This window comes from Python bivittatus, unplaced genomic scaffold (assembly GCF_059951505.1).
Source record: "Python bivittatus isolate LINGU-HERP-01145 unplaced genomic scaffold, Pbiv_v1 ctg000530_np1212, whole genome shotgun sequence".
NCBI lineage: Eukaryota > Metazoa > Chordata > Lepidosauria > Squamata > Pythonidae > Python > Python bivittatus.
This window is the reverse complement of record NW_028277085.1, coordinates 10,834,819-10,901,323: the sequence shown is the minus strand read 5'-3', so window position 1 is coordinate 10,901,323 and position 66,505 is coordinate 10,834,819. Positions and strand designations below refer to the sequence as shown.

General features: G+C 41.4%; 1 protein-coding gene across 7 annotated transcripts; it reads left to right on the top strand.

The window, feature by feature from the left end:
* The first annotated feature begins 13,235 nt into the window (after window positions 1–13,235).
* Window positions 13,236–65,174, top strand: ZFAND6 (zinc finger AN1-type containing 6). Of its 7 annotated transcripts, XM_088148647.1 has the most exons (8): window positions 13,255–13,394; window positions 17,962–18,158; window positions 47,285–47,454; window positions 49,983–50,085; window positions 51,161–51,267; window positions 54,028–54,249; window positions 60,883–60,996; window positions 62,988–65,174. In XM_088148647.1, coding segments are annotated over exons 2-8 (867 nt in total). In that variant the 5' UTR covers window positions 13,255–13,394; window positions 17,962–18,156; the 3' UTR covers window positions 63,137–65,174. The 7 variants fall into 7 exon arrangements, with proteins under 7 accessions (XP_088004774.1, XP_088004773.1, XP_088004772.1 ...); XM_088148648.1 differs by lacking the exon at window positions 17,962–18,158 and having other exon boundaries at window positions 13,236–13,394; XM_088148646.1 differs by lacking the exons at window positions 13,255–13,394; window positions 17,962–18,158 and adding an exon at window positions 13,463–13,884.
* Window positions 65,175–66,505: the final 1,331 nt, after the last annotated feature.

The window sequence follows — 66,505 nt, the reverse complement described above, 5'->3', positions numbered from 1 at the left end:
AACAGCTGATGAAGCCGGAAAATGAAGTTATTCTGCCTTTCTCAGCTAAGCCTTTTCTCTTGAGCTCTGGTTTTCTGATTAGGGCTACCATATTAGGGCTGGAAAAAAAAATCCAGACACCCACAGATGGCAGCAAAGAGTTGCGGTTTCCATATCCCTTTGCTGATATCTGGTGTCCATCTAGATATAGGCAGCCCTATGTCCATCCCCTTTTCTTCTCCCCAACAGCAATTGCAAGGAAGGGATACAGAGTTCCTACCCAAGGCTGCGATAACTCTGTTGAAGGCCTTTTAAAATTTGGGGAAAGGCTGCTGATCGCCCTGCTTTGCTCTGCTTTTGAGCTCCTTGGAACAAAGCTGGGCTAAGGCTAAAAAAAGAATGCATCTCCCTCTTTGTGAAAAATGAATAACTGTCCATGTATGTAAAGGATTGCCCCCTTTAAATCTTATCCAGCAACTTTAACTTTTGCCCAAGAGGCAATAGAACTCCTTCTTCTTTCTCATTCTGACACTACTAAACCAAAACACCCTTTCTAGTACATATAATATGATGATTTATTGCAACTGGGGAAGTGCCAGCGTGTCAGGGTGGTAATAGAATAAATTTATGACAATGGTTCTGCATTCATTAGATAAGTGAGTTGTACCCTGAGCAGGAAAAGAGCTGAAATAACAAGGTGGAATTTCCCAATCTTCCCATTGCATATCGGTTATTCCCTAAGCAGCCCATATTGCTGAGTAAAATTTGGCTCCTCGTCTTCTGTTTGCTGAAATGATCTACACTGGGCCTTTGTGTTGATTGATTAAATAAGCTTCTGTTCCTAAGCCCCCCAACTCTCAAAAATCTCAGATACCAGAAAACCATCACTGAGAAACAAGGCTAATGTACCATGTTTAGAGATGTTTATGATGTTGCCCAGATAGCGATGCCAGTAATGTAGGAATTGGCATCTTAAGTCTGGGGGGGTCGCTCAGTTGAGTGCACCAACCCCCCCCCCAGGCAAACTAATATTTCTAACTAAAGAGGGGGCCCTAAATGATCATTAAGTTCAATGCTTAGAGTTATTAACTGCCTCTCCTGTTGTGCTGTAGCTTTTCAACTCCCTTCAACTCTAGTGAACAACCCTTAAGGTTTACGTAGAAGCACAGCCAGACATTGTACAGAGCTCTAATATTGTGGTGCTGCTTTTTCGTTGGGATATATTATTCTATTATAGAATATTGTGCATTCCCAGCCATTGTGGGGTGTATGGCATGGTTTATAGCTTAATGTGAACCCCGTTGTGCTTTAGTCTACAAACCATGATTAAGTAAAACCAAGTCATTGAATACCGGATTTATGATTGAGATTTATAAGTGTTGGTGCAAGCATACCCTTACAATTATAGGGGGGGGGGGGAACATCTGTAATAAACCACATCTGGATGCCATTCATCTGCCTGGTTTGCAAGACCTGGGCTGCCCTTGGATTCATAGAAAAGACAGTATATCCGATATGTACTTCAAGCAAATATGCATTTTGCCAGCTCGGTCCCTGATTATGCTGAATAGACTGCCACCTAGTAGCAAATGATAGCTTTGCAGGCCAACAAGAGAGATGTCCTAAGAGCAAGGAATGCCATTTTTTAAAATACGGTACGATGGGGTGGTTAACCAAAATTTAAGGAGAAGGGGAACACAGTTTTGCACACCATAAAGGTCTTGCCATATATTTATGAATTACTGGCTTTCTGGTTAGCACCAGTGCTTTGAAGCTTATTGCTCCCGAAGCAGTGACTAAAGTAACCAGTGTTTTATTACCTGTTAGCAGCGATGCCACTGCAGTTTCTGAATCACCAGCAAAGGCAGCTTTATGGAGGGTGAATTTCAGCATGATGTCTGCAAGGGGGCAAGTGACATCATCATGCGACTGATATCCGTGTTACGGTTTGCGCCAGGTGACCTCACTGCGGCTTTTACCAGGTGCCTGGCCATTGCAATAGTCAAAAAACTGTGAATCACTGTGAATCATTTGTAGCCTGGGTTTTCTGAGTTAGCCTCCTAGAGAAACCTCTTATTGGGACTGATTCGACCATTGCAATAGTCAAAAAACTGTGAATCACTGTGAATCATTTGTAGCCTAGGTTTTCTGAGTTAGCCTCCTAGAGAAACCTCTTATTGGGACTGATTCGATAAACCGTAGCTAACCACGCAGGGCATGAACCGCATTGAAAGCTGGGAAGGTGGCTTAGCTATTGGGCCCCTGGGGATATGGGTTGAAGGATGCAGCCCCTTTGGGCCAAAGAGTTAATCTAGGACTAATTGCAGTGAAATCCGTGATAGCGCTCAGCTTTATCAGTGCCAGATGAAGACTGAGAATCACCAGCTACAGAGAGAGCAGAAATGGCCTAAGTCCAGTGGCCATAAAGTTTAGGAAGTGGTAGATTCATTTTAATTGCATTGCTTCAGTATAGATTAAAGCTGCCATTAAGGGGAATAAGGAACAAAGCATTCTATTAAGTTAACACCAGTGTGTTGGGATTTAGCTACATATATTCTGGCAACGTTAATGGACACCCCATTGCTAACTCCCTTGGGCCTCGTGCATGAGACATTTTGCCTAATGATCCTATTTGGATTCCATTTTTTAAAAAGAAGAAACAATTACAACTTAAAATGGACTCTGTGCTCGAATCCTCATTTAATGGTCAAGCAAAATGGTATCAGTTGGGGATGCTGAGAACACCGTCTCCTCTTCCATCCAAATAAACATTTCACAAAAAGCTTATTGTTTCTGGAGAGAGGAGAGCAGGAAGCGGAGAGCAGAACGGGCTGGGTTCACACAACTGGTCCAACCATAGTTTGTTGAACCACTGTTTATTGAGTAAAGTTATTGTCTTTAAACCTCTGCAGAGCACAGGGTCAGGCTGCTTGTGGGACCACCTATCTCTGAGGGTCTCTGCCTGTCCCATCAGATCCAATGGGGAGGTGTACTCTGGGTCCCCTCTATTAAACAATATCATTTTATGGGACCCAGGAGCTGTGCCTTCGTGTTGCAGCACCTGCCCCATGGAATTGCTTCCCCTCTGAGATTCAGAGGACCGTTCCCCTCTTGGGCTTCTGAAAGGCTCCGAGGACCTGGCTCTTTGTCTAGGTGTTGGGTCAGGATGGTAGATGAGCCCAATATAAGTATGGTTGGGTTGGGTGACTTTTTATACAATGCCTTGGTTATGTTATGTTATGCTATGCTATGCTATGCTATGCTATGCTATGCTATGCTATGCTATGCTATGCCTTTGAGTCAATGTTGACTCCTGGCAACTGTCTAGACAAGTCCCTGTGGTTTTCTTGGCAAGATTTCAAAAGTGGTTCGCCATTGCCTCCTTCCTAGGGCTGAGAGAGACGGACTGGCCCAAGGACTCCCAGCTGGCTTTGTGCCTAAGGCAGGACTAGAACTCATGGTTTCCCAATTTCTAGCCTGATGCCTTAACCACCACACCAAACTGGCTCTCTTGGTTTATTATACTATAACTATTTTAATTTTGTTTCTGTTTGTCTTATAGAGGTTTTACTATATAGATTTGCAGAGTGTTGTCCGCTGCCCAGGGTTTGTATGTTAGATGGGCAGGCATACAAATTTTGTAAACAAATAAATTAAATAAATCCCTCATTTATTATTAGATTTATACCCTACCCTTCCTCCAGGTACTCAAGATAGCATACATAATGCCCCATCTCTGCTATTTTTCCCCACAGCAACTCTGAGAGGTGGGCTGGGCTGACACAGACAGTGCTGGACCCAAAGTCCTCCAGGAAGCTTCCATGGCTGAAGGTAGATTAGAACCTGGGTCTCCCCCATTCCTACTCCAGCACCTTCACCATTACGCTACATTGGCTCAGATGGTACCACTTGCTAAGCCAAAAATCACCATTTACAAATCACAGGGGCTGGTACAGTCTGCGCTACAGCGAAAGCAAAGCAAATCAACTCTTTAGGGCTGAGAGCAACATGTGAAGTGTGCCAGTCATCTTCATTCTATTAAAATCAAATGGACTCCTCAGAGGATTTTAATAGAATCCTCTGATGGATGATTACCAAAGTTGATAACTGTAATGGTCTGTGGGAATGACCTTGGGAGACAGGAGGAAGAGCCGCAGCCTAGGCAATGGTCAGATAAGAGGCAGCTGAGCCCGCAGAAGGAATGGGGATGTGGCAAACATCTCAGAAGGGACCCTCCCTAGTTTTTTGGACTGTAAAGGCGATGGGGGCGGGACAGAGATGTACTTTCAGACTTGTAAGATGCTGTTAATGTAACCGTACAATAAAGATAGAGCTAGTACTTCTGGATGTGCTTCTTGTCTGAACTGCCTTGCAAGGCTGACAATAACTGAGTGCAATGGAGTTGATGCTCCATAAAATGCAGGGAGACTGCCGCTTTCAAGAGACATTCTAAAGCAGGGTTCCTCAACCTCAGCAACGTTAAGATGGGTGGACTTCAACTCCCAGAATTCCCCAGCCAGCATGGCTGGCTGGGGAATTCTGGGAGTTGAAGTCCACCCATCTTAACGTTGCTGAGGTTGAGGAACCCTGTTCTAAAGCATTTAAAATGCATTAATGGTGTGCCATGCTTGGTCTTCCCACTTCCTGAAAGGAGTCTTTTCCCATTTAGGGAATCCTTTTTCTTAGGGTCTCTGAAAGCGTTTTAGAAATTCTGCATTTGTTGCAAAGTGTCAGAGATCTTGGCCAGAGACACCTTTCTTGATCTCTGGCCTGATGGAGAAGCAAGTGGGGAGACAGGCCCACAGAGGAAGTCCCCTCTGAGGTTTAAAGATCTTAACTGATGCTTTTCCTCTGTCTTTTAATTTGATTTGATTTGATTTGAATTTTTAATTTAAAATTTAATTTTAATTTGGTTTGGGCTCAGAATGTTTTGCATGAACTCAGCCATCATGGTATATAAATGGTGGTCGGTGGCTTTAGCTTCTGAGGGAAACTGCCATTGGTTCACTCAGGACCCATGTTTAAGACAAGCTGGTCCCAATGCTCAGTCTTCTCACCAGCTGCTGCTGCTGCTGACAGGAACATCCATGGGGATGGGTGGGTCAAAAGAGTCAAGATGGCAGCTGTCCCTGCCCAATCTGTCCTTCACCCCTTTTTACATGCATTGCCCATATTCCATAGCCATGGGACAGGGCTTCAATTATATAGTCCTTTCTACAATATTGACTTCTTTCACCTCCCATATGGTTGACCCTGGCTGCTGGGCAAATTTCAGAGTCTTGTTCTTGCTTCTGAAGTGGTTTTTTGTTCTTAATGGGGACTCAAACTGCAGGTAGAATATGAGTAGACTAGTGCCTCTAAGATGCTTTAGACTACAACTCCCATAATCCCTTGCCACTAATATACTGGCTGGATCTCAAAGGGATTTGTACTTACCTATCCCTGAGGTAGATGATGTCTTCAGGTAGAGAACTGCCTTCTGTTAGTTACAGGGCTATTTTGATAAGGATGTTCCACCCCAACAATAACATCTTATCTTGTATTTCATTTTTAAAATTTGCAAGCCAAAGTCAAGGGACTGTATATTTTTCATATTGCAGCTTAATAACTTTTTTTTTTAAAAAAAAACAAATTAGTGATGAAAATAAATACATTAAAATGTAGCAAAAACATCTCCTTTACAACATACAGATTTAAAGTATTAATATAGTCATATAGTAATACGCCTGGAAGAATTAAAAATATCTTTTTCTGGTGCTCGGAAGATAATAGAGTATTAGGGTTCCTTCTCTATGCCAAGGTTAATCCAAATGGAATGCCAAGATCAGATACCTGAGGCATCATGATGATCTTCTCAACAAAGTGAATTAAAGGCCAAGGATCCTTTTCTGATGACACTTCTATTTAAATAGCCAAGTTTCCTTCTTTCTAGAACATCTTAATGAGAAATGTCAGATCCTTGCAAAACACAGTTTCTCAGTTTTTGAGTTTAACAACCTATGTCTATGCAATTTAAAATCAGTATTAACAGTGGTCCATTGAGGAGAATTATAAACACAGGTTCATTTACCCAAGTTCAATTAATTAGGTTTGTTCTTTTTAAAGCAAGCTTGAATTACCCTTTTAATCATGTGCATTAGCAGGTATATTTGCAGTGATTCATTTTCTATTTTTTTGTTATTATCTGAAGTTGGAGAAAGCCCAGATTTATTTGGAATCGAAGAGATCTGGTTTCTCTTTCAAAACCCTCACCCACTGTGCTAAGCCATATTTTGCTTAATTGTAGTTTATTGAGTAAACTTCCATTGGCTGGATTTACCCAGCATGCTAAACCCTAAGTCATAGTTTCCAGTGGCTAGACCTACATAAGATACTAAACCCCCTGTCCCAAAAACCCCTGCATGGCTTAATTTGGATCCTTGCATTGAGCAAGAAGTTGTAGTCAGTAGCCTAAATGTCCCCTTTCAACTCCATGGTTCTACAGTGGGGCAAAAAAGTATTTAGTCAGCCACCAATTGTGCAAGTTCTCCCACTTAAAAAGATGAGAGAGGCCTGTAATTTTCATCATAGATATACCTCAACTATGGGAGACAAAATGAGAAAAAAAAATCCAGAAAATCACATTGTCTGATTTTTAAAGAATTTATTTGCAAATCATGGTGGAAAATAAGTATTTGGTCACTTACAAACAAGCAAGATGTCTGGCTCTCACAGACCTGTAACTACTTCTTTAAGAGGCTCCTCTGTCCTCCACTCGTTACCTGTAGTAATGGCACTTGTTTGACCTTGTTATCAGTATAAAAGACACCTGTCCACAACCTCAAACAGTCACACTCCAAACTCCATTATGGCCAAGACCAAAGAGCTGCTGAAGGACACCAGAAACAAAATTGTAGACCTGCACCAGGCTGGGAAGACTGAATCTGCAATAGGCAAGCAGCTTGGTGTGAAGAAATCAACTGTGGGAGCAATAATTAGAAAATGGAAGACATACAAGACCACTGATAATCTCCCTCAATCTGGGGCTCCATGCAAGATCTCACCCCGTGGGGTCAAAATGATCACAAGAATGGTGAGCAAAAATCCCAGAACCACATGGGGGGACCTAGTGAATGACCTGCAGAGAGCTGGGACCAAAGTAACAAAGGCTACTACCATCAGTAACACACTACGCCGCCAGGGACTCAAATCCTGCAGTGCCAGATGTGTCCCCCTGCTTAAGCCAGTACATGTCTGGGCCCGTCTGAAGTTTGCTAGAGAGCATTTGGATGATCCAGAAGAGGATTGGGAGAATGTCATATGGTCAGATGAAACCAAAGTAGAATGTTTTGGTCTAAACTCAACTTGTCGTGTTTGGAGGAGAGAGAATGCTGAGTTGCATCCAAAGAACACCATACCTACTGTGAAGCATGGGGGTGGAAACATCATGCTCTGGGGCTGTTTTTCTGCAAAGGGACCAGGACGACTGATCCGTGTAAAGGAAAGAATGAATGGGGCCATGTATCGTGAGATTTTGAGTGAACACCTCCTTCCATCGGCAAGGGCATTGAAGATGAAACATGGCTGGGTCTTTCAGCATGACAATGATCCCAAACACACCGCCCGGGCAACGAAGGAGTGGCTTCATAAGAAGCATTTCAAGGTCCTGGAGTGGCCTAGCCAGTCTCCAGATCTCAACCCCATGGAAAACCTTTGGAGGGAGTTGAAAGTCCGTGTTGCCCAGCGACAGCCCCAAAACATCACTGCTCTAGAGGAGATCTGCATGGAGGAATGGGCCAAAATACCAGCAACAGTGTGTGAAAACCTTGTGAAGACTTACAGAAAACGTTTGACCTCTGTCATTGCCAACAAAGGATATATAACAAAGTATTGAGATGAACTTTTGATATTGACCAAATACTTATTTTCCACCATGATTTGGAAATAAATTCTTTAAAAATCAGACAATGTGATTTTATGGATTTTTTCCCCCATTTTGTCTCTCATAGTTGAGGTATACCTATGATGAAAATTACAGGCCTCTCTCATCTTTTTAAGTGGGAGAACTTGCACAATTGGTGGCTGACTAAATACTTTTTTGCCCCACTGTATATTATAGCTCAGTGTTGTCCTTTTTCTGGAGCAATGCTTCCTTCTCTGTTTCCCAACAGTGTTATGACATGACTAGGGATCAACATCACCCTACAGATGACAGTGTGACTCACCCTCCCGCAGACTTAAGCAAGATCAGCTTACAACTTGTAGAACATCTCCCACATTTCGCAGGTCTTGAAGTGACTAGCCAGGATGGCTCTCTGCTTTCCTAGAAGAGCAGGTGTATCAACTGTTTCTCAATTCAGCCACGCGACCGCCTAGTGGACATCAGTTGAGGAAGTAGAAGAAATTCCTCCTTCCTGTTTATTGGGGGTTTTTTTGAAGGAAGAAGGATGAAATCCTATCTTTTTGGACCTTTACAATTTCCTTCTTTAGAGAAAAGTCTTTTTCAGACTTCATAGCAAACCACAGCAGTCCTCAAAAATGCTCAGCAGAGACACCTAGACTTCATTCTATGAGCATGTTTGTGTGTGTGCTCATTCAGAGGGGAAAAGAAGTTTAGGCATGGTAAGGGAGGTGGTAATGGTGGTAGGTGGGAGGATCCGTCAGATATGGTCCAATGAACTCTACAGTGATTCAGTGAGAGTTCTCTATGCTCAGCTGTTTATTAGGAGGAACAGACCACTGATCCGCTGTAGTTTCTCTGTGGGCTTGGGAGATCTGCAAGCAGTCAAAACAGTTCCAATCAATCCAGCCACGCTTTCAAGCAGAATTGGAAGACAGAATCGGACAACAGAAAGGCTCGCTGTCCAAAAGTGCCCATGGAAACTCCTCCTTACAGAACCCATTTTATGAAACCGTGCCAGAGCGCTAGAGCTTCCAAAGAACTTGATGTCCTTGTACATTTCAGACCTTTGTTGGACAAGCTTCATTGTGCAACCATCTCCTTGAATATACATACTCTAACTTCGCATCCAATAACAAACAGTTGGGTCTCTTAGGAAGGCTGGCATGCTGCCAGCTATGAAATCAGCAGGCTGTATGGGTGTGTGTGTGCACGAAGTCACTATTGTGTGGCTATTCTGAATGCAAATGTCTAGCCACAGGGGTATACACTTAGGTTCTATCTGGCATACCAGAGTACCCACCCAGAATATAAAACTCTTCCAATTGCTAGCCAGACTGCTGTTGCAGGTGTAAAGTAATAATAATAAACAACTGGATTTGAACCCTAGGGCTCAGAGAAGAAACTTGTGCAACCTGAATTAATCTCTGTACATCATACTAACAAGTTAATGTTACGTTTCTCTCTCCCTTTAGTAATTAGGCTATTTCATTTCTGATTCTACTCTTATTTTTAATTGTTTTTGTTGTGTTTCTGTATACTACTTTTGACTGGTCAATGTCCATAAATAAACTTGACTACTAAATCCCAGTGTCAACCTTTTTAAATTGGTGACTGGGAAGAGCCTTGGCGAGCTTTGGTTCTGAAGGACAATGAATTTCAGGAAGATGCTGTAAAATTCTGAACGTAGAGTTAGAACGTGCTTGCAATTACCAGGAGCATGCTTTTGTGTCCAAGGGCTGTAAGTTATCTGTGTTATGCATATGTGGACATGTGAGTGGGACACATGTCTTCAGTGCTTATTTGCAGAGTATCATACTTGACACAGCCAAAATATTTATGAAGGTGGTAACTGGGATCTGTATTGGGTTCTTGGTGTTTTCTGAGCTGGGCTGTTTTCTTGCAGACGTTTCATAAGCAAGCTAGGTGCATGGGGGAGTGGACTTTGCTGGCTGTTTATAGCCAGTGCATGCACTGATGTTAGGCAACCTGGTGATGAAATATCTGCAGAACAGCCCCAGATCAAGAAACACCAAGAAGCCCATTCTCAACCCTGATCAACATACATTCTCTACTATAGGATCCAAATACATATTGCAAACATCTGAAAAGGATTTCTAGAGAAAAGCATACCCATCATCTTTTGTCAAGAGAAGAGGAGGGGGAGGAGGAGGGGGAGGAAGACCACCACCTCATGTTGAGGTCATAAAGCTCTTGCTGACATCACTGCCCTGCTGCTTAAAAGGACATTTGTTCACAAGGCAGCAGCAGGAAAGCAAAGAACGTAAAGCTGTCGTGAGGGTAGAAAGATGAAGAGGGAGAAGAGGCGAGGGCGAGGTTATAAGAGGGGGCGCTCCAAATATTTGATGTCCTCAGATGCCTGACCAACACTTTCTGCCGTCAGCTGCACCGTTTGCTTGTAGTTCTTTAACGTTTCGGCAAGTGTGATGTTAAGGACCAACAGTGCCATCTCCATCCATCCAATTCCTCTCCTCTATGTTCCCTGTACATTTACCTACAAAGTCCCGCCTGCCATGTCTTGTGAATGGTTGATGTGAGAACGGTGAGTGTTCCCATATAGAGATAGCGGTTCTCTTTGTAGATGGGTTGGGTTCACACACCGGCTAAGCTCTGGTGGGGTCTGCTAGCTTGGGGTCTTGCCTGTTGTGTGAACTCCTTTGTTATGGCTTGTGAAGCAGTTAATGGTTTAGGACGTTGTGTGAACTTAGTCAACGGTGGCTTACCCAATAAATCATGCTTATAGAGAAGTCCTACCTGAATGTGCTGTGAGATGCTCAAAGGTCACATAAGGTATTTTGAAACAGACCTCTAAATATCAGTGGAAATATGGAAGATGCTAAAGAGATTTAGAATGTCAGTTCTGAATTTTTAGTAACTAGGTATGTGGATCCTGGTCTGTATATCCTAATTTGAGAAAATGGCAAAGTTGTGGCTTTCCTCTATAAACAACTGGTTATGTACTGCAAGTACCAAAAAAGTATTAGACGTAGGTGCAGAATTTGCAGATGTTAATTTATAGATTTAGTTTCAGATTTAAACACGTTACAATAATTAAAACAAAAGTTTGTGATCAGGTGCTCTAGATGTTTACTAACTCTGATAGGTGACTTAAAGAGCTCGCTCTTTCTCTTTTCTTTTCAACTCCTAACTGCGCTTGACTTGGACAATTCTTCCAAGAGAAGAATTAGTAGTTACACTGTCTTCTGACAGCAGTCAACTAAGTCGATCCGCTGTTAAGCAGCCTACATTTTCTCGCTCTTGAACTTGCGTCACCTGATTTTAGTGTGGTGAAAATATAACACTAAAAAAAGTTACAGCATATCTAATTTAGGGGGGAAAAAAAAACAACCAGCCAATCAGGATGTAATGCACAGTATACCTCCTTTTAGAAGGCAAGCCTCTATTAGTTTCTTGTTCATGCAGACAGGTGAACTACCAATCTGATACCATGGTAAACCTTATGGAACTGCTATTATATTACTAATGAGTGCAGAGAGAGATCATGCTGATGAAAATGCATACACAGGGCAATTTTGAAAGTGATGCACTAGGAATCCTGTCCCTTCTGCATTGTTTGTGTTTGGTGACTTCTACAAAAGTCAGCAGTGATGAAAGACCTGAGCCTCAAACAACATAGGAAATAGTATTACATAAAGTCAATCAGCTTGGCCTGCCCTGCTTGAGAATTCCTCTTCAAAATCTCAAGCCTAGAAAACTTGAGCAATTGTTACTGTGTTTTATACAGGTAGTCATCGTTTAACAACTCCCTCGTTTAGCGACTGTTCAGAGTTACGAAAGTGATGAAAAAGTAACTTTGTGACCACTCCTTGCACTGACGACCTTCACGGGTCTGTAAAGCAAAGGAAAGCTGAAGTAAGATCATAAGCATAGTCATGGTTTCACTTAGTGACTGCTTTGCTTAATGACTGAGTTGCCGGTCCCAATTGTGGTTGCTAAGTGAGGACTACCCGTGGGGAGAAATGCTGTTGCACAGGGAAGTGGGTCCAAACAGAGAAATCCCAGATCCTCTCCCCCAAAGGATCCAGTGGTTGAGGCACTTACAACATGTATGCAGGAAAAAGAGTGCCTTGTTTACAATGGCCAACTGTTAAACCAGGGTAGCCATGTTGAGGCTCCCATCCTAAAACTGCAGTCCTAAACAGTGATTTGCATGGGATTACGCTGTGTAATCCTATACATCTCTGTTCAGAAGCAGGTCCCATCCAATTCGGGAAGTTAAAAGGCAGTGGAAACGTGCATCGTTAACTCAATCAAATCTGGATGCTTAATGACAAGCTTCTTGAAGATTTGCAGTTTTCTGGCAAGCGTATCACCGATGAAGGCCGCTTGTCGAAATGTTTGATCGCCGAGGTTACACAAACGGCGAAAACACCATAAATATTCTGCAGCGCTCGGCTGCCTCGACGGCACAGCCGCCAACCTGAGTTTAGGATGTTTAGTTTGTAAATAAACGAGGCACCCTAAAAACACTCGTCCAGTGAAGCCTAAACACGGGTGCCTTGCTCTGGTAATGCATTAAGCCGTTCCTTTGGGCGGGCTGTAGCGTGCGAACCGAGCCATTTGTGGTTGGCAAACCGCGATCGACAGCTCCGCGCGTTGTCGGAACGCTACCCCTGGTCCTTGACTCCATAAAGTTGCCCTTGACTCAACAGACATGGTTCGTTGCACGATGGCGCGAGGTGCACGAGACCCCCACTCAGAATGGCAAGGGGCCAAACGCGGGAAGCGGACCCTGCCCCCCGGAAGACTGGCTGACATGCTTTCTGGGGTCCCCAGAAGGTGCGAGGATTCACACGTGAACTCCGTCACCCTCTCTTCGGTTCCGCCCCGGGGACGCCAGCCAGGAGGGGCTTATTCAGTCCGACCCCAGCCTCCCTCCCCGCCACGCTCAGCCCTTCCCAGACTGGCTGGGACTACAATTCCCATCGTTTAAGGCCAGAGGGGATGCTGGCGGCAGTAGCCCAGCCCAGCCGGAGCGAGGAAAGCGAGGGACCTCAAGACCCCTGCCCCACCTATCCGGGCGGTTGTGCACAGTCGCTCCCCCCGCAACGCCCCTGCCACCCTTTCAATCGCTGGGGCGTCCTCTCCCCTCCCGCAAGTTGGCACGGGCATCGGATGCTTCCCGCCCTCCTCCCAGAAGCTCCCCGGCCCCGTTCCGCAATTCGGGGGGCGACGCCGGCGCCCCCGGGGGAAAAAAAGCAGAGGGAGGAGGGCAGGAGGCGACGGCGCCGCCCCCTCCCCGGCGGCACGTGTGCGCTTTCGCCCGCCCGCCCGGCTCCCGCCAATCAGCGCCCGCCCGCGTCGGTTCTTTCGGGAGGGGCGGGGCGGGGCTGAGCTGAAGAGGCAGGAAGGGAAAAGGAAGAGCGGGGCGGTGGGAGGGGGCAGTCGAGCGGGGACGCGGAAAAGAGCGGCGCGGCAGCAGCAGCGGCAGCTTCGGCGGCGCGAGACCACCAGCTCGCTCTCCCTCCCTCCGCGGCGGCGTCGTCGTCGTCAGGTGAGCGAAGTGCGCCTGCGCGGACCCAGGTCTTCCTGGCTAGCGCTCTGCCCCCGTTCGTTCCAAGAAGGGCCTGGGGAAGCTCTGTTTTCCAATCCCTTTCACTTTCTCCTGTCCACCCCCTACCCTTTCCAACAAGCCCCTCCTCCCGCACGCCCCTGTACACACCCCCTTGCGTGCACGAGCCTGCGCACCCCTACCCGCGCAGTTCCTCCGACACGTGCGTGCCCCGACATACCCCCAACTCTCTCCTTCCTCATTTGCGGAGGCAGGGAGGGTGGCTCTCTAAAAGATTGGGGCGGGGGTCTGCGTGGCCCTTCCCGGAGAGGAAAAAAAAAAAACTAAGGAGAGAACCCCGTGCCCTTCTTCCCTTTTGTACCCCATAAGCGCAGCTAAATCTGGAGGTGGCTAGCGTCGTTATTAGGGTCAGCCTAAATTGGTGCTGAGCTCCTTGGCTGGAGATGGCGTTTTCGGCGGTTTGCAAGCAAGAGTGAGTGACCGCTTTCCGAGAGGGCAGTAAACTCTTCCTAGCTCGCAGGTCCTCGGTGTGTTTCTGTTTTGTAAATCCAGCAACAAGCAGCATTTGCGAATGCAGCGGGTGGGGGTGATTCGTGGTGCGTGGTGCGAAGCCGGGCAGTTGGGCTCGCGTAAGGTATGAATGCAGCTTGTGAAATCCTAAAGCGAGGCTTCGGCTTGGAGGAAGTTTGGGAGGTCCTGACGTTCAGAAACTTGTGCAAGGAGAGACGTCAAGGGCCTACCCGAGGTCAGACTCAGGGCGAGGAAAGAGAAGGGGCGAGCGTCCCTGCGCAAATCACAAAACAGGGGAGATGCTTGTGCTGGGGGGCTTTGGGTTGAGCTGGCTGCGTTCTCGGGAGGAGGATCAGAGGGGAGAGAAAGGAGGGCTGGGGCCAAGGTCACTCTTTGAACATGAAGCCCTCGTGAGGGTTTGTGTTTTGTTTTTCCTGATCAAAACCCGAGTCTGGCGGAAGTGGGAAGGGGTGGGGTGGAGTTCCACTCGAAGATCACCCACTCCTTCGTGGGACGAGTGGCGGGTGCCTTGGTTTCTGTGGATGGAGAAGAACGGGGTGCAGCTGTTGGGAGGGTTCAGCCCTGATGAAATGCCTGCTTTAAGAAAGATGGGGAGGTGGGGGGTGAAACGGGAAGCAGCAAAGAGCCAAGCTGTTCCCGTCCTTTAGAGGGCTGGGAAGAGACTTCTCCGAACTTTTGGCCTGGGAAAATCCGAACGAGGGGCAAAGAGAACTAGTCTGGGTTTTTTTCCTCTTTTGCAACCCGACTGGAAGAAAAATGCAAAATACTGTGTTTTGGGAGAAGCATAAGAGGCATCGCACCCCGGTGAGGACGCCTCAGACTGGTGACAAGGGAGAGGAGACAGAGTTATTTTCACACAGAGCTCCAGTTAGATGGCATTAGCAAAGGGCTAACTGGACCTCATAGTAAGAGGCTGAGTAAGAGGACCATTTTTCCCCCCCCAGGTCCAGGGAAGGTAATGATGCAAATTGGATGGGGCTGTTTCTTCCCCCTTCTTCTTTTTTATAAGGGGATTCTTTAGCTCTTTATGCTCAGTCTTTTCAGATTTAAGTTCTTGTGTCGTTTCCTGTGAGAAATGGCCCCACTGTTTTCAGAGGGGCCTGCAAGCAGGTCAGGGCCGTAGGTTGCCCACCCCTATAGTAAGGGAGGGGCGCTTTAATAAGGTTGACAAGAGAAGCAGGAGATGGCAATCTGCTGGCCGTTGTGGGGAAGCAGGCTGCCCGTTGGGGAGAGAAGCATCCTTTAAAGGCAGTAATTCAGATCTGATCTTGGAAGGGGCCGACGATGCTCCTCTTGGTCCCCAACTAATAAACAAGGTGGCGGAAGTGAACTGAATCTCAAATAAGTTGTTGTTGTCCTCAGGTGCCCTGCCCTGGGAGAGGATGAGTCAGTCAGGTGAGTAACATCCAGGAAGCAAGTAGTGAAGCATTTAGCAATGGATTTGCTGGAGAATTTTGTTTGCAACGAGGTACCTCAATTCTCCGGGCAGGGCTAGAGCTTCCTACGAACGACTTCTAGGCTGGAATTTCTGTTCATCATCTTTCATAGAGTCCTAGAGCTGGAAGAGGCTATTTAAGGCTTGCTAAATCCAACCTCCCGTTCCTTGCAGGAATCCAAACGAAACTTGAACACGTCCAAGGGGAAGAAGGCCGCTACCTATCTGGGCCAAACTGCTCTTATTATTAACCTTGATTCTAACCTTGATTGCTGAGCTCCCTGTCTCTTCTCTTAATCCAGCATTTGGGACCTTTGAGCCCTGATTGTGATTGTGCTGATTTCAGTGGGATGGCTTTCTAGGCAAGTTTGGGATTGCAGATGTCATGGATGGAATTATGTCTGTGTTATATCTCGAATCGTATCTTGAGAAGTTTATTTTTGACTCTACACTGTGGCAAGCCTCTGGATCACATGGAAGTAGTTATGCTAGTCTTCTGCAGCAGAAAAAAAAAAGTTTTGAGGCACCTTAGAAACATGCCAATTTATATTTGTATAAGCACTGGTGGACCATCAGATGACATGCAAAACTCTGTGTGTGTTGTTGTATTGGGTTTGGGTGACTATAGCCCCAGTGTTAATAATAGACAATGTTTCAATTCACACATTGCACTAAGTCATAATGTGTTTGATTTGGGCTTAGCATATTGTATGAATCCAGCCATTGTGGGCTGCAAAGTATAATGTACAGCTTGGGCAAAGCAGCCAATTGTGTCTTGTCAACAAAACATAGTTACATTTGTACTTTGAGCGTTGCCATTTTAGTGTCAAAAATAGTTGTTGTTTGCTATTTTGTCTTCAGGCAGAAAGAGGCTGGGTTTGCACTGCTTTGGATTTAATTCTGGAAAGGTGTTTTGGAGCATATAGGAGAGGTCTTGCAGGATCCCAAGAGAACATGCAGCTTAAAAAGTTAGGTGCTGATCCTCTCCACAGGCTTAGAATCACCTGCCCAGAATCACTTCTGAAGTGATCCAGCGTAGTTAGGTCATAATTTTGTGTATTGCATTAAATGCAAAAGAGTGGAGGATTCTGCCTCTCACAAAGGACAAGTTACCCAGCTATTTTGCGTGGGAACTCAAAGCAACCTGAATTGCTCACTTTCTTCCATTTCTTTTTTTTTTTTTTAATAATTTTACTAAAGATTACAATTGCAATAGTAAAAACTACTACAAACTAAAAGAGGGAAAAGGAAAAGGAAAAAATAGAAAACAGAAAGAAAAGTAAGAATATAGTAAAAAGAAATATACGAAGAAGTGACTTCCAACCTAAATCACAAGTATAAACAATTTTCACCTCTTAGTTTACAACCAATGTTCTCTTCATCCCATGTCCCATCTCTTATTTATAAACAAATGCATAAAACATTGTCATTTCAATCCTGAGACTGAAATGATTTTTTTACATTTCTTTTGACCATCTCCCAGTATAGCTGCAAAAAGCCATTATCGGCTCTTCCATCATAAATGAATCATGGGGTTATTTCTGGTCAAATGTCAGTCCTGTCCTGGCAAGTGTTGAACTGCTAGTAATTAATTATTGCAAATGTATCTTAAGATTCCTGGAATAAATATATCCCAGAGCCTCTCTCTAGCAATGCCTGCTTGAGATTTATGGATGTTTTTTTTGTGGATGCAAATTGAAAATCCAAGACAAATTAAAAAAAAACACACACAGTCATGGGAACAGACTATTTCAGATGACACCCAAATTTAGCTGTTGTGTCAAGAATTGGCCTGACATACTTTGTTGTCCCCATCCGTTTGTGGTTTTTAAAATTTCCATCTGCTTTTTAGTAGAGCTAAAGAAAGACATCCCATTGGAAGATCTGAAGGACCAGGTTGGGGACAAAGTGTTCTGGAGAAAATCTGTGTGGTCACTAAGAATTGTCTCCAACCAGTTTAGGTTTCTTTCACCATTTTTTTTTTAAGATGTGATTGTAATTTTTGGATGTCATAAGTTAATAGGATTAGAAGCATCTGGATTGTGGGCTTTTAAGTCCACGTTTGGCATATTAAGAGGAGAGATCTCTTCGTTTTCCGCATAAGTGTGCCATTTGCTCTTGTCTATATATTTCTGCAGTGAAACATTCCATAATTGGAGCACCCGAAAGGAGATCACGTTCTTTGTCCCCAGTGACAGATCTAAATTTTGGGAGGGCTGGAAAACTTGCTTACCCCTCTCTTTGTGGTGGCCACAGTTCATTTGCCCTCTTCTTCTGCTTCCAAAGTGCTGAGTTGCCCAGTGGGAGGATGGAAGCAGAAGGTGATACGCAGTTACACTTCGCTTGTTAGGTAACAGATAACATGGAGGTGCCACAACAAGCTCAGGTTTGCTGAAGACCGTGGTGGTTGGGGCATTTAATTGTTTTATGCTGCTGAGCACAATACCTGCCATTTTTGCAGTCATGACAATGGCTCATTGAGGGTCATTGTTTTGGGTTGTTATTGTTTCTGGAACCCTAACTTGATTTGTTAAAAACTCTGATTGTTTTAGACTGTGCTTGTTCCCATGTCTTTGTTGACAGAAGCACCGGTGGTTGGCAACCATCTCCAAAGTTCTCAAGTATGCAGACCTTTTTCCTCTGATCCATGCCTGGACTTGTTTTTGACAATATCCTTACCCCGAGGTGTGGAAGACGATAAAGCACCCCAGGGCTGAGAGTTAGTTTGCTTCTTGCAAGGAATCGGGAGAGCATTCTGTCCTTGCTGATTTCCATTTCATGTGAGTTGATTAAATCTTACCAATAATACATCAGGACGTTATTGGGCATTGTAACTTTTACAGTTGTACTTAAAATGATGGAGCACAATTGATTGCTTACTTCTTGTAAAGCCTGTGCAAAAAACTTCTCTCTCTCAATAGCTTTGTCCCTTTCTTTTAGTGCTGATTCTTAATCGAATCTTAATATTGTTGGGGGCGGTGTATGTGTGTGTTTTAAAGTTGAGTGGTATTTTTAGATTTTGTAATTATTCCTCAGAATTTCTGCATTCAGTTTTGTTGAGAAATTTGATTGCTGTCTCAGCTTGTTGGTACTTTTCAGACTTTGACATACCCAGAAGTCTGAAACTGCTTTTGGAATGCAAAATAAATAAAATACAAATAAAATATTGGCAGGGGCAGTGGGGATAAATTAAAAAAAATATCCTGATATGGAGGATTGTGCGTGAGAGAGAATAGCTGAGGTGCAGTGCAATTCTAAGCTTGTTTATGCTGAAGCCAATTTTATTGAGCAAAACTGATCTTACTCCATAGTTATGTTATGTTTAGGATGATGGGCTTGAGCTCCTGCCACAAACAAGCCGACAAGTAAACTGACTGATGGTAGGTTGTGAAATAATACATTTATTGTAATAATAATTTATTGATTAGCCATTACACCATATCAGAATACAAACCATAGAACAACAATAAGATCACGTGTAGCAAAGTAGAGTAAAAGGCAGAACTAAAAGAAAATGCAAATTATATTTCTGTGTCACCCCTACAATTTATCCCAATCAGATCCACCTATGCAGTTCTCAGTTGTACTGTTTTTTTTAATAATATTTTATTGAGATTTTAAAGATACATTTTTAAAAGTTAGAAATGAAAAGGAAAATTTGAAATACAAAATATAAAGAAAAGGAAAAGAAAAAGTGAGGTAAAGTAAAAGAAAAAAAGAGATGAAAAATAGATAACTTCCAATCTGTCTCTGGTCTTTGAAATAATAAGGCTATCGTAAGTGCTAGTTTTTAATACATTAAATAGGAATAATTCTTTGTCTAAATATATCCCATTACATTTATAATCTAATCTTCAAATCCCCATGTAAGCTTCACCCCAGCTGCATTTTGCAAATAGTCCATCAATGGTTTCCATTCTTTAAGGTAATAATTATTTGAGTTTTCTTTTAATAGGAAAGTCAATTTGTCATTTTCTGCCATATCCATCAGTCTCAGTTGTACTGTTTTGTTCAGATAAAGGGCTGTGTTATATGTAATATTTGGTTCTGACCACATATGAAATATGTTGTTTTACTGCATGGATCCCAGTAGGCTGTTCGTCTAATGTGTGGTCCAAATGTGATCCACATTTATTGTACTGTATTTACAGGTGTGTGTGTGTGTGTGTGTGTTAGGACTACTTTCCAATACTGTTCCCAGGTCATCAATGTCAGTAGGCATCGTGAATGTGTTTCCTATTGCCCTAGCAATTTTTTTTTGAAAGAGACATTTTCTTGGCATTTTGCCATATCTTATCCCAGCCTGGCAAAAGAACGCATGTTTGTAAAAAAGAAATCCTTCATAGATCTCACGTTGAAATGCCACATCAGTAGTATATGAACCATCGCTTAATTAAAACAATCAGCTGGATTCAGACATCAGTTGCCCCTGTGTGTGACAAAATAACAATGTAATGGGATTTTTTATTATTATTCTGAAGTGGCAGAATAAGCTGTTTTGTTATTTGATAGCTGGGTTTGTGCATCTTGGGGAAACAATTTTATTTCTATTCTGTTTTATGGGTCACCGTGATCTTGCTTGTTCAATCTGCTGTCTCGGTGACTAAAACTAGCAAATTGGATGTCAAAGTGAGCAACAAAACATAGTTTCATTTCTGGATGTTTATTTAATGCAGTTATTTGTTGAGGAAGCAGGGTAACAAACTTGCCTTCCATTTATTTTTCCTCCTGGGTTCTGTTTGGGGAAGAGCAAATGGGAGGATGGAAATAGTTTGGAGCTTTTTCCCACCAAATTATGTTTACCCTTCTTTTTTGAAGTTAGAAAAACAAAAAATTCCAATTTGTTTTTGGTTGGTTGATCATATTGATTTTGTCCCATCATGGTATGATAATCTGAAGCAGTGAGTGTGATAACTATCTCCCGCTTGTATATAAAACATAAAGTGTTTTTCTCAGCTGAAGTTTCTAAAACTTCATTCGAATGGAGAGTTTGATTTTTTTTTTTTTTTAGCAAGGGTCAGGCTCTTAGGTTAGATTGACAGTGTCCAGCAGGATATTCTTTCTACCTACAGTGGGGCAAAAAAGTATTTAGTCAGCCACCAGTTGTGCAAGTTCTCCCACTTAAAAAGATGAGAGAGGCCTGTAATTTTCATCATAGGTATACCTCAACTATGAGAGACAAAATGGGGAAAAAAATCCAGAAAATCACATTGTCTGATTTTTAAAGAATTTATTTGCAAATCATGGTGGAAAATAAGTATTTGGTCACCTACAAACAAGCAAGATGTCTGGCTCTCACAGACCTGTAACTACTTCTTTAAGAGGCTCCTCTGTCCTCCACTCGTTACCTGTAGTAATGGCACTTGTTTGACCTTGTTATCAGTATAAAAGACACCTGTCCACAACCTCAAACAGTCACACTCCAAACTCCACTATGGCCAAGACCAAAGAGCTGTTGAAGGACACCAGAAACAAAATTATAGACCTGCACCAGGCTAGGAAGACTGAATCTGCAATAGGCAAGCAGCTTGGTGTGAAGAAATCAACTGTGGGAGCAATAATTAGAAAATGGAAGACATACAAGACCACTGATAATCTCCCTCAATCTGGGGCTCCATGCAAGATCTCACCCCGTGGGGTCAAAATGATCACAAGAATGGTGAGCAGAAATCCCAGAACCACACGGGGGGACCTAGTGAATGACCTGCAGAGAGCTGGGACCAAAGTAACACAGGCTACCATCAGTAACACACTATGCTGCCAGGGACTCAAATCCTGCAGTGCCAGATGTGTCCCCCTGCTTAAGCCAGTACATGTCTGGGCCCGTCTGAGGTTTGCTAGAGAGCATTTGGATGATCCAGAAGAGGATTGGGAGAATGTCATATGGTCAGATGAAACCAAAGTAGAATGTTTTGGTCTAAACTCAACTTGTCGTGTTTGGAGGAGAGAGAATGCTGAGTTGCATCCAAAGAACACCATACCTACTGTGAAGCATGGGGGTGGAAACATCATGCTTTGGGGCTGTTTTTCTGCAAAGGGACCAGGACGACTGATCCGTGTAAAGGAAAGAATGAATGGGGCCATGTATCGTGAGATTTTGAGTGAACACCTCCTTCCATCGGCAAGGGCATTGAAGATGAAACATGGCTGGGTCTTTCAGCATGACAATGATCCCAAACACACCGCCCGGGCAACGAAGGAGTGGCTTCGTAAGAAGCATTTCAAGGTCCTGGAGTGGCCTAGCCAGTCTCCGGATCTCAACCCCATGGAAAACCTGGAGGGAGTTGAAAGTCCGTGTTGCCCAGCGACAGCCCCAAAACATCACTGCTCTAGAGGAGATCTGCATGGAGGAATGGGCCAAAATACCAGCAACAGTGTGTGAAAACCTTGTGAAGACTTACAGAAAACGTTTGACCTCTGTCATTGCCAACAAAGGATATATAACAAAGTATTGAGATGAACTTTTGATATTGACCAAATACTTATTTTCCACCATGATTTGGAAATAAATTCTTTAAAAATCAGACAATGTGATTTTATGGATTTTTTCCCCCATTTTGTCTCTCATAGTTGAGGTATACCTATGATGAAAATTACAGGCCTCTCTCATCTTTTTAAGTGGGAGAACTTGCACAATTGGTGGCTGACTAAATACTTTTTTGCCCCACTGTATTAAGGACTCTAGGAATCAAGAGATACTTCGAAATAGTTTGAGTTTGTTAACTATTACATTTGAAAGGTATTGGCTGGCATATTTTACTTTCAGGCTGTCATCCCAGGTAAAATCTTTTGAGATTTCAGTATTCTTGCATGAGGTCCAAGGACTGAGATCACTGCACAACTTTCTTTTAAAAATTGGTCCTCACTTTATTGTGTGAGATTGCAAAAAATGGCTAACTCTTTTCATTCAGCAGTGGTTCCTGAAAGATTATCTTGGACTTGCAAGAGCTTTATGAATGATGTTTAAAGTGACTGTGTTTCTTGAAAGACCAAAAATAAGAATCTAATCTATACATTGTATGGCCATAATATATATTGTTCTTTGCATCACTATAATGATAAGAAGCAGCTGTAAACTGACTCTGAATCTAACTCAGGATGTTTTCTGTTCTCAGATTGCTCCACAGTTAATATTTGCAATAGCCCAGCATTTCAGTAGGATTGACCCTGGGGTGAGGAGACTACCTAATCTTCTTGACCCTCACATCAAATCAAACCTTTATTATGGCCATATGAGCAAGCACTCTGATACTATTAAGCTGGTAAAAATGAACACATATAAGGCTAAAAAGAAGTGCGTACAAATGTTCAGAGGCGGATGGTACATATAGAGGCACAGAATTAAGCAAGCCAGAAAGATCCGAACAGTGGTTGCACAGAAGAAGTGAGAGTTATCTGGCAAGCTTCACTCCTTAGGACTCTCGTTGAAGAGCCTTTGAAAACACCAGAAGTATTCTTAAACAGGACATTTCTTCAGGGTAGAGTTGATAGAAGCCCTCCAGGATTTCTTGTAGAATGAGAACAATGAAAAAGCATATGACTTAAGGCCTCTTCTGAGCTGGTGGATGTGGAGGACTGATTTTGTAGTGCTCCAGTAGAACGGGAGGAGGCAATGCCTCCACCCTGACTCGAGGCACAGCAAAATTTCAGAAGGACGGTGCCAACCACTTAAAAAGACCCCAAGTATTGTGAGGCTGGGAACTAGATTTAGATTTGAAAATCAGTATCCCAGATAGACTGTTTAAGAATACTTCTGGTGTTTTCAAAGGTTCTTCAACCAGAGTCCTAAGGACTGAAGCTTGCCAGATAACTCTTTTTTAGCCAGATTGACTTAAAGTGGTCTCCATCAACAATAGGACCACATCCAACTTTTCGTCTGGATGCTGTACTTTGGATCAGCTGGGCATGTGTGTGGTTGTTTATTTGTGGAGACAAAGGAGCTAACTTTCTGATGCTGTGTGCAGTTATAGCACTATTTTCCTCTTAAATTAGATAGACATAGAGAGCTGGTGGTTCAGTTTGCCCTCTGCCCAGCATGGCAGTTCATTCTTCCTTCCTTACCAGCCAGATTTGGGCATGGAATTCTTAAATCTCCTTCTCCTTGGTCTATACAGCCCTAAAGGTCATTTTTGGAAATCTCCCTTAATTTACCATTCAGCTGCCTAAGCCACTTGGGCATCTTCATTCTTGAGCCAAGAAAAAGAGCAGCTGACTTAAGCAAAAGAGAGATTCTCAACAGCAGCAGTCCGGGAAGGGAAGGGAAGGGAAGGGAATAAAGATATCTGTGTCACAATATGTGAGAAGACAGCTGCTGTCGCTGCTTATCATAGTTCTGGGAATTAACTAGCTAATGAACAAGTTAAAGAGCAAATGGAGCCATCTCTTTGCCTGCTTGATTTCTGTTAACTGTCAAGAATTTTAGCTAGTGTTTTGCAAACAGCATTGGGGCTCTGCTACCAAAATGTCTGGCATGTTGCCAGGCAGAGAAATTGACCTACCCTCTTCGTCTGTGTACTGGTCAAGCTAAAGTCAAAGCCTTCTCAAATATACGGCCTGATTTTATGCCTTACACTAACCAGGAGAACCGTCCTGGTTTTATGCCCAGCAAATATATTCGTGAGTGGGAGGAATATGAAGGAAATACCACTATTGGGTATCCTGAGCTCTTTGCTCTTGCCTCCCTTTTTAACCTCGTTATTGTACTGCTTACGGGGGTTGTAAAATTTTTAGATCTTTTTCGAAATCAGGTGTTTCAAAAGTTAAGTTTTAAAAGCTGAGAAAAAAGAAGTTTTTTTTTCCTGTGAACCAGCCCCTCTAAGACTCTACATAGAAGAATCTTCCTTTATTGAAATCTGGGACAGATGAGAAACTTGCAGCCCGGGAGCCTAGCCTGGCCCACCAGATGGCCTGTCTTCCATTCTTGCCCCGCGCCCCTTAAACCACTGCATGTTTGTCCTTGTTTCATGGGGAAGACATGGCCTGTTCCCAGGTAGTTCTTCATCAGACATACTTTCTCCCTTCGCTGCTGCTGATTGGGCACACCCTTCCCAAATGGGGGAAGCCAGAAGAACTGCCTTTCTCTGACCTGCCTGTAAAAAAATACATAATAACAGGGTGTGGCATCTAAGAGGGCATTGCCCTCTGATATCATTCAGCCCACCAGGGCACGTGTGGGGTTGAATCCAACCTGTGCCAGATCCAGTTCCCCATCCTTACTTTAGTCTGCACACTTACTCTTTGCGCAGTTGCAAAACAGGGAGTTCACTGGAAAAGTGGGATCAAGCTGCCAAAATCATTGTTCCCGGTACAGCAAGAGCAAGACTACCAAATGTATAAGTAAGAGAAGACATTTGAATAAATAAAGTGTCCTTAATTTACAGCGTCATAAACCTTTTGCTACTGGGATTGTGCAATGAATGCCAGATTTCTCGATATTTTTACAGTACAGTACTGCTGAATTTCCTGAAAGAGCAGTCATGTTTTCCTAGCAAAATATGGCCTTTTCTGAAAGAGATGACCCTGAATTTAAGACAACCCATGATAATGGAGGCAGATGAAAAAAAAAGTGCTTTCATTACCGGAGTTTCAATCAATTGAAGATGACCATTTTAAAGGTAAATTATTTGCAGGGAAAATTGGATCCCTTTCAGATAAATGCAGCTTCTCCATAGAAATATAAAGTATGTTAATATACCATTATGGAAGAAATGGAGGTAGGTTTTTACCTCCCCACCTCCAAAAATGGATCTTTCTAGCTCAGATTGTCTGATCTTTGGTCTTAACTCTCATTTGTTGCTGCGAAACTGCCAAGCATAATTTTCTTAGGCATTTTTTCCAAAACTTTGGATGTGATTCATGTCCCTTCATCGTGTTCTAAGCAATAAAAGTAGAAGCTGAGGTTCATTAAGGAAGCTGTTTTCTTGTGTTATCTGATGCTGGATAATCTGCTTTATAGTGTGTCAGTGATGCATTAACATTTAGAAGCACTCTACAGAAAGATGCCAAGAAGGTCCATGTTTCTGAAAGCTGCACAAATAAAGTATTGCTTTTGGGAAAATCAGATGCCTATGGGGCCAATTAGAGTATTGCTGTATATTTCTAGGGGAAAAAAAATCTTACTGAAATACGAAAATGAAAAATTATGCTGAGGTTAAAAGGCAATTCATTTTGTTTTCAGGTTTCCCATGAAGTAACTTAACTTTTAATAGCACTGTAAAGTAGTTCAAAGTGGAAAACATTTAGCATCTAACTGATCTGAAATGCTGCGAACTAATCTTTCATTTTTTCATTTGCTTTTCTTATGAATGATTATTCTTACTTTAAATAAGAACACATCTTTTCTCTATGGAGTTCAAAGCTTGTTGGTATAATTCCCTCCTGTTTCTTCCATACAACAATCCTGGGAGGTCAGTTACTCTGCAAAGCGGGACTGGCCCAAGATCACCCAGTGATCTCCATGATTAAGCTGAGATTTCCACTTGGATCTTGCTGACTCAGATTCGCAGCTGTTTCCCCTTGAAGTTGTAAAAATATGCAGCTTAGTTCTACGATAAAATGTTGTAGTGGAGTTCAAGGGCCCAGACGTGTTCCTTTCTGAGCTGTTTTGCCTCCTTAGATGAAGTCCTTCTAAAGTTTTGCAAACCTCAGCTTCCCCCAAGTCTGCCGAAACCTCTGTCTTGTGTAAGACAGATCATGAGAATGGATGCTAGAAATTTTGCGTACTTTGTGAGCTGTTAGTTGGCACAGTGGAAGCATTTCCCTGAAATAAACTCAGTTTGCTAGTATTTGTGGATGAACTTGAGAAGATCAGGTGGTCTGTTCAGTATAGTTCTCTAATCCTTTCTTGTCTGAAATAGGCAATGAAAGGGAGAGAAGTTGAATCTAGACCGTTACTCCAATTTTCCTTATGCAAAAATAGCATGAATAAAAATCTTGGAGCGGCTTCTCATCCCAGAATTAAACTTGTTCTCAGGACATGCTCTCCAAAATCTGAGTAATTTTAAAGACTACTTGCCTTACAACGTGATAGGTGGAAGATATGGATGAACTATATTGTTTTCTCAGCTGAATGGAAAATACAACTTGAAACTGTTTTTTGGAGGGGGGGGGAGCCATCATTGGCAAGGTCACACCATGTTTGGCGACCCTGGGGCAGCGACGTTGAAAACAGCTGGGGTGGTGGCGAGCATTTTGCAAATAGCGAAGATTGATCTTGTCTTTCAAAACAAACACGCGCCGAGGAGTTCCTGGCGTGTTTGTTTTTTGCAATTTGCCAAGTTTTGCTTAACAGCCAGCTTGATAATAACAGGCTGACCTCGATCTCACACACCTTCCTCAGCCCCTGTTGTACTCCTTTGAAAGCACATAATGACTACATGGAGGATCCCGAGTGTCATTAACTTGTTTTCCTTCGTTCGCCTTTCAGGCCGGCCCTCTCCGTGGGTGCCGCGTTGCGTTTGGGACACCCGTTTCCCTTTTGCCTGCCCGCCGCGCTGCGCCTTTAAGAACGCAGCTCGCTGCGCGTTGCCTTAACCTGCTGAACCTATCCTGCTAGCAAGGAAAAAGTTATTTAAATAATAGATATTAGCCTTTACCAATTAGGATTATAAGCTTTGCAAGCAGGGTGGAGTTTTCCCAGTCTGGCCAGTCATGTTGCAGAAGGTGGGGCTTGATGCAAAGGATAGGCTGCGCTGGAGTGCAGCTTCCAGTGAAGTTAATCTGGGGTGAAGCAAACAGGAAAAAAAAAATTGTGCAGAATTTGTGGGTAGGCTTGCTTTTGTTGTTCCGCGGCTTGTGCGGTTTCCACTTGGGCTCTAAGGCAGCGGGGACCGGGCGCTTGTAGCGAACACCGCTTTGTTCCTTTTCCGATGTTGGCAGGCTATTAAAATTGATGCGGGGAAGCAGAACAAAAGGGATCTTTGGGGCAGGAAATCAGGTGCCGAGAAACAAACTTGGCCGAGTTTGTTTTCACGGATCTCCCCGTCGAAACTTCCTTAAAAAGCAAAGGAAAGTGGGTCAGGTAGAGGAGGGCTAGTTTTGCGGCGCTGCAAACTCACGGGTCTGTTTCGGTATGACACGGCATCTCTCCAAGTCCTTCGCTGTGTTTTTAACCTTTTAACTTCTTCGGATCTGATTGGGGGGGGGGTGGGCGGGGAGGAACGATGACAGGAGGGGGGTTCGTTCTTTCATCGGGGCTTAAGTTGTAAAGTCGAACTGACCCCTGTGCGGGGCGGGGTCTTGCTGGCGTGGGGACCCCTTGTGCAAAGGACAGAATAGTTGAAATAACAAAATCCGTGGGGGCTTCGGGATCGCAAACACCCTCTCCCCACGAAGATGGGAACCTAGCCGAGCCAGTTCTCCTTTCCAGGCTGATTCCTCTGACTGAGATTTAGCAAGCCACCCTCCTTTCTTTGGGTAATTTTGGGTGTTGTGTTGACATCTGCGCAGGAGTGGGCTCATGCTAACAGCAGGAAACTCCAAGGAAAAAGAGTGGGCTCTTCTTTTGGGGGGGGTGTTAAACTTGGGCTTAGTTGGATGATAAATACCTTTTGGTAGGTGACTTGGAAATACCTGCCCCTTACTCTGAGGGCTGCGTAAAGCTCCCTGTGAGTACTTTGGAGGCAACCGGGATGCGTACCTGTGGATGTAAGAGGATCTCCGTTGCGTGGGAAGGGAATTCGCCTGTGGACGGCTTTTGCATTACTGAACAAAAGTGTGTCGCATTTTAACGGAGTGCCCCAGACTTGAGCTGGCATCAGCCTTGCCTTCGCTCTGGTGAAAGTTAGGGATTTGGGAAAGGAGGGGGGAGTCAGCTGTTTTAAGCAAATGTTTTATATCTGGGACAGTATCTGGAGGCCATGAAAAGGACCAGCTGTCCTTCTGTGGCCTACCCCGAGGTGAGGAAGGAAGTGGTGTTGGTGGCAATGGAAGATGTTGGCAGTCAGATTTGAAGTGGGTGGGGCCGTGGCCCAGTGCTTCCCACCCTCTCCTCAAAGAAGCCTTCCAGCAAAGCCAGTGGCAAACCCCAAAGATATTCCTTTATTTGATGTGACGTATTATTTGACACATTGGACTGGAAAAACCCCTTTGCTGTGTATGGTAGACTTCCAGCTCTGCCTGTAAAACCAAGGGCTGGAAAGATAGCAAGCAGCAGAGCTGGACAACTTCCCCCCAGGATAGGACAGGACAGACATTGTTGTCTTTATCCAACAAATTGGATAGAATAGAAATTGGCTGAGTCCTTCCATTCCAGCATACCTTTCTTTTAGAATCAACATGTTAAATCTCTGATGCCCTGCTGAAATGTTCTTTTGTGCTGATAAGGAATTTCTCTGTATGTTTTGGGGCACCTGTTTGGACAGTTCAGGTTTTATCCATGGTGATGCTAAGCAGTAGCAATAACAATCATACGCTTCATTGGTTGGTGAATGTGATTGGTTTCTCTTTTTTTTTCTCCCTTTGCAGGGATTGTAAGTAGGGGCAGAAATTGCATGTAGGGGCACTTTGCCTCCAGGACAGCCTTAGGGTGGATTCTCTGAGTAGGGTCTACACTAGCAAAGATCTAGTTCTTGCAAGCATTAGATGAAGCGATAAACCTTCAACCTGGCTATATGCCAGTTGTATGTGTTGTATGCAGGGAGAGCAGATGTCCTACAATTCAATGTTCAACAGCAACAAAAAAGTGGATTCCAACTTGCTGATATGCTAATTTTTTATGTGCAGGGTGATGGTGTATTCCATGTGCAGGAGCTGTCACATGATCCCACTTCCCATTCCATCTGACATGGTGACCCTTGGATTTGTTTATTCATCTCCATCTTGAGAGATGTAATAGACAGCAGGGTTCCTCAACCTTAGCATCTTTAAGATGGGTGGACTTCAACTCCCAGAATTCCCCAGCCAGCATGGCTGGCTGGGGAATTCTGGGAGTTGAAGTCCACCCATCTTAAAGTTGCTAAGGTTGAGGAACCCTTATATAGAGCATTAAAGGTGGAGGAGTCAGATTCAATCCTTTCACTTCTTCATTGAAGTTCTTTGGACCAATTGTTAATTCACTCACCCTAATCTGGTTGGTGGTGGCTGTGAAGCTGAGAGAGGAAGGAAGGTGGACCATAGATGATGTTTTGAGTTCCTTGGAAGAAAAGAAGTATAGAATTTAAGTATTGTGCAGTTTGCGTGACCTGTGCCCTCCCTCTACTCTCTTGGCAAACCACTTACAAAGCAGAGGAAGTGTTTTAGAAAGGTGGAGGCAAGACCTTTTAATCTGAGCAGGCATCCCCAAAATGGATAGATTGCCTGATTTATTAGCAGAAATCCTTAAGAAAAGTCATGCTTATTGCCCAGAAAATAGGAAGCCATGAACTATCCAGAAATTTGAAATCTCTACATCTTCTCTGTACCTTGTTCTCCATTATTAAGGACTTCTATATTGTATCTCCTCTCTGCGACTATAATCAATGTTTCCCAGCCTGGCCCACTTCCAGGTGTGTGGACTTCAACTCCCAGAATTCTCATCTGTGGCCATGCTGGCTGTAGAATTCTGGGATTTGGAGTCCACACACCTGGAAATGACTAAGGTTGGGAAACCCAGCACTACACGTTTAGGTAATATGAGAGACTTCTCAAAATGAAGATGTTTCTGGTATTCAGAAATGCATGTTTTAATGATTTGAGGTTAAAAAAAAAAACCCACCATAGATCTCATGCTACTCTTCATAAAAACTGTGACTTTTATTTTTCCTTTTGGACCACAGCATGAATCTTCAGTACACGAATGCCTAATTCCTAAGAGATGTTGGAAGATTTTTCACCAGTATTCTGATATTTAAACTTATCATTTTCTGAATATAACTTCTTATAAAAAGTAGTAGACCAAGTCCAGTTTTCAAAGCTTATATAAGTTGGCAAATTCACCAAATTTATAGATGAACAGGTGAGGAAGTAAAAAAATTGAATCAAAGTAGAATAAGCAAATTAGCTAATGGATTTGGCCTTGGATTTCATTTGCTGAAGAAGAGAGATTCAAATGATTTAATGCTCCAAGTTTTCAAAAGTGGTTTAGCCCTAGCCAAATGTTTAAGAATTAGAGGAGATAATGCAACTAGGCTTCACTATCTTATCCCAGAAATTCAGATGCATGCATGGAAAATGAAGGTTGCTTGTACTGGGCTCAAAAAAGCATTACAGGTAGTCCTCGACTTATGACCACAATAGGAACCGGAAAATTTGTCATTAAGTGGTGTGGTTGTTAAATGAGGTGTCACATCACTGCACCCAATTTTACGACATTTTTGTGGTGGTCATTAAGTGAATCATGTGGTCATTAAGTGAATCACACACTTCCCCATTGATTTTGCTTATTGGAAACCCCCTGGAAAGGTTGCAAATGATGATCACGTGACCCTGGGATGCTGCAACTGTTGTAAATACATGCCAGTTGCCATGCTCCTGGATTTTGATCACGTGACTGTGGAGATGCTGTGATGGTCATAAGTGCGAGGACTGGTTGTAAGTCACTTTTCCAGTGCCACTGTAACTTTGGTCGCTAAATGAATGGTCGTAAGTCGAGGACTACCTGTAGCATGTTTGAATTTAGCCATTGTGGTTTTCAAACCATAACTTATGGCTTAGCCTTTCATCAAACCCAATTATGGTTTGTTCAGGAACAAGTAAACCACAATTAAATGGTGGGTTAGTGCAGTGTGTGAAGCTTGTCATTTTTTGTATCCTAGTGTCTCCTTCTTGTACAAAATACCCATGGATGTATAATTTAAGACACACACACATAAAACTAGGTAAGCTAACATCAGCTCAGTTTGTGTTGTTTGTTCCAGTCTTCTGTCTGTGAAACTAATAAAATCCTGGTGCAATCCTGTGTTTCATGTTGGTCGGTCCTGGATCATGTTCCACCTCTCTGTTTTTTATGATAAAGAGTAGGTATGAAAGAGTAGGTATGAAAGTCGGTGCGACTTTCAGTTGTAGTGGCAGAGGAATAATCTCAGCAAGTCCATTCATTCTTCCTTAGCAGAGCCCTTTAAAGCGAGCTGCTCTTGCATGCCTCTGCTTAATTTTCCCAAACTTTAGCTATTTAAAATTGAGGGAAACAGCCAAGTTTCCAATTTGTAGCCCTAATAATTTCCCGTAACCGATACATATCACAAGCTTTGTCTTGTCCTCTTTTATTTTGGTATTGCATTAGAAGTAACAACAGCTTTTCTTTTTTTTCATATTCATCATGATACATTAATTATACTGAGGCCAGTTTCTAGAGGGGTCACCCTATCCATCTGTTGCAAATATACAACAAAGAGTCTTGTGGCTCCTTAAAAGCTAGCCAACTGTATGTGCTTTCATTGATATATCCTGGGAAAATAGAACAGCTCTTCTGGGCTTAGTATTGTAGCAATCATGGGCTAATTGAAATTCCCAGGGGATCATGGCAGCTGGCATATGCCAGAAAGTAGGAGTTGATTTTGGCTAACTGTTCTACAAGTTAGGGTTTAGTTCCTGTGGAGGTATTGTGAGAGTTTATCCAAAATTACATAAACTCTGCAGCAAGGATACCCACCTGTATACATTAGTTCAGGGTTTCTCAACCTTGGCAGCTTCCAGATGGGTGGACTTCAATTCCCAGAATTCCCCACCCATCTGAAAACTGCCAAGGTTGAGAAAGACTGCATTAGTTAAATGAATTAAGCCAGTATAGTCTTATAGAGAAACAGTCTTCAAACAGCTGTTTCTTTTATTGCATTTCATATGTCACTGCACCCCATAGGCCCTGAGCAGCTGACAGCAATTTTCTGGAGGCCTGCAAGATCCGAATAAAATAGTGTAAGAGCGTAAAAGAATGCAATGATAAAGAAGGGAGTGATGACAAACCTGTAAAATACTGTATAGTATCTGTTAAGAAATAGTACTTTTAAAACTTGAAGTCTATATTCCACTAATATAAAACATAAAAACATAAAGATGGTGCTGTTTATTGGGTCATTCCACTGAAGTGCACCATTTAGCTGACCTTGACTGGTCTGAAGAAAGCTAAGTAGGGTCAGATCTGGCTGGCACTTGGATGGGAGACCAGGAAATTCCAGCCCTAGAGGCTCAAATGGAAGGTTGAAAAAATTTCCTGGAAGAAGGCAGTAACCACTCCCTTTTGAATGATTGCTAAGAAAAATCTCATGAACGGGTCCATGAAGCCCCCAGGAATCAGAGAGAATCTTTATCAGTGAAATGCTCTTTTAAACATGTTAAAGAGTTGGGTGAGGAGTAGAGCTCAGTTCCAAATGTGGTAATGATGATTTGCTTCTCTGAAGCAACCGATGCTTTTGCCATCAAGATGGCCATTGGGACTGAGTGTAGAGCACGGTTCAATTTCTGCTTAAATCCCAATCATTCTAAGTTTTCTGGGGTCCACTAGATCAGTTTCTGATTTTCAGCTTCGCTTCCCACCTGTGAAATGGGAATCATGATAGCCATTGCAGGGTGACAGAAGGAAAGAATGGTTTGAGAGCAACCTTACCTGTTGAGACTGCCAGAGATTGTGTTTGAAAAGTTGCAAATCATTGTGGAGCGTGAGCAGAATAACGAATAGGGCTTGACAGTTGTAACACATAATGTGCAACAGTTCAGGAATATTATCCATGGACGGCTGGGAGGTCATAATGCCCTACACTGAAATTATTTCCTTTAACGGCTGGAGATTATCCCAAGATCTGCCATCTCTGTGTTTCCCTGCAGTTTGCTCATCAAAGGGCCACATTTAAAATTCTTAATAAGGAACCCCAACTTTTCAAGATGATGCGTTCTGCACTTCGTTACTGAGATTTGTCATGGAGATGGCATGTCTGCCTTATGAAGGTGGTTAACAGTTTTCCTCCCGAGACCTTTCTTCAACAGCGTGTGATAAAAGGTCCATAAACAGCTTGTAAGAAATAAAACAGAGCTGGACGCGGACCATTGCTTGTGAAACATCATGTTCAGTAGCTTTAATGTATTCTCCTAGAAATCTTTGTGATTGCTTTGACCTTCTAAAACCAATAGTAACATATCAAGCTTTTACACATCTTCAGGATTCGTACTCCTGCTTTTAGTGCATTCATTCATTTAATTAGGTATGAGCAGCCCCTTTTTTGTTATAGTGTATGGAAAGAGAAAGGTGGCAACCAGGTTTTGTTTGCTTCTCGTATCAGCAGACCTTGCTTATCTTGTTTTTCCAGAATTTTGCACGTTTAAAAATGCAGAAGCAAAAGTCTCTGGCTGGTGCATTACACAAAGTAAAAGCAGATTCTTCCTCCACTCCCTTTAGCTTTCTAAGCCAATTTGGACCGTCTTTGCCGAGCATTTGAAATCTTGAACTTTGTGTTCAGATCAAAGCGTAGGGACTGGAATTGTTGGTGTTGCTAGGAGAACGAACAGGCCCCTTGGAGCGTAGTTGTACTTTGCCAAAACAAATGCACGGACTAAAGCAAGTTCCTTTGCTAAAGCAGGATGATGTCTAGATGGCTTTAAACAGTGATTCCTGAGCTATATACTGAGGGCTGATCCTTGAAAAATCAAGTGATGTTCTAAGTTGGTTGGCTTGGAGAAGTCCTTTGAATTTAAAAGCAGAAGGCCTCTTTGGTCTGGTATCTAGTTCTTCATTGTCACCACCCACAAGTGACAAGTCCCCTTCTGGTGCACTGTACTGTTTCTGAATTGGGAGCTTTCATATAGCTATTGTTCTACCCTCCATGCATTTGCTTAATTCTCTTCTCGAGACTATTTCACTTAATGACCAACAGCATATCTTGTAGTAATGAATTTTGTAAATTTTCATCGACTTGTTTGTGGACAGCAAGCATGGAGACCTGTGAGAAGAGTAATAAGTCTTAAAATTTTCTGATGCAAGGTGATAGACACCAGGGAATCTCAGAAACATCACTCTTTTCTGTAGTTGCACTCATCTTGAGCAATGAATCACCAAGAAAGGCTTGATTCTTCTATCCTGTAGTGGCGTCAAGGATGTCTGCCAAGTGATTCCCATTATAAATCCAGAAAGCTAATCTTCCCTTGGGGACCAAAAGTCTTCAGAAGGTCTGACTTAAACTCTTTTTGGATGGGTATCCCTTTGATTGCCTAAACTGGTCCCTGCCAATTGGTGTGTCAAATAGGTCCTAGCCTGGCCTTGACTGGAAAGAATAACAGGAGCGAACGGTTGTCCTATGCTATATAATTCCAGGCTAAAAAAGGTATCTTTACTCTTATGTCACAAGATCTAATCTTATGGCATGTGGGTTGATTTTCCTGGGCTGTGTTGTTCTAGGCTGGAGATAGAAGGTGTGAGTCTCTGCTCTTCCAAGAATTCTTTCCCATGGAAAGTGACTATGCAGGGGAAAATGGTCTCATGTAATTTAGGAATGCTTGCAGGAACACTGTATCTTGAGTTCTAGTCTGTCACTGCAACTACAGACTTGATTTTATATATTTCCAGTTGCAGATGAGGTACGAACTGGGGTGGAATTAAGGCATAATTTTGAAAGCAAGCAGGAAACTGGGCAAATGGATCCTGAAATTACAAACATTGAACAGTTGTCTCAGTATTCAGTATATATACTCAGCAAAGGGTTTGAACCTCCAAAATAGTCAATTTGGGAATTTGCATTTCTGTTCAAGGCTGGAAAAATTCAATAGTCCTAATGCTTAATGCTATATTCAGCTCTAGTTCAAGGCTAATTTCTTAACTATTTGTGGCTTTTAGGAGTTTACTAGGCTGTCCACGTAGTAGATCAGTTCAGATACAGTAGTGATCTGTAGTTTGGGTTCCATGCACCTCATTCTTCTTACCCATACAGTGGTACCTCTACTTACGAACTTAATCCGTTCCGTGACTCTGATCGCAAGTCGAGTTGGTCACAAGTTGAAGTAAATTTTCCCATAAGGTTCAATGTAATTACCGTTAATCCATTCCGGCGTCCGCAGACCACGTGTCAGGGGCGGAAAATGGCCGCAGACCATGTGGAATGGGTGGAAAAATGGCCGCAGACCACGTGGAACGGGCGGAAAATGGCAGCGGACCACGTGGAACGGGCGGAAAATGGCCGCGGACCATGTGGAACGGGCGGAAAATGGCCGCGGACCACGTGGAACGGGCGGAAAAATGGCCGCGGACCACGTGGAACGGGATGAAAATGGCCGCGGACCACGTGGCACAGGCGGAAAAATGGCCGCGGACCATGTGGCATGGGTGGAAAATGGCTCGTAAGTCGAGGCAAATTCGTAAGTAGAGGTAAATTTTTGGGGCCGGAGCTGATCGTATCTCGAAAATTTCGTAAGTAGGGGCGTTTGTAAGTAGAGGTACCACTGTATTTTGAAACCCCTTGGATGATGGTCCACAAAGCTAGAGTATCATTTCAGTTCATGTTTGACCATTCCTGTGATGACCACTCATAGTTCATCTAAATGGGGTTTTACAGATCAGTTTTAGACTTGATCTCCTTATGCTCCATGAAACCATGGTTTGTCAGATAATGCTGGCTCTGAATCCTACCCAGTTATTATTTGACACTGAGCCTGAACTGTGAAGAAGGGAATGTGGAAACCCAAAGTGCAAAGATCTTGGCAGGATGTTCGGCCACCTGAATGAGGATTATTTGGTTATGAATCATCCCGCATGATAAAAAGCTGAAGACGAGTCCAGAAAAAGTGCTTAGCATGATGAATGTGAACAAGCTGTGTTATTTTTATTCTTCCCCCCCCTCTCTCTACCTCCCTCTCCCTCTCTCTCTGAGGGCATGGAAGCTGTAACAAAAAATAAAACAGAAAGGCGAGGCAAGGTAAGAATATTTGCCTTAGTGTTTAGTTAAGGGCTTATCCTCACTGCAATTCTCAACCCCCGAGTTCCAGCTATGACACTTATTACTACTTTTAGTGTGGTGTAGGAGGAATTTGCACATAAAAGATTGCTTTTTCCTTTAACAGGAAAAATTGCAATAGCTTGTTCTCCACGTGGATGCACACGTACGCAGACAACTTTATTGTTTTTCTGAAGATCCTCAGGTGTGGTCCGGCTTACATGCTGAAATGCTATAGCCAGGCTTATTGAAAGCTGAGAATAAGCAGAAAAGGAAGTACTCAGATATTATGCAATGTTACCTCTGTCTGGAATCATGGCTGGGTCAAACAAGTTCCACTTCTTTTTAACAATTTGAAGTACCCAAATCAACAGTGGCAAGTTCTTCATTAAAATTCAAGGATTTTGATCTGATCTAGTAAGAAAGACATGGGAAAGGGCAGTTTAAAGAAATAGGTATGGCTAAAAAGGAAAGAGATTTATAGGAAGGTCGATCAATTCCAACTTAATTTTCTAAATTAAATAGATGCCTGTTTCCCAGTATTTTGACTGGGGGCAAGTACATAGTGGGTCATATATTTAGATAGAGACTGTTCCTGAAAAGTAGTTCCTGAATTTAAGGAATACCGATATCCAGGCTGATAATTGTCTTGATTGTTGTTGGTCACTAGACTTAACATTCATTGTTATCTAAGTTCCTTTTTTCAATGAAAGCATTTATGGAAACAATCTTTACTATGTATAAGGAAATAAAATAAATCACTAAAGTTTGCTTTTTTTTTTTTTTGGTCTGACCTCTTTATCAGGTTTCTGTACCGAGAGTTCACATAATACTCTCTTTTTGAGGGCTTTTTTTTAATTTGGTGTGACTCTTTACAGATATGTTCAGTTGTGACTGACTACAAATGTATGTTTGTTTATTTGATTTGTCGGACTGCCCAACTGCCAGGTCCTCAAGGCGGCTTACAAAGAGGGTAAAAAGCATCATGATCGTGAGCTACAGATATGAGATAATGAATCTGCCACGCCAGAGGAGGACAGAACTCAAAACGCATAATGCTGTAAAGCCCAGTGCCTCTCCGAAAAAGCTATAGGGACCTCACAAGGGAGAGATGCTATTCCAAGGGCAGAAGTTGCAATGCTTTATTCAAACTCTAGCTTAGGGTCAAGCAACACATGATAGCAGCCATGGAGAAGACTCTTCATTAGGTTGGGTTCTTTCCCCACAAGACACAGTTTGCTCAGAGTTCCTCACTCGGTGTTGTAGGCTGCTGGAGTGGGTTTCTAGAAGAAGCTCATAGTATGGATTCATACAACACATTTGCCTAGTCTCCACAGTGCATGATGGTTGGTCAATTTTTATCATTTCCTTTTTTTCAATGGTCTGTGGTTTACCATCTTGGACAAACCCAGTGAGTCTGGTTAGTTTATAGTTCTGTATTTGGAGTGAGCCTAATTCAGCCATTGTTAAGTGTGTTGTACAAATGCAGCTATTACGTCGGATCACAGGGGAGTGAGTGTTGTTTTACAGAAGACCATTTGGGATACTTGAGCCTTGAGTGAAACCGTGGTCAGATGGCTGCTCTGTCTCTTTAGCTAAGAAGCTGTGCAAGGGATGAGCAAAGCTAAGTGTGTGACAGGGACTTGTCTGCGTTTTTAAGATACATTGGAGGAAAATTGAGACATGAGTTACGTCTGTAGCTGTACCTTCTGGAGAATAAACCCAGCAGAATTCAGCAGGATTTTCCTGTTCCTTAGATTTCCCCGACCCTGGCAAGTGTCTTCTGATTGCACCTCTCAGAATTAAACCCAAATATTTTTGGAAGGCATTGTTTTCAAAAGTAAAATTGCATTGAATTGCATTCCCGTGCTTGCATTAGACGTCATTATCATGCAATAAGCTATTTGGCACTGGATTAATCCAAAACGAATGGCATTTTGGCAGAAACTGAGGTGCTAGGTTACAAAATTACTTTGCCCCTTAAAAAGTGAATTAAAATACTCCTGAAATAGTGGACAGGTTTTACATTTTCCAGTTTTCCAGTGTCGGGAAGCGAATTTCTTTCTCTGTTCCTGCTGTCCTGTTTACTACAGTAGCAACTTCTCTGCTTCCTTTTAGCTTGACGTGGCGTCTTGCTGTTTTCTGCTGATGACTAATTTGACGTCCTGCCGAGTCATGTGAAACCTTTGACCTAGTTATGCTGTGTCTTACTTGGTGTCACCAAATTATTGGACTTCCCCTCTCCTGCTTATCTTAATTTTGTTTTTATTTGTAAGGGTGGTATCTCCCTCTATCGTTCAGGAGTCTCTCTGTCGGTCCAAGTCTTGTCAATACCTGTAATTAAGTATCGGTTGGATCCTGTTTACCAGATGGTTGGTCTTGGAATGAATCCATATTACATTTTTTAAATTATGGTTCACCCTTGGCCTTTTATACAATGCTTTAAATGCTAATATTAAAGGGTAATTGGCCATTATGGCAATACGTCTACTTGTTTGGAGTGACTACTAGCATGAAGCCTGAACTCAGATTGACTTGAAACAAGCTAGCTTTAAATCGTGATGACTTAGCAATTTTGTAGCATTTTTTGGAGAAAATTGTATATTCGGTTAATCAGAAAATGTCACATCTTTCCCTTTCGAAAAAATTCTTGGACAGGCTTGGTCAATATTAAAAGCTTAGTTTTGTTTTTGTTTTTTAAGACCTACAAGATCAGGTGAATCTGGGATATAGTTGTAATTACAGTTTTTTGTTTGCTTTTTTATGTATTTTCTTGTTGTGTAATGTTTTTTTCCTTTTGTTTTTGTGTATGGTAAATTTTTCATTTTTAAAATTATTATTATTATTATTATTATTATTATTATTTGTGTTTGAAAATGGATTAATAAAAACTGTCTGGTAAAAAAAATGTGATTTATGAAGTTGACTTGCTTTAGGGTGGTTCTTTGGTTTTTGTTTGTTTTTTTGTCTATCAGTGTATTAATAAGTATTATTTTGATCTAGTTGCAGACTCAAGTCACTACAAATTTTCCTCCCCAGAATGTTTCCCCCCACAAACACTTCCATGTCAGGAGTTATATTTTTTCACTTTTGTAAACCAGAATGTGGAATGCAGAGAACTTCCAGCAATTTGACTTTTGAGACATTCAAGTGGTGGGTTAATGTTCTTGTTTTGCTCTCTAGAATATTGTAGGGGTGAGGCTGAGACTGCAGATCTGTTGAAAATGGAAGCGAACCGTTTTCCTAACTAGTAAAGGGTGTTTATGAAGACTGTGCTGCAGTTTTTGAATATCTCAGGATAATATCACAGAGCTGATAAGAAGGCACGTGCTACCCCTGATCATGAGCAATATCATGCTTCCGTTGATACTCAACAAGTTTCCTGCCCCACCTGGATTCTTAAGGAGATATTTTTATCAACTCTTGGTCACTACATGTACATGTTCCTGCCACTAATAAGTGGCTTGTCACTTCTTCTAGATTTTTTAAAAAGTTATTTTATTTTCCAGATTCACCAGCTGGGAACTCCCTTCCAAGTACTAACTAGCCCAATTCTACTTAGCTTCCAAGACCTAACTAAGATGGCCAGATGCTGCCATTTGGTTAGACCAGTGTTTCTCAACTGGGGAATTCTGGGAGTTGAAATCCACACGTCTTCAAGTTGCCACGGTTGAGAAATGCTGGGTTAGACTAAGGGAGGGCAAGTGAAGTCATGCTAATTTTGACATGCTTTGCAAGGGGCAAAAATACATATTTCTTAGGGCTAATCATTTTATTAGCATATTGTAGTTTTGACTGGCATTGCAGTACTAATGATTGCTCGATACAATTGGGATTTGATCTATTCATTAGGCCATCCATTTTCTCCTATGAAATCATTAAAAAAAAATCCAAGAAAAATATAGCAGTTGATGACATGACATGATAACAATGTTTGTTGTAGTGGCTGTTGCAGGGATTTACACTGGTCGTTGCATATCTGGATGAAGAGAAGATGATGAGGTCTAATTCCAAAAATCAAAGTTTCTTGGAAAATTAGCAATAATGTTTAGATTCTTGCTTGTAAGTATGATGTTAAAAGATATTGACGCATTGGCAGGGACATATAAAATTTGAGATGACTGTACTTTACACATCCTGAATTGCACTGGTGTGGTCTGCAAATTCCTTAATGCCAACATCTTAGCCACCCTAGTGGAAATGGTGATCCTTTAAGTGTGCTGGGTGTTCAGATTGGCTGCTGAACAATGTTCTGTGCTAGAGAAGCAGTTTGCTACATACCATAAGGGGAAGGAGAAGTTACTAGTCAAAAGTCCAGGATGAAAAATCCTTTGGATGTGCAAAGCTAGCTGCAGGGGCTTGGTTTTATGTTTTGCAGCTCCCAAGAGACAGTGGTCAGAGTTCAAAGAGGATGGGCCTCAAGGAAAAAGTTGTGGAAATTCAACTAAGCTCCATTCTCCTCCTGTCACAAAGGATTTCCTTCTAAAAATAGTGCCTCCTTTCTCTCTCCCTCCCTATTCATAGATTCTGGATTATATTCAGAAGGTCAGAGCTGGAAGTAGCCATCAATAGGCTTTTTTAGGGTTGAAAGTAGAAGGTAAACTTTGCATGGACCCCAAGCAATCTTCCAATCTCAGCATCCTGCCAGTTAGGGTTTCTTGCTGCAATATACATTTTGTGGATCCTTTTGTACATTTTGTAGACGCCATGTATAGTTCTCCAAGACAACTCAATTTTGGGGAGATACTGTATGAGAATACAGGAAAGTAGATGTAAGTTGTTTGTACTCTCTTTCTTAGCTAGCAGTAGGTGTGAATGCCACCAGAGCTTTTAATTCCTGAGCTGTGGATTCTTTTTGCATGAAATGTGAAAATCCTGGAATATTACTATTCATTTTGGAAAGAGTAGCTTTAATATCAGGGGATGTAAAAATAGTAATGTTTATCAGTCACTGAGATAAATGCAACAAGGCCCCTTGATTCTAAAAAGGAAATGGAAGATTTTGTGCGTAGGTGGGGGGTTTCACTTGGAAGTTACTTTAATGTAAGAAAAGCAGTGCTTCAAAATTAAGAAAGCAGCAGCGAAGCCTTTTTCTCAGTGCTAAAATTTACACTTTGCATATAGAAATGCAATTCATGGCCTCTTTAAACATAACAACATAGCAAGGTTGGAAAAGATAGCTACATGGGGCATAGAAAGCTAATGGTTTTAATGGGTTGCATTTGAAGAAACATCTTTTTTTCTCTTTTTTGCAATGCTATTGATTTGAGCTGGACTGTATGACTCCAGTCTGGCCAGAACTGAATTCTTGCTCATCTCTTCACTTCTCAATATTAGAAGATCAGTTGATTTGCTCCAAACCACAGGCCAACAAACCTACATGCATTCATAATTGCTTTAACACTTTATCTTTCTGTTTTTGGTCAGGATGTTCAGAGGGAAAAAAATACTATCAAGTTTTAGTGCTCAAGAAACAGAGCAGGTACCTCACTTGCTATGCTGGCATTTGTGAGCATCCATGAGGAGGTAGACTAGACAACATATAAATATACCCAAATAGAAGATTTGGTAGCCAGGTTTTCAGTAGAAAGGAATGTATGATTATGCTCAATTTGCAAGGAGCAAATTTGCTTTCGGTTACCCCATCTATCAGGTCTAAATCTTTATACAAAATTGGGGTGATGCTGTCAGAATGGTTAGGTCAGGCAGAAAACTAGAAGAGTCATTCTGATCTTAAACTCTATTTTGAGGATTGAAAATACCACCTTTCAGAGCTAAGCAGGGCTTATGTTCTGTCAGGTCTTTAATTTTGACACAATCTGCAATCTCCTCGTTGACTGCATTCATGCTTGCTGTTGGGTTTTGCACATCCTTTACTCAGTTTGCATTAATTACTGCAAATGAATCTCAACTACATGCAGTGGTCTGAATTATCCCATATTACTAGATTTTTCCACAAGGGTAAAATATATTCCAGGTAAATAAAATAACTAAACAGGCTGTCTTTTATTTTTGCAGTTCAGCAGAAGATAAACATAACCACGACTTTAAGTTTTACTTTACCAACATTGTTTTTTAAACTAAACTTCAAAGCTTTCCATGCCTTTGAATTACTGGGGTCCAGTCAGAACAAAATAACCAAATCTGCTCAGTGAAACAAACCTTTAATTAATTTTTTATGTAATCTGAAGTATTTTGGCTGGGATATTCAGTTCTCTAACTGAAATAATATGTTCAGAATTATTAGCCAAATAATAAACTCTTGATCTCTCTAGAACTGTCTAGAAGCTCAGTCTGTGATCTGTTGGGTTTTTTTTGCTTTTTTTATATACCTCCTTTTTAACATTATGCTCGAAATGGCAAGTTTTAAAAAGCCAGTCTCATAAGTGTTTCTTGATAAAACCTTCTTCAGGTGACTTTTTCCATTATTGCTCTAATGCATCGGAAGGAAGAAGCTACATGTATCATAAGTACAATCTGTTCTCGTATAACACATGTTTATACGACATGAGTTTGCTCATAAATGATTGATAAATAGGGGAAGGATGTCTGTAGAACATGGAGCATGTTTGCCTATGTACGTTTTTCCCAAGTTTCAGATTTGTGCTCAGAAGAAATGGCAGGTGAGCGCACTGAACACAAAATGTGCGGCTTTATTAGTGTGAACCTGGACCAGCTGCTACACGTGTACTACTTTGTTAGTAGCTGTGGCACCTCTCTTGTGTTTGGGGATGTTGGTACTGCTTAAGTGTCTCCTCCGACCCTGCCCCCCGAGTAAATGAAAGTGTTAAAGAAGTGTGTTGGTGATAAAAAGAAAAAATCTCAGGTGAGAAAGGAAAATAAGAACTTTATTGACTGAGGATGAAGTTTGAAATTCTCAGAAGAGTTTTGAAAGAAGTGAAAGAATGCAACATTGGGTGTGCTGCTGGCCTGAAGGAGGTGACTTTATGGACAATCTGAAGAGTTGTTGAGACAATGTTTGGATTATTTATAGGGTTTGGTGATGCTTTGGTGACAAATGTCTTTTCGTTCTACCTCTGACCCTGCTTTTTCCATAAGCCTGGTTATTCATATTGCATGATTCTGCATAGCACAAGGGGTTCCAGGAATACAGCTGTCATGCTACAGTTTATGAGAATTGATTATAATGCCACTCACAAGGGTGTTGTGAATGCATTTTACAGAAGAGGTACTTCTGCCTGTTCCCCACTCTCTTTTGCTTTTTATCAGGAAAAATTCATGTAAAATGTTCTTCATAGCTGCTTGTACCTGATCATCTTTGATCCTTAACCCATAGTGCACTAATTTGCATCAGAGCTGTACTGATTTTTATTGTGCAAGTAATAATTACTGTTCTCCTCTAATGATGTTACTCACAAGACTGACTCTGAGGCATGCGTGGAAGACAAATCTTCCTAAAATATTTAGCTGGTAGAATTTCAGATGTTGTTATCATTGGCTTTGCAAATCACAACTGCTTCTTCCAGGACAAGCAGGTAGAGCAACAAGTTATGAGTCTTGGATGTGTCTTGATTTCAGTATGTCAGTATGACTCGCTAAGAATTTCTATGTGGAGCTTTATGCAGAGCTCCTGGTTTGCTTAAGGCTGTGGTTCTTAAACTGGGAATAATTATCCCCAAGGGGTAATGTGGGCATACCCTGGGGGCAATGGAGCAATTTGTGATTGTTTGTTTATGAGTTAAGAATCCAGTTTGGGACTACTGCTCCTGAGGCGCTTCTGAGTCTGGGTTTCTTTTGGGGGGGGGGGTGTTGGGGGTAATGATATTATTCAAGACCAGGAAAAGGGGTAATTGGTCAAGCAGTTTAAGAACCATTGGTTTAGGGTTTGAAAATATCTCACTGCAGCCTTAGTGACCGTTGGGATGCAGTGTAAGGTGATTGGGCTGTAACCGCAATTGATGAAGTTGCTTGTGAGAATCTGAGGGACATTTCCCCATCAGAATGGCTTCATGAGGACAGACAAATCCAGATGTGTGGACTTCAACTTCCAGAATTCTCAGCAATGACTGTGCTGGTTGGGGATTTCTGGGAACTTATATCTGGGAGACAATTTGTCTGGGGAAAACTGCCCTTGGATGATTCTTCTCCTATCTCCAAGTCTAGATTGTAAGCTTGTAAGGTATATGATATAAAAACATAAAGATAAAAGCTCCTGAGTGAACTGTAACTCCTAGTAACTAGATATGTACATCCATATACTTTTCTGGCAACAGTATAGAAATAGTTACCTGTTGTTTCTTCCATGATGTTGTTTCAGCTTCCCAGTCTAGCTTCCACTCAACTTCCCTGGAATTCCATGGTGGATTCCCATCCAAGTACTGACTAGGCCTAATCCAGCATAGTGTTCAGGCCCAGACAAGGTCAACTAAATTGATATGAGGTTATCTTTTGAGATAAGTTAGACTGAAAGAACATTTAAGTCAGAATTATCACCAATGATTTGAGCAAGGATTTGATCCTGTTCTCATAGAGTCTTTGGCCCAGACTGTACCACATTGGGCTTGATGGTTAGGTAGGCCAGTGCATTAATGTAATGATCTTCCAGTATAGCTTGTGTTTTGTTTAGGAAATAAAGCAGCCTCTGGATCCTGTGTGTTTGAGCAAAGAAATGACATCAGGAGAAAGGAGGAGCAATTTATATTTTTTTAGTTGGGGCATATGATGGGGAAGGGGGAGACAGTACTTGCATTTCTGCTGTCACTGGACCCCTTCGGTGGGCAAAACAGTTTCTGAACAGATGAATGGCCAGCACAAATAGAAGTAACTTCTCTATCTCCACCCCCCTGAAGACTGCTTTTCCTTACAGTAAGAAACAAATCCAGAATACTTTTGCATATCTACAGTACTTCAGTTGATCTTTAGTTAGTGAATCTGTTTCTTGATTGACTTTTAATTACTTCTTAATTTAAAGAATCCAAAGAAACAAATCTTTAAACACCTTGGAAAGTGCAGAGAATGCTTTTAGAGTCATTAGTCTGATGAGTCTCAGATTCATCCTCTGGCTAAGAGAAATCAAGAACTTGTTTAACTCGTATTGAATCGGGTTTTTCTTGTTATTCCTTTTGAGGTGTATTCTTCTCCCTGCTCTATCTTCCTGTTTTTGTGCATTTGATAATGTTTCCACCTCCCCTTTCTCCTGTGGTGCTTATAGTTTCACTTGATCTTGCATCAGCTACCCTACAGTTTCCAAATTTTATCTTCAGGGGATGTTTTTGATTTGGAGGTCAAAGGACCCAGAGATATCTTTCATGTAATCCCTTTTTGATTGCTGTTTTTGTTTTTATCTTGTTCTACTGAAGCATCTGAAGCTTGTTCTGTCTAGTCCAAAGCTAGCAAGGTTGGAGAGGTTTTGGCCCTCCAGATACAGAATCCTTAGTGAGCTTCCAGAATGTCACTGCTGTCCTATTGAACACCAGCTCTTTTTCAGCTGGAGTCTCAGAACTATTCTTTTAAGTTCCCACAATGGCTCTAACATGCATTGCTCCAGGGCAGTATGGGAGATTGAAATGCTGGTCTCAAGCCTCCTACAGGAGCCATTGAATACCCACTACAATCAAGATATGCCAAATACCTAAATAAGTCCTCTAAGTTGAGGTGTGCTTTCAATTCTTGCAACAGGTCTGGCTTGGTCTAATGCCTGCTGTCTTTCTCCCTGTTGCCTATGTAAGTTGAAGGTACTCAAGAAGGGCCATGGCTTAAAAAATAGCATAGTACATTGACTGGACATTAAGGGGCAGAATAGAAAAAGGGAAATAACTCAAATTCAGGACTATGACCATCACAGGAGGTTGTTTTTGGAAGATGAGAGCCAGATGGCAATCAATTGCAATAAAGATGCTCTGCTGTCTTCCATTCCTTTTGTTCTGCATCTAGGTGGACAAGATACTTTCCCCCCGCGCACACTATACCAGTCCATAAGACCAAGGCTTGGTAGAAGAGTGAATGCAACCAACTGTAGCTTCCTCAATGAACTGCAATTAAACAAACCAGAGCTTGGTGTGATGTGTGAACCCAATACGTGTGTTTATTCAGGAGCAAGGGAAACTCAATTTGAGTTTTTTGAGGGAAACTCTAATCAGCCACCTGTTCTGAATGCCTAGTGCTTTAGGTGGTGGATTTTCCTGGGAAAAGTGATGGTTTCTTGGAAATTAGGGATCATTCTACATTTTTCATAAGATGCTACAGTATGATAAATACGCAATTTTCTGAGCTGTTGTCTTGGTACCTTTGAGCAATATTACACTAGGTAAGTGTAAGACTTTGGAGGAGAGATGCCAGGTCAGTAGCCTGCTGACCCCATATTTATCTGGCCCCATGTATCTTGCAGAGTCTTTCTTCTCTTATACACTACCTTTGGATTTTGCCTGCACTGATTCTATGCTTTGAATGGTTCAATCTGTTTTCATTTGTAGGTTCAGCTAGGCTATAGTTGCACAACATCTTGATTCAGGGAGGTTAATTAATATTTTATAAGTAAAAACGCCAAGTGTAGGCATTCCGAAAACTGACTGTAGAGAGGTTATAGAGAGGACAAGGCTTATACATAGATGCACATTGTCCCCAAAACAAATAAGATGATTACAAAAATGAGAAACGTGCTCCAAACTATGGATCCCTAAACTGCCATTGCATTTTTGGACCACAGTTTCCTGGCAGATGCTAAAGTCAGCCATTCCCATATCATGGAAAGGCTTACTGTGAAAAGCTTACTGACTATTCCCATGAGGCCTGCTTGCTTTTTGTATATCTATGTGACCTTGTAAAAGAATCCCACCAATTCATATAACTGGTCTTGCTTGTCTACTTTTAGATGAAGAGTTGGAGGCAGATAACACCTGGTTTATTAATCCATCCATGCCATGGTTGGTTGGGAAAAGAAAGTATAAACTTTGCCAGTCTCCAAGGAAGAGAATAAATATGTCATCTCTTGGTGTAAAAATATGGCCAATTTCTTAAAGACTGCTGGAGTTGGGTTATTTGGGGTTATATTGAGCAGGTTGAAAAGTCTTGTTCGGTTGGCCTGAATTTGCTGAAACCATTTATCCCTTGTTTCTCAGGTCACTAGAAAAGAATATGGCTCAAGAAACTAATCATAGTCAAGTGCCTATGCTGTGTTCTACTGGATGTGGATTTTATGGGAACCCTCGTACAAATGGCATGTGTTCGGTATGCTATAAAGAACATCTTCAACGGCAGAATGGTAGTAATGGTAGAATTAGCCCATCAGGTAAGTGTGAAGCAACAAAGGGCTCTGAATTAATTTGTTGTTTTCTTCCTAGAGGCAGAATCTGGGGAGTATAGACCAAACAAATCTACTGTTGGGCAAAGTGAGATGGTGGCCTTGAACAACAGATGCTAGAGGATGGGAAAGATGTTAGGGGTCAAAGTTCTACAATTTATGCTCAGCCTACTCGGGATGGGAAAGGGCAACCAAATTGATTAGGGGGCTAGAATACTCAGTTTCCACCTGTGTGCCTCCCTATGGGTGGTCTTCGGTTTCCCGAAAACTCAGCAGTGGCCACACTGGCTATGGAATTCTGGAAGTTGATGTCTGTGCATCTGGAGATTGGCCAGATTATGGAACACTAGACCACGATGTGCTTTTATTTTAGCTTAGAGCAAAGGGAGGGTAAGGAATTATATGGAATGATATGAGAGAGGTATTGTAGATAACTTTATGGATGGTAATGGATAAAAGAGAATTGTTTCTCTTTCTGCTGTGATGTTAGAACTCTATTGGAATTTAGTTTGGTGAGATTCAATTCTGATAAAGAGATGCAGTTTTTTATCCTTCACACATCTGTGAAAACCAGTGTCGTGTAGTGGTTAATGTGTTGGATTTGGACCAGGGAGAGCCAAATTCAAATCCACTCTCAGCCATGGAAGCTTTTGCTCAATTGCCTTGCAGGTGTGCTGTGGGAAACAAATTGGAGAAAGGAAGTGTGTGCCACCTTGAGTTCCTGGAGGAACTTGTTAAATCCAATACATGAAATTGTTGACTTCTGGAACTTCTGCTAGTAGATGTGGGGATAGCCACCATCCTGGATGGTTTTGAAAGGGACTAGAGATATTAATGGAAGATAGAGGTCTTCATGGCTTTACTCCTGTTGGCAGTGTACATCCTCCTACAGGCAACATCCCTGGAAAATAGGGAAGCAATTTTGAGTCATTTACATGCTCTTACTCTGCCTGCAAACTCCCCAGATGCATCTGGTTGGTTGCCCTGTGCTACGGAATGCTAGAGCTGATGGGCCTTTGGATTGATCCAACTGACCTCTTATATGTCTCTTCTGTTAGTCTGTTACCACTACTCTGTTGGCAGGTTGAAGAACCTGATTCAGCTTCTGGTCTAGTTAGCTTCTGTAGGTGAAGGGAAGACACCATCTCATGCTCCAACTGTGGCTGCCTAATGTCATGGGGTTTGTTGGGGGTTTCACTCCACTGTTTGTAGAAAATGGGATTGGTGAACAGCTTGCTGCCTCCTTCCTATCACAAGCAGTTCTTCTTGGTAAAGAGAACAGTGGAGACAAAGAGGAAGCGAGTCTGCAACCGTGATTACTTGAACAGGTCTTCAATCTCACCATTTAGGATATGATTCAGCTTTAAAGGTAGCGTTCTGTACAGAACATTTTAACATGGCTTTTTCAGTATAATTAAAGCCTGATTCTGGTGGCTTGTTTATGGTATCCAACTCTGATTTATGTTCCTTTGTCAGCAGAAGCTTGCACAACTTAGCTGGAAAAGGGAGGCATAAATAACTTGAGGAAAGGAAAAGCAGGTGATATTCTGTTGACAGCTGCAGTGGAATCAACACTGAAACACAGAATTGCAGATGTTCCCATTACAATGATGATTTTCTTGCCAAGTTCTATGTTGTTGCTTAAGTTAACAACAGCATAGGAATCTAGCATGGCATAGCAGCTAATGTATTTCAGCAATTTGCTTTTAGTTTTTGTTCTTGTTTTATATAACTTTATTAAAGTTTTGAAGAAGAAAGATAAAACCTAACAAGAACTAATATTTAGAAGAAAGAGAAGAAAAAAAAAGAGATAAGAAAAAGACAAAGTGCAGAAAAAATAAAGAAAATATAAAGAAGTGACTCACGATTTTCTTTTATAACAGTTAAAAGTGCAAATGTAAATTAACCTCTTATTCTATGGGGTACAGCATTACTTTTTCTATAATTATTTTTTTTTCTAATCATCAAAACCATGTATCATAATTTCATTTTTTTCTATTTCACGCAAAAAGTCAATAAGGGATTTCCAGTCAGCATTAAACTTAGACAATGTCTTTTCTCTAATCAAAGCTGTCAATTTGGCCATCTCTGCAAGTTCCATCATCTTCAAAATCCATTCCTCCATTGTGGATAAAGTTTTGCTTTTTGTGAAGACAAATTGCAAGAGCAGGTGGACCTGTGAGGGTGGTTGATCTCTACTGTCCTATCCTCCAAGTTAGGAACCCTCTCTCCCCGAAAAGCCAAAAAATACCAAACTTTGCACCTGCTAGCTACAACTTTGAAATACAGCATCGTTTGGCCTGTAGTTAATTGGAATAGATTTGTCTTCTTGCAAAAAAAATATTGGCACCTAATTTGATGAATTGGCAGTGGGTAACATAGGTCTAATTGCTGCATTTTGAAATCTTTGCAAGCCACTCCGCCAACCCCAAGGGTTGACAGATAGATAATGTTGACAGTGAGCAGAATCTTGACATAAGGAAAGGCTGTTTTGACATTAGTGTCTCTTCTTCTAGCAACTTCAGTTAATAGCCTAACTGAATCTTTACCAGTTCAATGCACTGACGGCAGCATTCAGGACGTTCCATCAGCTCTAGACTCTACACCTACACAGCTAAGGTAATGTGATACTCTGTAGAAATTTGCTAAATATTTTCTGTTTCATGTTCTACATAGTCCAGGACAATCTTCCTATTCATTAATTGGTCCTGCCAGACTCTATTTGTCTATATAAGTATTAACGTGGGATTGTTATTAAAGCAGAAGTGGGGCAGTTCTTACCCTACCCACCCATAACATTTAATAAGGACTAAGCAACTGGGCTGTATAATGCTTTGGATTTCGTTGAGATGACGTGCTTTTGGGAACCAATTTGGGGTAGGAGTTCAGGTGCTGGATAGAAACTGGGAGACCATGAATTCTAGGCCTCCTTTACATGAAAGCTGGCTGGGTGACTTTAGGCCAGTTAAAGTCTCTCCTCCCAGGGTGGTTGTAGGGAAATTAGGAAGGAGAAGCATTATGTACGTCACCTTGAGTTGTACAAAATAAAGGTAGGATATAAATCTAGTCAAATAAATAAATAAGCATGAGCATGAGCATGAACACAGCCTCTGTCTGGGCCCTATTAAAGCAGCCATGTCTGTTTCTTATTTTTTAATGATGATGATGATGATGATGATGTATCAAATTTATATGCCATCCAACTCCCAGCGACTCTGGGCATTTTCACCCAAGCAATCCTGCTGATCCCAGGGAGGATCAGGTGAAGCCTTCCATTTAAATATCTTTGTGGTTGATATGTAGGCCCTCTATATCCTTTTGATATGTAGACCCAAGTGGTACACCTATGAATTGTCTTGCATGGCTTAGCTTTTGATGCAGGTGTTCTCTTATTTTTGCCCCCCGTTTTGGTGATCCTTCCATTCTTCTGTCTAGAGAACCTGAGGGTGGGGCCTGTGGTTCTCCTCCTCCTGTCTTCACAACCACACTGTGAAGGAAGCTAGGCTTGAAGTACTAGCTGGATTTGTGAACTTCATGGTTGGGGAGGGTTTTGAAGTCCAGCCTCTGTGATGCATAACCTCACCCGCTTTTAATAAACCATTGAAATGGTAGATCTTAAAAGAGTTCTCTGGGTGTTTTTCTACATAGCAGAAAATGGAAGCACTTTCTGAAGCAACCTTTTCTTTTCTCCCAGTCCTGTATCCAGTCCATCGTCACTTTTAGCAGAATCTGTAGCAACGTGTGAAGTGGAAAGTACGGACATAGTGGATAAAACCGGACTTGAAGGAGAAGATGTACAAGGTTAGCACAAGGGTTCTTGGAATGCCTTTTGCTTCTGTTTTCATTTTTGTGTGTTTCTTTGGCATCTGATCACACACACTGCCCAAAGGCAAGAAACAAATAAGTTTGTTTACTTGCTTTATTACTGGTTATTGATTATTCTGCAATGCTGCTTGTTCCAAAGCGGTCACGAGCAGAACTGAATGAAGGTGCCTGACTCCCAATTGTCTCAGAGTTGTGGTAAGGAATGTCCTGGGATTGCCAGTAATTGTTTCTGCTCTCCAGTAAAGAGTATTTGAACGTGCTTCTGATTTTAGTCCCAGAAGGCAATATCAGTGGATCTGGATTTTTTTTTTAGGGCTTTTTTGCCTGGGGAATTCTGTGTTGGCAGAATGTGAATAACTCATCTACAGAGTTACGGTAACAAAAAGTAAATTGCAGCATTTGGATGAACAGGCTCAATGTATGTTTATATCACCTAACTAGGTTTAAAAGAAGATTCTCTCTCTTTTTCTGGAGTTTCCCTAATTGGAACAAAGCAGGCTTTCTTTCTTGAAGATTACTGAGCAGGCACCTCCGTTTCCCTTGTTTTCTTTATTTCTTTTTATGCATTGATTGTACTCTTCTAACTGTTCCTTTTCCTGCAAAGCAGTTCAGCGATGCCAACCTTTTAATATTTATTACCTGGACTTTTTGACATGTTCCAGAGCAAAGTGGTTGGGCTTGGATACTCCATTCCAGAGTGAATTTAGAATGACCAAATTGGACAATTTTTCTCCCTCTAATTCAGAATTGTTTGCCCTGTCTGGGGTCTTGGGAGAGAACTTTCCCATCCCCCATTGCCTGATCCTTTCTTAGTTGGAGAAGCTGTGGATTGACTATAGGGATTTCTGTTTGCAAGGCATCTGTGTTGTCCCTGTGCTTCATTCCCTCCCTAAATAAAAATGTAGAAACTGGATTTGAATCCTTTTCAAAATATGGGGGGGAGGCATCTTTGCTTGATGGAAGAGTTCCTTGAACATATCTCCGATATCCCATAAAACCCTTTGTTTTGGGAAGTTTCTAATTCCTAGAATGTTGGGATTGGCAACATTCTAATGACCATTTTTTGCCTCTGAATGTCATGCTGGGGTCCATGCTTCAAAAGCAGTGGGTGGGGACAGTATAAAATAAAATTTGATGAATTAATTTAATTAAAATGAAATCTGTGTATAAGACAAGAGAGAGAGAGAGAGAGAGAGATTTCCCCCTTCTGACAATGTAATCTTACTATGTGGTAACAATTCTTAGAGTCTTATCTGAAGTTTTGGGGGGTTAGTTGTGACCCTGGGGCTCAGGCTATGCATCTCTGTTATAGTATGAAGAGCATGCATGATATGAAAAGAGATGTGAAACAGAGATGAACTGACGATCTAGAATTTTTTTTCAGTGTGCAGTATTTTGTATGCAGTAATTCATGGAAACTGTTGGAATTTAGGAAGACTGGTTTTTTGTAAGACAGCACATTTTGAAAGAGTGGGATGTTTAGAACTCTCCACCTTCCCACAAGTTGCAAGGCCTGATATTCATGCAGGAAGGGCTTGGTAATGCCAAAGGGAAATAATCACTTTCTTTCCCTCTCAAATGACCACATGTTTCCCTGTGCCAATAAGAAGAGAGAGAAAATGCAAAATTTAGAAGCTTCCCAGCATCTGTAGGGAACAAGTGATGTAGGAGTGAGATCATATGTAAGAAAGGCAGAGAGACATCTTTGGCTCTCCCAGGCTTTCTCTTGAGCACTTAGGTTCTTATGAAAAAGGGTCTGCATATGCATTTAGGCAGCAAACAGTGTGAATAAGCAGCCAAGTAAAGTGATGAAGAACACATGGAGTGTTTGCTACATGGAAGCAGTTTGGAGAATGTCTATTTAAAACATTGATAAGCAGGATCAGATCTGGATAATTCTTGGATAGGACACTGCCAGGAAATTTCAAGATCGTAGGCTAGATTGGACAGATAAACATGGTAGAAGAAGACAGTGCCAAATCATATGGACATGGATATGTCCATTGGAGTCCACTGGAGTTGGGAGACCAATGAATTCAAATAAATAATTAAATAATCACTAGGAGTGAAGCTTGACTTAAGGAAATATTTATCTTTTATACCTTGTTTATTAAGAGTTTCAGGGTAACTTTGATGCACGGAGCATTCAGGTGGTGTTATCTTACCCAGGTTTATCTGCCTGTAGGTCCCCAGATCTTAAAAGCAGCACAAGACACCATCTGTCCTGCCATTAGATGCATTCTGTTGTACTTCTAATGTTCTTCCTTTTTAAGTGTTCTTTCAACTGAATTTTGTCTATGCTAGAGGAATTCTACATTTCCCGGTGTTTGGCAAAGCAAGGGCATTAATCCAGTAGAGTTAAGGAAGTGATGGATGGGTGGGGTGATATGGAAAAATATGACTGCATGGGGGGAAAAATATTTAGATGAACTTCCCTTCTTCTTTGTTATAAGTACTGTTACTATCTTCTTGCTAACCACAGCAGAGCTAAAATTGCATCCCTTTGCTAAACAGTCCATCCTAACTACCAATTTACCTACCCTGTTGTCTGATGTCTCTCTAGAACTAATTAACTTTATGTTTCACAGACCTTGAATCCAATTAGTTTTGGGGTGGGGTGTTAACAATAAACAAACTGTTTTTAAAACTGAGTATGTAGCATGTTTTTTTATCTAAAAAAACCAAAAATACATAACACAAACACATCCCTAAAATACATGTCCATTGAACAAATAGAACCAACATCAGTGGATCTTGCCGAGACAATTTCAATAGACAGTACCGGAGACGAATTTTCGATGGATAACTCAGATTTACCTGACACTACCAGGGGCTCAGAAACAGAATGCGATTATGACGGGAGCCTAGACAATAATGTAGATGGTCCTGATTTCCTGGACGAGAGCTCGAAAGCCAAAATGAAGAGCCGTGATACAGATTTAACACTAACCACAGTAGGTAAGTGGGTTTCCTTGTTAAGATTGTAGGCTCTAACCATGATTCCCAAATAATATGCTGGGTTGCACTAGTTCATCACAAAAGTGGTTGAAGTGTGCCTGGAAATGTTGCTCCAGGCCCCATTTTTATGCCCCCGCCCCCATGCACACATCAATACCAAAATCCAGTAGTAAAGTCCTAATTTTTGAGTAGTGGATTTTGTTGAGCTTTTTCAATAAAGTGAAAGTTAAACATCCAACTTCTGTTAGAGATAAGCCTGTAAGATATGAGGGCTTCCATGAGCAGAGATGACCTTTAGGCAGCATTTTGGAGGACATATTCCAAAAGGTAGGCAGGTTCAGGCCAAAACTAAATGTAATTTAGTTTAAAGCTTAATGAAAATTAAATACAATTGCCAGTACCACAGATAGAACATTTGACTGACTTTGGCTGATCTCAAAAAAACCTATGCAGGGTTGAATGTGGCTAGTATGGATGGGAGATCATCATAAAATCACTGAGCTGGAGGCATGATCGGGAAGACAAAAACTATCTCAGTCATGATATTTCTGTATCATTGTGTTACCAGAATAACCACATAGATCTTATCCGTGAAGCCACCAGGAGTTGGAGCTGGGCTCAACTCAAAGGAGACTTTATCTTTGCTTTGATTATTCCCTATGTTCTTAACATTTTCCCCTTCACTTACATAAAAAGTGACATGTTTGGAAGGGGATTTAGAAGCCCAGAAGGCCTCAAGGTATGCGCTCATATTCTAGAGCTGCTGAAGAATATGTCCTCCTAATTGTGATTAAGATATCTATTCAGTCCCAGTCTGGGGGTTGGATGGAGTAGTTGTGCCCCAGATTTCACAAGTTTGGAAAACCCTGGTTGATAAATTGGATAAAATGAAGCTCAGAAGTCTCTCACTGTGACAGTGGAGAAAATGGGCTCTGTCTTACTTCAAGGCAGGAAGCATCAGTTGTTAAGTCTGCTGGAGTTAACTGGGGAAATTCAGAAATGGTAAACTATCTAAATGGTGCTCATTCTTATCAAGTGGTATCAGATTAGACATAAAACACCTTATCCCATCTTTTTCTTTCTTTTCCACATCGTTTGCCAAAATGTGATTTCTCTGTTTGCAAATGTCTCTTCCTAATGTGCTTCTGCTGTTACTTTATTCTTGCGTGCACTATGTAGTTTACTAATGCTGTCCTGAACTGTGGTCTGTATCCTGTAAACGTGTGCCAATTATTCCAGCTTTTCTGCATTGTTGCTTGTATATTTCCCATGTCATAATTCTCCTCTAATCAATCAATCTCTCTCTCTCTCTCTCTCTCTCTCTCTCTCTCTCTCTCTCTCTCTTTCTTTCTTTCTTTCTTTCTTTCTTTCTTTCTTTCTTTCTTTCTTTCTTTCTTTCTTTCTTTCTTTCTTTCTTTCTTTCTTTCTTTTTGGTTTTCATGTTTCTACCTGCAGCCTTTCAACTTCATGCTGTTTCATAAAGAACAAAAGTGTTACAGGCAAAGTTAACAATAATCATGACCTCAAATGAACACTTATTTCTAAACAATTTTCCATTGTCACCAAAGATGCTTGCTGTCAGTTGCATTGTTGTATGGCTATGAGTGTGTGAGAAAGCCATTTCTCCTCTTGTCATAATTCCAGGTGTACTTTAGGCAATAATTTTATGAACACGTGAGAAACAGCGGGGTCATTGCTCAGCATTCAGGGATCTATTTTATACATAACGAAGTATTTGCATGCCAGATGAGATTTATCCTTGCTTTTGTATACTGTAGAGCTGCCTTCTTTCATTTTACATATCTCAATGCTTCAGAGGTCTCCAGTTGAGCCATCCAGCAGGGGAGTGAGGCAGTCAATCATAGAACCATAGAAGGAATAACCAGGGAAGACTTTGGGATGATCTAATCCACATCTTTGCTCCAAGCAGAAATCTTGCGAATGTAGCAGATCCTTTTGGCAATGGGGCCTCCACCGTATTGCTTAAATTCAGGGCAGAGGTCTTTTAATTCAGGTTGCTAGTGACTGAATATGGAGCCTTCTGCAGGTTAAGTATGTGAGTTATGGAGCTTTCCCAGTTATATACAGGAGAGCAGGATACTTTTGTTTTTTTTTAAAGAACAAATGCTCAAATACCCTCTTGTTTGCACTCATTCTACAGATCTTTTCTTCAGAGCCTTAGTATATATCTCAAATGTCACAAGTGTTACTTACCTTTACCTGAGTTTACCTGAACCTGTCTTTCACATCTATGAGATCAGTTTTGGTTTTCCCCTGTCAGTCAAGAAGATACCTTGCCTGTCATTTGCAGAATCTGATTATAAGACTTCCATTAGTCTGTTATATTGAGATGCTCAACAGGATACTATTTTGAAACTATTATATTGAAACTAGTCAGGATGGTTTTACAGCATGCATTAGTTCCTCTGGAAAATTTTCCTGTTCTGGTGCTCTCATATCCCTTTCCTCCCAGCCAGAATGATTTACAGTCTGGATTCACACATTGCACCGATCAACAGTGTGGTTGATTTGCTTTTGGCTCAGCATGTGCAAACCTGGTCACTTTTGCGTCTATGTTGCTTAGTAATCATTGGTATAATTAGCTGTTGGACTCCTTAATTGGGAGCCTTTTATCCAATGAGTTATTAGTTCAGCTTTTCAGTGAGTTCTTAGCTCTTTTGCATACCATGTCCATTTGTCTGGAGTTGTTCATTTGTGTATTAACTGTATGAGTCAGTGTTGGAGCAGTAATTTGCTGGAGTCCTTTCCTGTAGCCATTATGTCAGAGAAGATAAGATGGTCACCTTGTGTAGCCATAATGTGGTTGGGTTAGATCAGATTGGGCTTTGCTTGTCCTTTTTCAGCGAGGTAATTTCAAGATGTGTTGGTCTTCTCTAGGCTAGTCAACCCATCTGTAGATGATGTTAGAGAAAGCCAGCTCAGTATGTTCTAAGACTCCAGCTATTGGGTTTGTTAAACCAGGGTTAATGTATATGTAAAGTCCATCCTGGCTTTAACCTCTTACTACCTTCTGCCTCTCTAAATTATTCTGTCTGCTTTGTCCTGTTTTTAGGTATTTATTCAAAGTATTGTTATTTTGCCTTCTTATATTCTTTAAAAAACCCTAATCTGCTATCAGATGAAATTAGAAGTATTTTCCACAATTGATTAAAATTATTATTAAAAACACACAATAGCAGAATGTGTTGACTTGAAGCAACATATAAATAAACAGTGGCATCAAATGGACAAGTCAGTTGCCGTAGTTCACCAAAAGTGAAAAATAAAGTTGTCTTTATCTTCCTAAATATTAGAAGAGAAGAGTCCTGACTGGGGATGAAGGCTCAAATTTTAAAGCATCAAAGAATTCCTCTCCTGCAATTACATTCTTAGGGCAGGAGAATGTGAAGCACGATGTTAACAGGGTGTTAGTCTTCACATCTTTCTTCAGACGTAATCCAACACAACTGGTTAAGATGGCAGAAGCTAGATTAATCCCTTAGTTTTGCCCTGCACCAAAATGCAGGTTAGGCCATACTCGTCAGCTTTCTTCATACAAATTCTAGAAGTTTGTATTCTTACAACATGGTAATTTTGTTTAGGCTTTATCTTGGTTAACCTTTCTATGGTTGAATCTTTTGTGTGAACTTAGCCCCATTTGGTAAGTTTATAATTTACAGAAGTCTATTGTGCAAACTCAGATAAGGGGTTAAGCATGTTGTGTGAACACCATTGTGTTGTTCAGAGCCATCCTTGGTAACTCTTGTGTATCGATTGATCGATTATGTGCCATCAAGTCATTTTCAACTCCAAGGAACCGCATAGATTTTCTCCACGACAAAACTCTTGTGTATTCCATGACTTAATTTTTACTGCTGCAGTTGCAATGATTGCCCCATGGCTGTGCCTTGTCAGCATACAATACAGTCTCATTTTCAGAATCTGGCCAGGTCTTGGTTTAGTTAGTACCACTATAAGTGAGCACTTGGAGAATTCTATGTGCTCCCCCTAAAGCTCTGGAAACGAAGGTAGAATGCAACTTCAATTTAAATCTGCATATTCCTTTATTTATGGACAGAGACTAAATTGGAAAAAAATGCATACAAAACAAATAAATTAAAAACCCATAGAACCAAATAAGGTTTATGCAGAAACCCAAACAGGAATAATAATAAGGCGATAACCAACTGTAGAAAACTACCATTTTGGTCCCCCATACAGTAGCTGGCTGATCCAAGCCAGGGCAAGTTTGAGCCCATTGACTTCAATAGCAGAAGCTAGTGATTCACTTAGAAACCTTCACTAGTAAAAACTGTACTCTTGGACTCAGCCCACCTCCTATACCTAGCAAAGAGTAGATGCAATAATTTGGATCACTGGTTCTGATACAGTTGGCAGCGCAGCAGGATATGAGTTACTGTAAGAGAAGTTTATAATCTTCAGATCCCTTTTGGATAATTTTATTGTTTTATCTACCACTATTTTTTTGTATTTTATGTTGCTGTTTTAAAGTTTATACTACCCGGATTGCTCATTTTAATCTCTTCTCTCTTTTTTTGCATTTGTGTAGCCTGAGCAAGCATCTTTTTTGATTTAATATTGTCTGTTAGCCAAAATTCTTTGTTCGTAGCTACCTTTCCTACTTACCCTGATATTGTCGATTTAATTTTGGATATTTGAACACCAATTCCGTTGTGCTGATTAATGACTGAAGTAAAGTTATTTAGTTTTTATTGGCAGTAAAATAAATCTGTCTAAGGAATTTCCTACCCATCACGCTACAGGGTAGGGCAGTGAACATGGCTAATGCAAAGACCTTTCAGTTTGAAGAGGAAAGTATCTTAAAAAGGTAGTTTGGAATAAGAAGGGGGATGTGATAAAAGTTTCCAGAAGCAACATTTGGAACTTTAGGACTGTCCGCTTGTAAGTGGAGGTCAAGGTCCCATTATTTGGCCTCAGAGACAAGCTATCTCTAAATCCTTACAAGTGATCCATCCTTGGGGCAAAGGACTTAAATTGGGGGAGCTTTGACTTTATTGCTTTGCAGAATGACTGAATGGATGAATCTCAAGAGAACACTTTGAAGGGCCCAGATGCACAATGGTAATCTACCTCTTTGACATTTGTTTCTTGAGGTGACCAGACCTTGTGTAACTTGTGGACCACTAGGCTAAAATGAAATCTTTCAGCAAGCCTTCCTGCCTTTTTGCAGCCACGTCAAAGAAGAAACAGTGTGTAAGGGCTGGACATCCCTTCTTTGAAAGATCTTCCAAACATGGTTGCCTGCCAGTTCTCCTCTCCTTATACTCAACTTCATTCCCATCCCCAGAAGTCAGTGGGAGGGGGAACAAGGCATAAAGTTAATATCTGATGCCAAGAAACTGTCTTAAACTGAATCAGATAACTCATCTTTCTGTTTTTATTTCTTCCATGCTGATTATGACAGCAACTCTCCAGTCCCTTAAAGATGCCATATAAGAGCCACCCTTCAAAAGTGAGAGCAGGGTTCATTCTGAGAGCAGATGTCAAGAACTTTAAGGGGTGAAATGAGTCTCTTAAACATTAGCAAGGCTTAAGACACTCTCTTTGATGCTTAAAAAAACCCCAACTCTAAAAATTATGAGGGAGGGAGGGAGGGAGGGAATAAAAAATTTAAGGACTCCTAGTAATCTCAAGGGACTTTGGAGCCCACAGAAGGGGATAAGCCTTCAGACAACACTTTTTGGAATCCAAAATTAGACCTTCTAGTTTGTTCTAACAATTTCAGTTGTTGGTTCACCAAAAAATAATGGTTTATGTTTCATTTTGGACAGCTACTTTGAGTGTCTTATGCATAGCAAGGTAGAATATAAATTGATGAGGGTGATGAATGTTTTTTTTTTTTTGGCAATGTCATGGATATATTCTTTGTATGTAAAATATGGGCTCTTTCATTTAGCCCCAGTGCTTTTGGAGATGGGCTCTTATCCCAAAAGAACTGGATGCTATATTCAGAAATCCTTGCAGTGAGAAAGAAAATAACGTCATTGTGTTTTTTATGAGGATGGTTTGTGGCCTTTGCCAGCAATCAGTGTTGAAAATACCTACAGTTTTCTTCACCAGTTGGTTACACACAGCCTGTTCCTTCTTTAGATGTGGGTAACAAGGATATATCTTGATGACTCGCTGGGCTGCTGAATCTGAAAAGTTGAGAGAAGAAGACTTCATACTGAGTCAATCCTCCACAGCCATTTTTCACCAGAGGAGCATAAAGTTGCTGTTTTAACTTTTCATTCTCAATATTATCTTTATTTTACATGTCCTGGGACAGCAGGAAGTTGTGGAGCCTTCATCTCTGGGGTGTTTTCAGAAGAGACTGGGCAGCCACCATTCATGGAAGAATTAATTGATTTTCTTGCACATTGCAGAGGGTTAGACTAGATGATCCTTGTGATCCTTTCCAACTCTCCAGTTCTAAACAGGAGCTCGAATTGTTCATAGAGAAAATGGAGTAGATGGTTATGACTGAATGACACAGAAGTCAAGTTCAGTTTCCTGGAGCTGAAGCCCAAGGGCTTTTGGTTTTGAACTGTGCTACGTTGGCTTCCAGATGTTCTGGCTGTATCCTGATCTTTCTCCATCTTTCTCCTTTAGCTTCAGCATCAGATAGTGCAGAACCTTCCTCTGAAGAACAAGGTAAATTGCTCGACAAACCCAAACAGAAAAAAACTCGCTGTTTCATGTGCAGAAAGAAAGTCGGTCTTACTGGTAAGTTCTCTTGGATTCGATCATTTGGAAGTTTGAATTGAACAGTGAGCATAAAACTGGGCTGGCAGCTCGTGGTTCACATAATAATTTATTGATTAGCCATTAGGCCATATCAGAATACAAAATACAGAACAATAACAAGACCATGTGTTACAAAATAGAGTAAAAGGCATAACTAAAAGAAAATGCAAATCTTATTTGTGTCACCCCTACAACTTACCCAGTCAGATCCCTATATATTGTTCCCAGTTGTACTGTTTTGTTCAGATAAAGGGTCATATTATATGTAATTTTGGGGTTCTGACTGCACATGAAATATGTTTTAATGTAAGGATCCCAATAGGCCGTTCATCTAATGTGCAGTCCAAGTTATTGATCTCTCTATTTCTTATACAGTTGACATTCAGATAATACATGTGCTATGTCCTCTGTCTCTGGAGCTCCACAAATACAATTATGTTTGTTATAAGGGACTTGGTTAAACTTTCCATATCTAATCATTGTTCCCAGCTATTCACATAAGATCTGCTGCTTTTGTGGCTTCAGAGTTCCCTCGACTGAGAGGAGGGCAACATTTTAAATAAGACGACTTGGGGGGAACAGGGTTAGCTATAGCTCAAAATGTCTATGTTAGATTACAAAGTTTTCTGGCTAGGATTTCATCCTTTCCCAGAAGGTAAAGAATGTGGTGGACAGAAAGGCATTGGTCTTATTGTCTAAGCTTTGTGTGATGGTCAAAGGGGTACCTTCTATCTTCTTTCTCTGAATACTTTTTAAAAACTCCGATAAGGTTGTTCCAAGTCAGTTGTATCTAATTTTGTGTTGAAGTAGAGAGAACAACTTTTTACGGAGACCTACAATTTTAGGTTAATTTGTGTTCATGTCAATACATCATTTATAAATGATGCATTGATCCCTTTGTTCATTTTTTACAGATATAGGTAGATACAACAAACTTGATCTGATCTCATCCAGCCTTCAGGGCTTAGAATGATTTCCATGATGGTGGTATGCAAGCTGTGGGGAGAGGAAAATTCATAGGACTTGGGATTTTATGTTGAATACCTTTCTAAATTTCTTCTCTTTTTCCTACCTTAGAGCGGGGAGTGCTCCAGTGCTCATAATCTGCTTTATGAACATGTTAGATACCTACTAAAACTGATATTAATTGACAAGGTTTCACCCTCAGCTAAAAGAAAAGGGACAATGGGCAGACTTCAGAGGTGGGGAGTTGCACTTAATTTGTGGGGGTGGAAACAGATCTAATGTGGATGGCAAGATAGTACAAAAAGGGGAAATTGAAATAAGGGGTGGGAGTGGGATGGTGGTTCCCATTTTTCCCCATTTTAGAATGGAATTTATTCTAGGGTTCATAGAACTTTCATTGGTTTCCCTGTTTAAAACCTCTTGCTGATTATTGGTTGTGCTCAAAAGTTGCTCAGGGCAACATGTGACATTGTGGGTCCTCTCCCATACAATATTCTTTTTGATCAGTGAACCATTCAGTTTGATTTTTGAAGTAACATCTTGAAAGCCACAATGTTGTGAAGGATCTTTTGTTTTCCCTTCCAGAGTTGTCGAGTAGGTAAAGTTTTCCAGCAGATTTTGTTTTTATGCACAATTATTTCTTACAGGTTTTTTTCGGAGGCTTAATATAATTATTACCATTAATATTTTTGGTCAGTGACAAGACTGGGAAAGGAAATAGAAAGTGTTTTAAGCAACTCTAATACTATCCATGGGAACTAGTTTGGTGTAGTGGTTAAAGGCACCAGATTAGAAACCCAGAGACTGTCAGTTCTATTCCCACCTTAGGCACAAAGCCTGCTGGGTGACCTTGGGCCAGTCACTCCCTCTCGGCCCTAGGAAGGAAGCAATGGCAAACCACTTCTGAAATCTCGCCAAGAAAACTGCAGGGACTTGTCCATATATTTTCCTTATACTTTCCTAAGACCAGACATTTCAGCTTCTGTCCTTTTTTTTTTTTTCAGGGTTTGAGTGCAGGTGTGGAAACGTTTACTGTGCTGTACACCGTTACTCAGATGTCCACAGTTGTTCTTACAATTACAAAGCTGATGCAGCTGAGAAGATCAGAAAAGAGAATCCTGTAGTTGTCGGGGAAAAGATTCAGAAGATTTGAACTGCTCCTGTAGCTGGAATATTAAAATGTTTGACCATCTGCAGATGAAAATTGACTTGAGCTTTTTCCCCTCCCTCTCCACAAACCCCCATACACAACCTTTCATTTTTCTGTTCCACCCCTTGTTGACTTCAAGAACATAGAGGACAAGTGTCCCAAATCGTGCATGTCATCAAAAACATAGGGGGTTTTTTCTCCCTTCTTTTAGCACATGACAAACCACCTTCTTTATTTCAGGATTTGTTTTTTTTTAGTTCCTACAGATGAAGACATAAACTTTACACATGCGATCCACTATGAAGGCCTATGGAAGCTGGCGAATGGATACCATGGCTCTAAAAGTATTATCATTTAAAAAAAAAAAATAGAGTGCGGAGGGCTTTCTCTAATACCACCCAAAGTTACATTGGAGGGCATCCATGTTTTTCCCACTTCTCGTACTAAATGTGCATGCATTAACTCAAGACACTTCTGTTCGTTTTGTATATAGCTTTTCTTTTTCTCTCTGCAGCACAATTTCCCCATTCCCCCGGTAATGCCTTGTATGGCACAACTAGCAATCAATAACTGAATGTATTTAATCATTAAGGCTGCTTGGTTTCCCCCTCTTAACAAAAATTTATACACATGTTATCATAATAGCTTGTTTGCACCCACTATCTATTTATGTATGCATCGTTCGTATCCGAGTGTGTAAGAGAGTGCTGAGATTTTAAAGCGTGTGTGACTTTTTCTCTTCGAAGATATTTTCTAGGTTTCTCTTCCCCCTTTTCTTTTTCTCCCGTGTGCACGTTGAGAGTTTGCCTGCTTGCAGATTTCCTTGGGAGTTGTGCTATTAGGTCTTTTATGTGCACCAATGCAAAGAATGAAGAGCTTTTAACCGTATTGTATTTATGTTCATCCACGTCTTTAACTTTGATTAAAATAAAATTTTTAAAAATTGGGATTGAGGATTGGCAGTTGGTACCTGTTGATTTTTATGAGTATGTGCTCATCCGTTTGCGCCTGGAAGAAGGATGGAACGAGGAGATTCGATGCAAGTCATTGCACTGGAGGAAAGTGGGTTAGATTTGATTAGCAACTACAGCAGAGCAATGTCGGTGTTGATTTAAACTACCTTGATGAAAGCCATATTTGAATATTGGACTGAAACAGGTGAGTCTGGGTTCAAAGGCCATTAAATCACTGGCTAACTTGCAACGTTCAACCTTTTAACAAGATGAGCCTAATTTCTTTTTATCAGAGAATAAAAGAAGGAAGAAGGGGGATTTAAAATAGATACGATAACCCCCCTCCCCCAGAAACCAACAGCCTCTTACCGTGTTAACAAGTTATTGATTGAAATATGGGCTTGAAACTAATATGGTTAATGGGAAGGACCGTAGCACTGGACAGTGTTCATACACAACCCTTGTTTTACAGCTTTGGAGTAGGTGTTGAAATGCAATTAGAGAAAACCCTTAGCATAGGGTTATCCAGTGGTATCCTTAATTTATTTTTCACACTTGATCTTCTGCATTTAGAGCATGTGGGGTAGGTACAAATGTGCTTTCTTCCAGCTTCAGCCTCTCCCTGGATTTCTAGATGTCCTAACATCTAGAGAGATCTTGACCTTCCTGCCTAAGTATGAAATACAAACACCGGAATTGTCCAATTTTCAACTGGAACTTGAAGTCATCCAATGGAATCTTCTGGTGGGGAAAATTCCAAAGTCCAATGCGTCTTATTTCTGGTGAAGAAAAGTCACTTCTAATCTGCCCAGACATCGCTGCTGAACAATTGATAGACCTGAGAATATCCTCAAACTTTTTTGCAAAGAGTTGCTGTCTTGTAATTTTATTCCAGTCCTGCCATCTGGAATTCAAACACGTTTGCTCCAATATTCTGTGGATGGTCCTTCAGATAGATAAAAACTTTCTGGATTTGCAATATCAGTGTGTATGGCTTTCTGTATATTCTGTAACCATCAACCCAGATCAGAAATGTTTTTGTTGAATTTGAACTTGTATGTAATAAAGGGAATCAAATTGGATAAGGATTTATTGTAAATAATGGATTATGTTTTGCTTTGTTTCCTTCCTAATGATGCATATTTGTAAGGAAATTATAGTCCTTCGACTAACATGGATTGAAGAATTGCATAGGATTGACTGTGTGTGTGTGTGTGTGTGTATTTATACACACATATTATATGCTGCAAAAAATGCTGTTCATTCATTGTAACAGCATTTCTAACCAACCTAATCATAGAGGATCCTATATAATGTGTTACAAGAGAAGCAATCTGGATGTGAAAAAAAGGGGGGGGGGAGAATTGGCTTTCAGATGGAATGTGCTTGGTAAAACTCTTGATAAAATATGAAAATAGTTGTATTGGCCCAATACAAAAACCAAAAGCAAATAATACTGATTCTGCCAATAGTTTTGATTTCAGAAAGGAACTTCACGTGGCCAGTAACAATGATTTCTGCTGCTGGATCTGACTACAGGGAATTTGGGAATTTTCAAGAAATAGCCTTAAGATTTTAAAATGCATGGTTATAGGGCCTTTGGTGACCGTGATGGATCTAAGACCGCACCCAAGCTGTGAACCTGCTCCTTTAGAGCAAGTCATCCCTTCAGATGGCAAGCCATCACAGCTGGATGGATGCACCCTCCACAAACAGTATCTCTGACTTTTCTGGATTGAGTCTCATTGGCTGTCATCCAGTCCATGACACTACCAAGCACTGGCTCAGAAGGTCAACCACCTAACCTGCATTAGATGAAAAAGAGGAATAGAGCTGGGTATCATCTGCATACTGATGACCCCTTAGTCCACATTTCTAGATGATCTCCCTGCAGTTTCATGTAGACGTTAAAAAGCGTAGGGGATAAAATGGAGCCCCGAGGGACTCCATAGCCCAACCACCATGAAGCAGAATAGTAATACCCTAGCACCGCCTTCTAGAAATGTATCCAAGTAGGAAAAGAACCTTAGTAGTACAGTACTCCATGTTCCAACTCCTAGAGCCTATTCAGAAGGATACCATGGTTGAAGGTATTGAAAGACACTGAAGTCCAAGAGGTCTTGGGTCACCCTCCCACTTTTACCTAGCACAGGTCATCTCCAGAGTGATCAATGCAGTTTCTGTTTCATAACCAAGGCTGAAAACAGATTGAAATGGATCTAGAAAACCAGTTTCATCCAAGAGAACCTCGAGTTGATTAGCCACCCTTGGCTCAAGTGTTGCGTAGGAAAGGAATATTGGCCACTGATCTATTAATAGTTTTTATCCTCTAGGTCCAGATTGGTTTCTTCAGAAGTGGCCTGATCACTTCTGCATGAAAGGTCAATTGCACATTAATGAATTTTCCTGGGGACAATTT

What these genes read in the sequence shown, in the direction of transcription:
- ZFAND6 (XM_088148646.1), top strand. Translation starts at nt 13,856, where the DNA reads ATGGCGTTTTCGGCGGTTTGCAAGCAAGA. An exon ending in TCTACACCTACACAGCTAAG is followed by an intron (nt 50,086 to 51,160) that starts GTAATGTGATAC and finishes CTTTTCTCCCAG; the next exon opens with TCCTGTATCCAGTCCATCGT. An exon ending in TGAAGGAGAAGATGTACAAG is followed by an intron (nt 51,268 to 54,027) that starts GTTAGCACAAGG and finishes TTGAACAAATAG; the next exon opens with AACCAACATCAGTGGATCTT.